Below are 72089 nucleotides of genomic sequence, written 5' to 3'. Positions count from 1 at the left end.
TTACATTACCATATTTACTGTTTATAGTTTTTATTTGTAAATATATTAGTACTTATGGTTCATAACTGAATTTTAAGATTAAACATCTTTTGAACATAATCACACATTGCGCAATCCGATTTCAGCAAATAGTTATCTTGGATATAGTGTTATGCTATATGAACATGTGGTATCGTTCAGAGCAGGCTTTGGTAAAATTCATGGTTTTATCAAATCTTGAAAATGATGAAATGTTCCTAATATTAAGTTTTTGAAATCCATCGCAAAATATGCAACTAATGTCTGTACTAAGACTGCCACTTGTTGTTTTCAACATATTTGTTTTATTTATTCAAAGGGATAATAAACAGAATTTTACAAGATACCTTTGAAACAGTCCCTTACTGGCCTGGTAATATCCTTTACTCAAAATGAAAGATCAAAACGTCCGATAAATCCTTGGGTTTAAAATACCCGGCTTTGAGCGTTCCGGATGAATATAAATTCAACAAAGCGCTTCGGACGCATTTAATTTACAATATGTTATTTTAATGCATGTATTTGCACTTTTTTTTGTAATTTATTTTTATTTCATCTGAAAATACACCAAGTATATATTGTGATACATAATTATATAATTAATTCATAATACATATAATGATATTAAATTTTTCAATAACAGTCTAAAATTAAAAAGTTAGTTATGCTAATTGTTCTAAATTTTCTACTGGATCATACACATCCTTTATCACTCTGGATTAGAATACCTGAATATGCTGATAAGGTTAATGATTGCATCAGCCCTCTCCTATAGCCACATGCATCACTGCCTATACAGTGATGTAAAACATGAGAGGTACCAGGAGAGGCCACCAGAGATCATTAACAGATAACATATTGGACAACATGTTGGACAGAGTCACATAATAAATGTCAACCTAAGTCAAGGGGAGATAATTCAGATACAATCAAACAAATACTAGTATATCAATATATATATATAACAATAGCAATAAACATAGATAGTACTTTTAAGATGCACACAAATCACTGTCCAGTTGTGATGTGCATCAACATATTATTAATTCTACATGAACTATTATAAAGCCTTAAGTAAGTACATACATAGAAAGATCTCTCCTCACATGTGAACTAAGTTTTTAATTAATTCCCATTTACTATCAAATTTCTCTCTTGCTCTAGGGGATCTGTAAAATGAGGTAGATATTTTTTCTATTTGGTAGGAATTTTTAATCATAGCTATGACACCTTTAAGAGTCGGTAATGAAGTATTAAAGCGACATGTATAAATATAATATTTAACCAGAATAGTGAATAAGTTTAGGGAAATATCCCAAGACTCTGACCCAAGAACAATATTTTCCACATTAAGAATTAAAGTTAAATTATTTTCAACTAGAAAAAGTGCTGCAATTTCTAACCACAAATTTCTAACTAGCATACATTCCCAGAAAAGGTGACTTATAGTTTCTTTAGTTTCATTACAGAAACTACATAAGTTAGTTTCTTTTAACCCGTATTTCTGCAATAATGCATTTGTAGCGAGAGTTCTATGTAAAATCTTAAACTGGAACATACTAAATTTGTTGTTTTTAGTGCAACAAAAAGGTAAACTATAAAAGAAATCCCAATTTTCTATATGAGTGCCTAGTTCCTTACACATTTTGTCTTCTTGTTTTGTAGGACGTTCTGTATACATTGACAAGAATTTTTTATAAAAGAACTGACATGACTTTTTATTGTTTTTTATAAATTCAAATTTATCGTTAGATATGTGAGTAATTTTCTCTGAAGTAGTGATTAAATTTTTCCAGTCTTTTGGTATCATATGCAGCAAAGAATGGTATTCCAAGAAATTAATATTAAGATTATATTTTTCGCAGAATTCTTTTAAAGTAAAAAAATTACTGTTTTCATCAAGTAAATCACCTATAAAGAAAACTCCTGATTCAACCCACCTCTGGTAAAAGACAGTTTTATTATTAATTTTCAAACTCTTGTTTAGCCATATGGATTGTTTCATGATCCCTTCAGCAGTGCCATTAGTCACAGTGTTTAGGATATTCCAGTTTAGTAAAATATCTTTCCAGAAATTATTAAAATTTGAAGAAATCTTTTGGATACCATCAGGGGTCATCAACCATATTTTGTCTGCTCCTAATCTGTTGTATTGATCTATTAACAATGTTTTCCATGGGGATATATTCAAGGGGTCTAAAAGTTTATTTATCCATGTCATCTTTAATGAATAACAAAAGGATCTTATATCTGGGATTTTCAACCCCCCATTTTCAAATAACCCTATCATAACTTTTCTTTTAATCTTGTCTGGTTTTCCTGACCACAAGAAACTAAAAAAAATATTTTGAATTTCTTTTATTTTATCATCCGGAGGATTTGGCAAAACTGTCAATGATTGAATAAGAATAGGAAGAGCTAGTGATTTAATGACAGTGATCTTTCCCATATATGTTAAATCTCTATAAACCCAGGAATTTAGCAGGCTCTGTATTTTTTTTATTTTTTCTTCACAATTTACAAGCGTTTTATTTTCACTGAACAGATCAAATTTTATTCCTAAAAGTTTAAATTTTCCTGAATGATTCCAGTCAGTTCAAATTTCTTGTAGTTGTTAGTTTATCCCTTGAGTGAATCTTTGACCCAATCCATATGGCTTCTGTTTTATCAAAATTAGCCCTAAGTCCCGCACACTCAGAAAATTTTTCTAAAGTATATAAACATTTATCTAAAGATTTCTCATCCTCGTCTAATAATAGACATGAGTCATCTGCATACTTGCTTAGTAGATACTCAGAATCATTTATTTTCATACCATTTATATCTGGGTTATTTTTAAGTGCAGCACTCATAAGCTCTAAAGATAATATGAAGAGATATGGAGATAGAGGATCACCTTGTCTAACACCCCGACCAATATTAAAAAATTGAGAGCAATGTCCATTATTTATAATACAGCTCTGAGATTCTGAATATAAGGTCTTGACCCATCTACAGAAAATAGGACCGAATCCTAGAAAAGACAAAGCCAAGTCTATAAAAGACCACTCAGGAGTATCAAAAGCTTTCTCAAAGTCTAATAAAAGTAAAAGACCTGGTAGATTATCATCTTCTGCCTTTTCCATAATGTCAAAAATAAGCCTGGTACATTCTCCAATATACCTCCCCTTTATGAAACCTTGCTGTGTTTCACTAATTATATCCCCAAGAAAAGGTTTTATTCTATTTGCTAATGCAGCTGATGCAATTTTTGTATCAACATTTAATAAAGTGATAGGTCTCCAGTTTTTTAATTGAAATTTTGATTTACCCTCGCACTTGATAATGTGCTATATTACACAATTGGAAACCTCTTAGACTCTTTAATAAATTCAAATACATTCTTTTCTATTTTTTTCATTTTCAACATTAGTGAAAGACATATCGCCGGAGGTTAAGATGTTTAGTATAGAGTTATCTGGTTACCAATGTAGATTACTTAATAATTTGGTTTTTTATATTCGCATATTTAGGACAATAAAAAAAGAAGTGACGTGAATCTTCGCACTTAGCACCACAACTACAAGACGGATCTGAAATAATGTTGACACTGTTAAGATCATAATTCAAAAATGAAGCTGAGCACCTAAGTTGTGTCAAAATAATGTTGAGTGTACGATTGCTAAAGTCATAATGTTTTGGTACTTGGGCTTTTGAATTCAATTTAAGATTTCATAGTTCGGTTTTAAATTTACCTAAAGAGTCAATGTTGCGTGCCACTTCATTGAGCTGGTTCAGGATTACAGTTGACTTGGATAAGTGAGTGTGGTTTCGATGAGTTAACATATCTACACTCGGAAACGTGTTGCAATCTGTTATTATGTATGATGAGGTTTTGTCTTATATTATAGTACTGTTGCCATTACTAGCGTCTTAAAGAGGTTTTTATTAGGGGGAATAAAAAATACGTTTTATGATTCTTTGGCAATTTTTGCCGATATAGGCAAACAGTTTTGTGTCAAAAGATGAAATAACAAAAACTGCAAGGGAAATTCGAAACGGAAATTGTTTTTTGTAAAATGGAAAAATCAAAAGCTCAAGCACAAAGGTAAGATATCAGAACTTTAATTCTTTTTATTCATACGAGCGACATGTGATACACATATCGGTTAATAAAAAGGAAATATTTCACTTTCAACTTCTTTTAGTCAGGAATATGACAGTTCTTGTCCATTCGTTTTTTATGTGTTTTGTCATTTGATTTTGCCATGTGGTTATGGACTTTTCGATTGGATTTTCCTCTGAGTTCAGTATTTTTGTGATTTTACTTTTTTGTTCATTTAGTTGCTGGGTCACACTGTATAGTTCATTTTGTTATGTACATGGAATAACCGTTAACCTTGGATTTACCGACTGGGGGAAATTCAAGATTAATTTCATATTGCGAAATTTATATATTTGAAACCGTATGCCTATTTTTTCAAAAAAAGATTAACTAATTATAAGTACAGGTATAGCATTCATACTACACCTCTTCTTTATATAGGAAACAACGCATGAACAATGTGAACTAGCAGTTTCATTTCACGTTTGTTTTTTCTTCATTTTTTTCTTCATTTTATTTTCTAGCAGTTGTTTCTTCTATTGCTATTAATCACTCGTTCTATTTTAATTTTATTATTCCCTTTTTTTTATAATTTCACAACTATGTCTATTTTTTTAGCATTTATCTGTATCTCAACATTCCAACCATATTTCTAGCAGGAAGTGTATATGATACAATGGATGTCATTTTTAAATACTGTTATTGATATGGATTACTAGTACTCGGGAAATATATATCGCATTTAATGATCCTATAAGTCAATGCAAGTACTAATAGTTCAAATGACGTGTCCGAAAACAATTATAGTATGTTTCCTTTTTTTGTTATAAGGTTGACGCCATCAAATTAGGAAATTATTTACCATTAAATGAAAGAAATTGTAAATATCTATCTGTAGTTAAGAATCATATGATTTAGTCCATTTATACATTTCTGCTGGATGACGAAAAGGTCAAATTCATCACGCATGACTAAGATTGAATAGTGTATTTTAAACTGTCACTTCTTTCCAATACACATTTTTTAACAGTTTGCTCATTATATTCTGACATAAGACAAAACATGATAATAGCCTTTGGAATCCTAGAATTAACGATACCAAGAGACCCCGAATAACTACTGCATGGCTCAAATATGTTTTCAAATGAACTCATGGTACAAAGGTTCATTATTAAATCTAAAGGTTTATAAACTTATTATTCACACAATAAACCTGTAAGCATTTCTTCATATAAGTTGCATTGTTTCCAGTTTATTACGCAACTCCACTGCCATTATCAATATTTGCAGAATGTAAAATGTAAAATCACAAAAATATTGAACTACGGAAAATCCCTAATCAAATGGCAAAATCAAAAGCTCAAACACACCAAACAAATGGATAACAACTGTCATATTCCTGACTTGGTACTGGCTTTTTCTGGTGTACACAATACAACAGATGGAAGGTATTAACGACATTGCCTGGCTATACAACCCTTGTACCGTCGGTAAAAGTGTAAAAAATGTTGAATTGAGCATTGTTTTATAGCTAGCTTAACCTCTCAATTGTATGACAGTCGCATCAAATTCCATTATATTGTAACAAACCGCCGCCACAGGCCGAGTAATTGTGGAAGGGTCTGTTGACAAGTTTTGGGGCTCTCGTCAGGAATATTCTGCATCTTGGGGTTTTTCCTTCTTCTACCTCTAAAGACGAATGGATGCCAGGCAATGCACTCATATTTCTCAGTCCATAAACTATAGGTTCGAACGTATATTATATTTATTTTTACATGTTCATGGTATATAGTACACAGACAAATGCAGACATGCAGACGCTTAATCAGTAATCAGTTTTCGGGTCATTTAGGTCACTCAGTGTGGTGGGGGATAACTGCCTTTATATTTACATTTCCTTAAAAATACTTCATCTTATATTATTAAAGCATATTAACCTGCTTGGCTTTTCTGTTGGGCTAGGTCTGGTAAAGATAAACTTTCAGGTTGTTAAGGCTTAGCTACTAGTTAGGCTTGAGCTAACAAGTTATCCGCCATTTCACTGAGTGGAACCTTATTTATATACTTTTGAGATCCCTGAAAGCCAATAGAAAATAAGGGATCTAGCCAGGGATCCCTGAGGGCCAATGAGAACTCTGTCTGGGCTGACAGGAAAATATCCGATAAAATAAGGGCTTGACAGGAAAACCTGCACATTTAAAAATCACATGTAAAATTGACAGTAAAATGCCTGTTCTTTAATTATTATACAAATGGGCCAAAGTCCTAACTTTTCCTTTATTTAAATTTAGCAAAAGAAGCTTAAAACTTCGTTACTACTTGTTTCCAATTTCTAGCCGTGCGTAGGACTAGAGCAGACGCCGGGAGTACTGATACTAAATTCCAGCAGTAAACTGGTTACAATATAATCCCTAAGAAACTAATCTTTAACAGATATAAATAATGGAGCCTTAATAAAACTATTAATGTAATGACTTATTTCTTACTCTTATAGAATCCTTAAGAGATTTAAGATATATAATGACAACGACAAAAATATTTCCTACTGCGGTCACATGACCTGTAAAATGACTCTTCACGGAGAAAAAACCAAAAATGCTTTGGACCGATAGTAAAACTTAAATATTTCCTTACTTAGACACTTTCAGGACTTATAATGGGTTGAAATATAATCTCAGGTATATGCATATTTGTGCCAGACACCTTACAATCTATGAAAAATATGTTATACAGTAAAACGAGTTTGGTAACCAAGTGGAAGGGGCACTTGCTAAACAAAATGCATAAAGTTAAAAAGTTGCAAATAAAACAGTATGTCCAATTCAAATAAATGTTCATAAAGTCAATAATATTTCTGTTGCAGGCCATCATCCAATAAAGTTTTCATCCATCTGTAGTTGACTTATTTCTTCTGTTAGCATAGTAAATTCCAGGTTGTAAAAATTATTAAATGTTATAATTGTCCAGTTGTTACACTATCCCCTCCTTAGAAACGGAAATTCTCCTGAATTTTAGATATAATATAGTTAATGTATGAAACATTATTTAGAACGCAAAAAGACATATTACTTCCACTGTGATTAAAATTATATCTGCTATATATGGTAAAGTTAGTACATGGTATGTTAATTCACAATAAACGCAAAGGTATTTTGCTATGGTTGCACAGATCAATTATTTTGTCGGTTGAAGTGTCCCTCAAATCCCTTGTTATATACAACTGGTTAACTATTATTTTGAAGTCCGGGTTGTCATTGTTGATGGTGGTCCTAAGGATTTCGTAGTTGTAATACCTACATTTCCTAACTAGGTTTTCCTTGCCTTTGATCTTCTGTTCTTTTGTGCCAGGAAGGGCCAGGAAATTGTACTTGTCCAACAAATCAACTCTATCCAGTTTGGGAAATTTCCCAGTGGAGTGATACTCCAACTGGGAAGCGGCGAATTCCCAGGCCAACAACTTGCTGTCTGGTGTTAGGGTTTCCCACTCCCTAGGTGGCCACTGCAAGAATGTGGATCCAGTTGGGATCTTAATAGATTTGGTTTTCCAGTCCCTTCTGGCAGGTGGTATTGCTGGCATGGAACCCAGGGTTAAGATCTCCCTGGCTTTTTTCTGGATGGGGGTTTCCTCTGCGAGGGTCAAATCTGTTGAACTTGAAGGGGGTTGGACCACTGGACGGCTGGCTATCAAAGAAGATGGAGATTTGGATGCAGATGTTGGAGGCTTGGATGCAGGTGATGGAGACTTGGGTACAGATGATGGAGGCTTTGGTACAGATGATGGAGACTTGGGTACAGATGATGGAGGCTTGGGTACAGATGATGGAGGCTTGGATGCTGATGATGGAGGCTTGGGTATAGATGGTGAAGACTTGGGTGCAGATGATGTTGCAGATGGAGACTGGTTGGTTGGAGCAAGTGGAGATTTGGTTGGAGCCACGATGGGTTTGGTCTTGGAGACTGAGGAGAAGATGTCTGGTCGTCTTTCTATCCTGGTTATTAAGGCAGGAGAGATGTTAAGGGTGTCAGCACACATCTGATGTTTGTGATAAAATTCCTCCCCGTAAACTGGTGATCCGTTATGGGACATTGTGGAAATGTCAGTTGGCCTGATGATATTGGCTTTCCTCTCTAATGCTGCCTTAAACTTCTCCACCATTCTTATCACTTGGTCAATCTCGGTCAATCTCGACCCTGTACCAGATCATCTCCTTAACTGTTAGGGTGAAGAGGGCAATCAGAGGTCCATCTGTGGTCATCTGAATGCTGTGGAGTGTGAGCACTGATGGCAACAGGGGGTCATACTCCTCCATTGGTGCGTCCTCTTCCAAGGTGATAGTGGGCACGTCTTGCTCCCACTCACTCACTGCCGACTCCACAGATGGTTCCCTGATCCCCTGTCTAGGTGTTCCAACCACATCTGTATCTCTGGGATGGTTTGCCCAATCATTCACCCAGCTCTGTCTTAATCTTCGACATCTTCGTATGGACTTGCACTTCCCCAACCAACTGGTGACATGGCTCCTTGCCTGGACGGCAGAAGGACTTCCCTTTGGAGTGACTTTGGTGACAATTTTCCTATAGTCCTCAGGAAAAACGCTAAACCAGTATCCATTGGCCTCAGACATGAAGGTTTTTTCTAATTTTGGTGCTATATCTGGGTGTTTCTCGTCCAGGTGGCACTTCAGGTCACTGATCCTGGAGAACCTCTTCTCATTGGAGAAACACCACAGACAAACAACAGATAGTCGGCCTCAATGCGTTCCCTTACTGGCTAGATGTCTCTTTAATGTCTTCTGGTCAGGGAATTGCTGTTGACAAATCCAGCACTCATCTAAGTTCAGTGGTCTCATTCTGAAAGATATCAATTTGAACCGGATGGTAAGTTAGGGTGTTAACAGTGACATGGTATTTTATTTAAGCATTGAACAGTGTGATATCTATTTCTTGGTTATCGGTATACATAAATATCTTCCTATTCTGTCTCTCTTATGGCTACATGTAGTTCTGGGTATTTTTCTTTAGGTAAGCAATCGTGGTTTGTTATTTTGGAACTAGTCTCCCTTAGTTATTTCTGTGGCTGGTTTGAAAGCGGTTAAGTAATATTTTCTTTTCAATTATCTTCCCTTAACTGTATACTTTTTTTCTGGAATATTCATTATAACATAACTCATGGAAATTAAATAGCTGGAACAACTGGAATCCTGGTAATATGATGGCTTAGCATCTGGTTTTGGTTTTGTTTAATACAATATAGCCCATCAGCTACTTCTCATTGGGAACTGGCTGTATGGTAAATGATACAGGTGTATATTATACATCTAAATATTCCTACACTAAGGTATTACTATAGTAAAGGATACTGGCAATATATCCACACTGAGTACCTGGCTACAAGGGAGGCTTGGACAGGACAGGTCTTTTATACACACAAAACTAATTCAATTACAAGGGAAATAACTTTATTTCTTTTGTCACATTTCAACACTGGTACAAGGATTACAATATGGCTATCTTTACATATATGCACGGTAAACTGATTATATACATCATCAGCAGTCTCTTCGCTGACTGTACAGGACTTCTCTTCTTCATCTATCTCCTACCTTCAGGAGTACAAAAATTTAACATAAAATATTTAGCGGAATTCCTAGGATGGCCAATCCCATAATTCCACTCTAAAAATAAAGGATTATCTTCAAGTATCCAATGAGTCTAGACGTCACAGGATCTATAACAAAAACATTTACTGGAAAGTGCGCATCGTCACCAGTATAACTCCTCCTGTCTCTCTTCACAATACAAAATTAACAATAAACAGTATATACATATGTGTCAAATCTTCTGCCAATCACTACAACTTTTATTTCTCATTGTTTTTTTCTACTTTATCCTTGTACCAGGTTGGTGGGTTTCTGCCCTTGTATGGTATTAGCCGGTCTATGTGGTAATTTTTGCTGGCTGCCGTGGTGACTTTTTCACCATATATGTAAGATCATCAATTTTCTTCAAAACTATGAAGGTTCCTTTCCATTTAGGCAACAATTTTGAACAAACGCCTGGTTTCCTGGTTGGGTCATGTAGCCATACTGGTTGTCCTGCAATTAATTATCTCTTCTTGGCACTTTGGTCATAATATTTTTTCTGATATTCTTGACTTCCTTTAAGGTGTTTTCTTGCATGGGCATGGGCTTTGATAAGGGAACTTTGGAGTAATTCTACATATTCATGGGGTTTAACCTTGTTTTCATATTCTATTTCTGGTTCTGGGATAAAGTCTTGGATTGGAAGAGTTATCTCCCTTCCTAACATCATTTTATTTGGTGTTACACCGGTGCTCGCATGTTTTGATGACCGGTATGCCATCAGTAACTGGGGTATAAACTCATCCCAACAGTCTTGATTGTCTTGGCAATACATTTTAACCATGGATACTAATGTGCGATTAAATCTTTCAACAGAGCCATTTGCTTGTGGCCTCATACTGGTCGCTCTCGTTTTTTCTATTTGTAACAGGTGGCATACTTCTTTTAAAAGTGTTGACTCGAAATTCCGACCTTGGTTTGAGTATAGTTGGAGAGGTGTTCCAAATCTGCTTATAAATTCATTGGTTAGGGCCTGGGCCACTGTTTTTGCTTCTTGGTCTGGTAGAGGATATGCTTCTGTCCACTTAGTGAACAGATCTGATAGAACTAGTACAAATCTATTGTTGTTTTTAGACATTGGGAAAGGACCAAGTATATCCATGTCGACTCGCTCCATAGGTTCACCAGTGAGGAATTTTCCCATAGGGGCCTTTCTTGCCTGTAGTTGCTTTTGGGCTGCACAACTGTCACATCGTTTTATGTATTCGACAATGGTGTTTTTCATTGAGGGCCAATAAAAGGTTTTCTTCATTCTATCTAAGGTTTTATCTATGCCTAAATGACCTCCTGTTGGGATATCATGAAAATATCTGATAGCTTCCTGTCTTTTTGATGTTGGTACGATTAGTTGCAGAAATTCTTCTGTCTCATTTTCGATCCATTTCCTGTAAAGAAGACCTTGGTGTATTTCCAGTCGGTCCCATTGTCTCCATAAGGTTTTTATAACTGCAGATTGATTGGAGATTTCGTTCCACTCTGGGCGCTTTTTGTCTTCTATTCTCATTAGAATTTCAGATATCTCATGTTCATCCAATTGTGATTTTCTTAGTGAGATTTGGCCCCAACCATCTATCACTAGGTCTTTAATTTTCGTTAATCCTGCACTTGGAATAACCTGTCTGGATCTGGTTACAGCTCTGATTTGATTAAGTGGGGTGCATTGGGGAATTGCTGTCTCTTTGCTGTCTTCTTCAATATTTTGCACATCATTCTGTGTCTGCTGGTTTAGACAGGACGTACAGGGCACTCTGGATAGGGCATCTGCATTGGTATGTTTCAGGCCAGGGCGGTGAATGACGTTCAGATCATAGGTACCTAGCTCCTGGAGCCATCTTGCAGTCTGACCTGTAGGTTTCTTTAAATTTTTCATCCAACTGACTGCAGCATTGTCTGTTCTTAAAAGTACATTTTGACCGTATAGATATGAATGAAAATGTTTTAAAGCTGCTACAACTGCTAGGAGTTCTTTTCTTGTTACACAGTAAGATTGTTCAGGCCTTGATAAAGCTTTACTCATGTAAGCTATCACATGCTCCTTTCCTTCCTGTTCTTGTGAAAGTACAGCACCAACAGCTTGTTGACTGGCATCCGTATCCAAAATAAAAGTTTGGCCCGGTACAGGATAAGCAAGAATGGGTGACGTTGTAAGTGCCACTTTCGGGGTCTTAAATGAGTCATTACACTCGTCAGTCCAGGTCAATTTTACCCCTTTTTCACATAATTTGTTTCATGGGCGGGCTATTTTGGCAAATCCTCCGAAAATCGTCTGTAATACGAGGCTAGGCCTAGGAAACTGCGAACTTGCTTGATAGTTTTGGGAACTGGCCAGTTTTTAACAGATTCTACTTTTCCTGGATCAGTGCTTATACCTTCTTCTGAAACAATGTGACCTAGGAATTTTGCTTTCTTTTGGAAAAAACTACATTTTGAGGCCTGAGTTTTAGATTAGCTTCTAAAAGGCGTTCAAAAATATGTTCCAGTCGCTTGGCACATTCTTCAAATGTTGATCCAGGTACTATGATGTCATCCATATAAACTAAACATTCCCTCCATTGTAGATCCCTGAGGACATCTTCCATTAAACGCTGAAAGGTACTTGGGCTGTTACACAATCCAAATGGCATTACAGTGAATTGGTACAGGCCCTGACTGGTGGAAAAAGCTGTTTTCTCTCTGTCAGATTCCAAAAGCTCCACTTGCCAAAACCCTGAATTTAAGTCCATTAAATTATACAATTTAGAGTTAGATAAAGCCTCTAAACAGTCATCTACTCGCCCAACGGGGTACGAATCGACTCTGGACAGCTGGTTTAACGATCTGAAGTCCACACATACTCTGGTAGTTAGATCTGGTTTGGTTATTAAGACTAAAGGTGCACTCCAGGGGCTGTTTGAAGGCTCAATAATGCCACGTTCTAACATTTTTGAAACTTCTGTCCTTTCTATTTCTCTCTTACCAATTGGTAGTCTCCTGGGTGGTACTCTAACTGGACGAGCATCTCCAGTATCAATGCTGTGTTTGATTTTATTAGTTCTTCCGATGTCTTCTGGGGACCTTGAGAATACATCTTGGAATTTATTCAGGAGTTCTGCAAGGGTCATCTTTTCTTTGGGCGTCAAATGTGTGCAACTTCTTGCCAAAAGGTCTTGGAGGTGCTCTGGTACTCCGTTTTCATCAGGTTCTACTTGCCTGCTTTGAATAATGTTGACGCCTGCACATCTGTCTTGTCTTAACTCCGGGAAGGCTGCTACAGATTCACAAGTACCAAGCATGGTGTTAGGATAAAGCTTAACATCTGAGTCACTGTAATTAACCACTTGGACGAACGGGTATTCGTCATCAGAATTTATTATACCACTAACTACAGAGATATTTTTTTCTTCGTATAAAAGATTGCAGGGTTCTATTATAGCTATGCTAGTAACATGCTCCTTGTTTGGTACATTAACAGGTAAGGTCATACTAGAGTTTGATGGTACAACAACAGTATCTTTGGCTAACACACGACAGGTCATTCTAAATTCTCCCCCCACCCAACATTTAATATCTAAATTTTATGTTTGGAGTATATGAGATCTGTAGTCAATCTTTTTCACATGCTTAAGTAGGAAATCTTGTCCTAAAATGGCATCAGGTGTGATATCACATACAATAAATTGGTGACAAAAGATGGCGCTTCTTAAGGAAAACTCAAGAGTTACCATTCCATATGTAGTTAAATTGGTCCCATTTACGTTCTGAAGACTGTATTCATCCTGTGGACTTTCAATATTGGGGTAATTAAAACTATTGGTTTGGATACCATTTGATAGGTATTCCTGATTTACATCTGGACTGGACCGGAAAATATCTTTATGAACTTGGTTTGATATAAGAGATACTGTAGAACCAGTATCTATCAGAAAATCTAGCTTGTATCCAGAAATTGTACCATTGGTATACAATCCATTGTCCCATTGGTCTAAATGTTTTCCTACTTGTATTATTCTGTCATTAAATTCAGCATTACTCTCTATATCCATGTCAGACCCTTTTAACTCCGTCTGGCTCCGGTCTGGTGAGCTGACGGGTAACCGTTTCCCTGGTTCTGTTGGTTATTTCCACTTTGTCCTTGGTAATTAGGACTGTTTTTCGACCAATTTGAGTTTGGTGGGGAAGCTTGATTTGGTCCTGCTGGTCTCTTGTACAAAGGGCAATTCCTGTAAAAGTGGTCAGGAGAGTTACAGGTAAAACAAGTTCTTGGGCCTCTTTGAGTGGTCTGGCTACTATTTGAACCATGTTCTAGTCGATCTATTCTGTTAATAAGTTGCTGTAGGATTGATTCATTTTCTTTGGTTTGGACTGGTATGTCAGTATCTTGGGTGTTTCGGTAGGTCTTAGTATCTGAAACTTGTCTTATATTCCCCCTTTTTCTATCATTAGGATCCCCCAAGAGAGCCTCATATCTCTCTATTAGGTCTACTGCTTCAGTAACTGAACGACAATCTTTATCTATGCAACGACACTTCATTTCAAGGGAAATATTTTTATACAATTGGTTAAGGGCAAGGACTTCTTGGGCTCTTGTGTCTATGTTACTGTATGCTTTTTGGGCCATTTGGCGTAAGTCATCTCCAAAATTTGCAATGGGCTCTTGAGGTTGTCTGGTTCTTGTTTCAAATCTTGAAAGCCATCTATTCTGATGTCTGGCATTTCCAAATCTCTGCTCAAGGGTTCTGACTAATAAACAGTAGGATTTTTTCTCAGTACTGGTAAGGCTTATATAGAACGTCCTAGCTGGTCCCCATAGGCTAGCAGCAAGCAAAAGAACTTTTTCAGATTCTTTCCATCTTCCAAGGTCTGCACAGTTTTCAAAGTGAGAAATATATTCTTCCCAACTGTCCTTTCCATTGTAGGGCTCTGGTTTAATGGTAGTTCCACTTGTATTTCCTCTTGGAAATCCTGTCGGTATCTGGTTGTCAAAATCTGGATTGTTGCCACGGATATTTTGGTTTCTGTCTGGTAAATCTCTCTGGTTTGGTCCAAGTTGGTATTCTTTACGGTAAAAATTCTCGCCTACGCCTCGGTATTCGTCTCTGATCGGTACGTCACCTAAACTGGTCCGCCGTTCTATCTATAGTTTTGCACCGAAGGAACGGGTTGGTGCTATTGTCACATTGGCATTAATTGGACGAGTCTTACAAACTCAACGATTCGCTAATAAAATTGGCCAATTAAAGTGATAGGAAATTGACCTCAAATGTTAATACTGCGATGCCGCAAAATAAACAAGTATCTGTTAATTAACCCCATGGCAGTAGCACAGATAAATGACCAACGAGCGTGTTAACATGTTCTTGACAAACTGAGCCGGTATCTTTTGTTCCCTTAAGAACTCAGTAGGGTAATAAATGTGCTAATTTTTCTTTGATTTGCTATCAGTATAATAAATAATTAAACATAGCCCTGATTATTAAATCCCGTGGTCAGAATTCTGACCACGGGATTTAGGCCATACCTGTTGTCAGTGTAGCGATAAGTGAACACAACAGGGGTCCAGTTTATACGTCACCTTGACCCGCTTCGTCGTCGTCCCCGGCGGTACCGCTGCCACTCGGCCCTATGTTCCGTCTGAACATGATTTCTCGGTCGGGAGATTCATCTCGAGGTTTTAATAATTGGGGCGTCTCATTATCATCACATTCAAAGTCTGACATTTCTGCTGCTGCTTTATTAAAAAGATAACAAACATTATTTTGTGTTTGTTTTATAAAACTGATTACATACAGGGTTAAAATACTGTCGTTTAAACGTTCATCTAAATTTTAATTCATAAATACAACGGTAACGGAACAACGCAAAATACGATAAAAACAGTAACTGGAAACGTTATTTACAATTTATTATTTGCATATTCCACCACTCGTCGAAGCTAAAATAATCCCGAATTGGCTATGGGTACGATCACGGGATGTCTGGAAGAGTTGACATCCCACTTCTGACACCAGTGTAACAAACCGCCGCCACAGGCCGATTAATTGTGGAAGGGTCTGTTGACAAGTTTTGGGGCTCTCGTCAGGAATATTCTGCATCTTGGGGTTTTTCCTTCTTCTACCTCTAAAGACGAATGGATGTCAGGCAATGCACTCATATTTCTCAGTCCATAAACTATAGGTTCGAACGTATATTATATTTATTTTTACATGTTCATGGTATATAGTACACAGACAAATGCAGACATGCAGACGCTTAATCAGTAATCAGTTTTCGGGTCATTTAGGTCACTCAGTGTGGTGGGGGATAACTGCCTTTATATTTACATTTCCTTAAAAATACTTCATCTTATATTATTAAAGCATATTAACCTGCTTGGCTTTTCTGTTGGGCTAGGTCTGGTAAAGATAAACTTTCAGGTTGTTAAGGCTTAGCTACTAGTTAGGCTTGAGCTAACAAGTTATCCGCCATTTCACTGAGTTGAACCTTATTTATATACTTTTGAGATCCCTGAAAGCCAATAGAAAATAAGGGATCTAGCCAGGGATCCCTGAGGGCCAATGAGAACTCTGTCTGGGCTGACAGGAAAATGTCCGATAAAATAAGGGCTTGACAGGAAAACCTGCACATTTAAAAATCACATGTAAAATTGACAGTAAAATGCCTGTTCTTTAATTATTATACAAATGGGCCAAAGTCCTAACTTTTCCTTTATTTAAATTTAGCAAAAGAAGCTTAAAACTTCGTTACTACTTGTTTCCAATTTCTAGCCGTGCGTAGGACTAGAGCAGACGCCGGGAGTACTGATTCTAAATTCCAGCAGTAAACTGGTTACAATATAATCCCTAAGAAACTAATCTTTAACAGATATAAATAATGGAGCCTTAATAAAACTATTAATGTAATGACTTTTTTCTTACTCTTATAGAATCCTTAAGAGATTTAAGATATATAATGACAACGACAAAAATATTTCCTACTGCGGTCACATGACCTGTAAAATGGCTCTTCGCGGAGAAACAACAAAAATGCTTTGGACCGATAGTAAAACTTAAATATTTCCTTACTGAGACACTTTCAGGACTTATAATGGGTTGAAATATAATCTCAGGTATATGCATATTTGTGCCAGACACCTTACAATCTATGAAAAATATGTTATACAGTAAAACGAGTTTGGTAAACAAGTGGAAGGGGCACTTGCCAAACAAAATGCATAAAGTTAAAAAGTTGCAAATATAACAGTATGTCCAATTCAAATAAATGTTCATAAGTCAATAATATTTCTGTTGCAGGCCATCATCCAATAAAGTTTTCATCCATCTGTAGTTGACTTATTTCTTCTGTTAGCATAGTAAATTCCAGTTTGTAAAAATTATTAAATGTTATAATTGTCCAGTTGTTACAATATTGACAACAATGCGTGAACAAAACAAACAGACATTATAGATAAAAAAAAAAGTTTAAAAAATACAGCAGTCAACATTGTGAAAAAATCTTACTCACTAAAACACAAACAAATATGTAAATTAACTCATCATAGATACCAGGATTAAGTTTTGTATTTACGCTAGACGCGCGTTTCGTCTACAAAAGACCCATTAGGGACGCTCGAATCCCAAAAATATACAAAGCCCAAATAAAGTACGAAGTTGAAGAGCATTAAAGGACCAAAAGTCATAATAGTTTTGTCAAATATAGCTAAGGTATTATATTCCTGAGGTAGAAAAGCCATAGTAGCAAATAGGAACAAAATGGCAAATAGACCAATCATACATTGTATTAGCACACATTAAAGACAAGAATACACACATTTACCATAGTACAATAACAAAATAACGGGATATATAAATACAGGGCCACGTCATATATGTTACAAAGCATCATAAACAATAATGACAGGATTTACAAGTACATGTACCACAAGTATCTAAATCACAATAAAAACATACAAATATTTAACAAGAAGCACGGGCACAAAAAGTCATATATCAAATTCAACAACCTCATTCATTGCTTTCTTATTTTTGAATTTGTATTTATGCATGCCAATTTCACTCATAAATGACCGAAAGACCTTTAGCACTGGGATCGAATGGCCAGACTAATATTGATTCTAATGTAGAACCGCGCGCTAATAAAACAGAGCATGCTTTTTTTATTTCTTTAATGTATTTAATTTAACACGGAAACAGATTAATATAAACACTTGTTGCTTGTTTCTGAATCCATTTTGTGAATGTGAATATAAAATGTACTTTTATAATGCATAATAAAATACTGTTTACACCAACGACACGTGTCATACAGACAAAACGAACATATTATGTTTTCATTGAAGTTGCAAACTATTGAATAGTTGCCTTTCGTATGTGAAAGAAAATAATCAAATGGTACAACTGTTATCATTGATATCCTATCTAAGATAATCCGAAAATAGCTTAGATTTGCATGCTGAGACATGTCGTAAGTCGGTCCTAACTTTATGATAATGACTGTCCTAAGAATACCTTATAGGACCAATTTTAGGACCGTTTCGATAAACAGGCCCTAGTTTTCATAAGGTTGTTATGTAACAATGTTTTAAATAAAAATGAATAAATGTCGCATTTATATTTTAGGCATTAAGCTTATTGCCTGCACACATTTTTCAGGAATTAAGCTTAAATCCTAGGATTTAAGACTAATGCCTAACATCATATAGGCAATAGACTTACTGCCTAGGCATTTGCTTATTGCCTAGGATTTAAGCTTAATGCCTAATTTCACTTATTGCCACTAACATATACACTACATATAAAACAATATTTGACTTAAAACCACCGACTGAAGTCTGAGACTGCAACATAAATGTGTACCTATTCTACAAATAGACAATTCAGTCAATCCAAAATCTATTTAACATACAGAAGAATTGATGCATTGTTATACCTTAATGATGTGGCTGTGTGTTGCAACTCCGGATCACGACTGTTTTATTTTTGTCATCTGTTTATATTGAAAGAGGGACGAAAGATACCAAAGGGACAGTCAAACTCATAAATCTAAAACAAACCGACAACGCCATGGCTAAAAATGAAAAGGACAAACAGAAAAACAATAGTACACATGACACAACATAGAAAACTAAAGAATAAACAACACGAACCCCACCAAAAACTAGGGGTGATCTCAGGTGCTCCGGAAGGGTAAGCAGATCCTGCTCCACATGCGGCACCCGTCGTGTTGCTTATGTGATAACAAATCCGGTAAATAGTCTAATTCGGTAAGTCACATTCAGGAAAGGGAAGGGGATTGTAGTTACGATGTAAGGAACATATCCGATATCATTTGTGATACGGTTATTCCATAACGGTCAACCAACTCGTGATGGCGTCCGTAAAATTTACGAAGGGATGATTTCAACTTCACCATTTGGAACTCTTGGTTTAATAGCTTCCTTGTGAGCAGCAACCCTCTATCAAGAAAATCATGATAGGAAATGCAAGCACGGGAATATCGTATCAATTGGGAGATATATACCCCGTATGCAGGTGCTCCTGGAATGTTGCTACTTAGAAATGGAAAGTTCACAATTGGAAAGCTGAAATCATCTCTTTTGTCGTAAAGTTTTGTTTTCAACCGACCCTCATTGTCAATTTCTAGATGTAAGTCAAGATATGAGGCCGACTTAACTGTATCTGTAGTATCCTTTATCTCTAGCTCGATTGGATAGATGCGTTCCACATAGTCACCAAATTTTGAATTATTTAGTGAAAGAACATCATCTATATAGCGAAACGTAGAGTTAAAGGATAGTGCTAACTTCTTATCTTTCTTCCTAAGAAGTTCCTGCATGAAGTCAGCCTCATAATAATAAAGAAACAAGTCGGCAAGTAGAGGGGCACAGTTTGTTCCCATTGGAATGCCGACAGTCTGTTGAAAAACACGTCCTCCGAACGTAACAAATATGTTGTCAATCAAGAAATCAAGCATCTTGATAATATCAGTTTCAGAGAATTTTTTGTTCGAATCAGAGTGATCCTTTACAAAGTAGGATCTATCTGTCCCTAAGACAACATACTTGTATCTACGTTGGCCATTCTTTTTTACGAAGCAAAGCAATGCCAACTCTTTCAATTTGTCTTTTAGTTTGGAATGTGGAATACTAGTGTACAGAGTAGAAAAGTCAAATGTTTTAATACTGTTACAAGATGAAAGAGAGTTAGATTATATGTACTCGTAAAGATCTTTGGAATTTTTAAGTATCCACATCTGATTCACGCCCCCTCTAGAATAGGCAGTTTCATAATAACTTTGAAGCCCGTCTTTGATTGCTGATAAAATAGATGTTAATAATTTAGAAAGAGGTTTCGTGGAGCACTTGGAAGACCCAGCAATATACCGTTGTTTGTAAGGACACTTATGTAGTTTAGACCCATTGGTTGCCTTCGGCTGTTGTTTGCTCTATGGTCGGGTGGTTGTCGCTTTGACATATTCACCATTTCCTTTCTCAATTTTAGGTATCCAAAACAGTGATGGCAGATCCAGTTCTTCATCTTTGGTTGAAATTCCAAAGGAACACAGAACAGACCTATGATTATCCAGGATTTCCTCTTTGGTAAGCGTCGTGAGTGTATATGTTGAGTTTCCAAGTGAATTGTCAATACCTAATTCGTTTATCAAGCAGTTAATGTAATGAGTTTTACATACAAAAACGATGTTGTTTGGGGCTTTATCTGCGGGGACAACAACATATTTGTCATGGAGGTAGGATAGGTGTTTTGCAACATTTGGGTCTTTAAAGATTGACGTAGCATGGGCATTGATAGACCCATTCAGTTTCATAATTCTGATTTGTATCAACGACCTCACTGCCTTAATCCATTCGGAAAGAGTGTCTACGTCTTCCTTCTCGCGCTTAGCCCATTGCCTGGCATAATCCTCAACTGAATCCATCAAAATTTTAAAGTTGAATTTCCAATTGATGGATTTAGGCTCACGATATTTCGGACCTTTCGATAACACATTTCGTAGAGAAGTGTTATTAACAATGTTGAGGTCACCGGTAATAACGTGGCCAGCGGGATTATATGTGAATTGGGAACTAGCACAAGTGCAATCGGGAGGTTTAGACTTGAAGTCGTCAATATCGAGATCCTGCAAAACGTGTTTGTTATTGAAAATTTTAGTTGCAATAGGTTTAGTATAGGTATAAGAAATGATTGGTACAGACTGGTCTTTGAAATAAGGAGGTATTTTCGATTGAACTAATTTATGATGAAGGATATTGCCTAAGTTGACGCCATCGATACCTTTGTTGGCAAAGGAAAGATTAAGGAAAGATCTTTTCTCTTTTTCATCTTTGCCAATGCGGACTGGCTTGAAAAGTCTGTGACTTGCAATATCCGAAATTATAGCTGTAATTTTGTATAGGTTTGAATGAGGGTTTGTAACAGTGGATTCCAAACATAAATTGAACAGAGAATGAAGTTTTGAAAGGGGTAATGAATAAAGTTTCGTGCGAATGTGATGAATACCTAACGGCTTTTGTATAAATGGCAACAAGTCATTAATAGAGACATCATGCAGAGAAGGTGATGTATAATGACGATGACCATGACTGCGTCTACGTCGAGGAGTCGAGTTGAAAATATTCATCACATTCACCGAGTTACACGAAGGACTAGATTATACCATCAATTTTGTCATTGCAGCCATACGGTGTTGCAGTTACCAATAGTCTAATCCAGTAGTCTTCTTTTTGTCTACGGAGAGTCGTTGAAAGATTAGGATTGTTAGAGCTATGGTATATCTTTTCGAAAATGCGAACTGTCATAGAAACGATGGAATGATGGTATAGAATGTCGTTAGCATTGAGGTTAATGTCTGATCTATGACCGCACATACGTTTGTTTAGCCTTCCTTTCGTTTCACCGACGTATACCAATCCGCAAAGGTTGCACTCTAATCCGTAGACGACATTTATCGATTTACAATTCAGATCATCGTAACTTCTGACTGAATATTTCTTTTTAGGGCAAATTTGTATTACTGTCAAATTCAATTCCATTACATTGACAACGATGAGTGAACAAAAAAATAGACGTAATAGGTACAAATGTCAAAAAAGAGGTATAGCAGTCAACATTGTGTGATTATCTTATTCATCTTAATAATAAACAAATATGTAACAAAGAAACACAAAAAGGCAAAGAAAAGAATTTACAAAGTAGATAATGTGTCTTATTGATGCGTGCAAAAGTACTGTCATTACATGACTGTGTTTAAATGTGTTACTTAAAACATATCTGTGTATGATAGAATACGATGTAAACTACGGAGAATTACTTAACATCTAATTCTTTAAGAAGTGTATTTCAGATATTCAGGTCACAATATGGAGGGGATTACTTAACATCTAGTACTTCACGAAGTGTATTTCAGATATTCAGGTCTCAATATGGAGGGGATTATACTGTATTCAGTATTATCTATTATCATCATCTGTAATGAATTCGTACATGCATCAGTCTGCGATATCAAATATGAATTGAAGGAAAATGAGGAAGTAAAAATAGCAGATTGTAAAAACAAAGGACTGACTTTTATACCTCAGAATTTACCGGGAGATATCAAAGTTTTAGATATGAGTTTTAATCTGCTACGAATGATTGGGAACAATTCTTTTGTTAATTATAAATACTTGCAAAAAATTTTCTTGAGACAAAATCAACTTGATTATTTATCTAACAACTCATTTCAAGGACTACACAAACTTACAATACTGGACATGTCTGAAAATATACTTAATCTATCTAACGTTTATTCCGCAGAACTATTTCATCCAATTAAAAACTTAACGAAATTGGATATCAGGAGAAATATGCCTCAACCGATAGACTTTGTTGCTGATTATAATTATCCCGATCATGCATTCGGTATTCTCACGGAGTTGTCGTTCTTAGGAATCGATATGATGCCTTTGCCACACTTTGGAAGTGGATTCGGTCACATGACCACTCTTAAAGAATTACACTTCGAATCATGTTATTTGGTTCGCTTGTCGAATGAAATCTTTCAGAGGTTTTCATCCTCTGTAGAACAGCTGACTATCAGAAATTGTCGGTTGCACTTTGTTGTCACAGACGATAACGCATTGCTGCAGTTTCAAAATCTTCATGTTATAGATTTTTCTGGAACATTCATGCATTTGAAGCATGCATTGCAGCTGTTACAACCATACCGTAATAAAAGTATTACGACAATAAACTTCGGTCATGTGAGTGACGTTAGTATTGACAGGGTTGATATCCCGTATGTTCTGACAATTACAGTGGACATAATGAAGAACCTGAAAACAATTTGTGTAGAAAATCTAGATTTATCAGAAAATGGAATAGTTGATTATGAGCCTGGATCTTTGTTTTCCCTTGATCACCCGAACTGTTTACGACATATTTCCTTTAAAGGGAACAGGTTTTTGCTTTTTAGCGAGAAGAATCTAAATGAGATACAATATTTTTTCCGTAAAACTGTTAGATTAAAATCGTTCGACTATTCATATAATGCTGTCAACTATGGTATAAAATATTCAGATACTTCAAATTCAGATTTTAATTGTTCATTTCACAGTTGTGTGATAGTACCAAGGTCACTTGAAAAATTAGATGTCAGTTACACAATAGCAAATACTTTCCCTGTAATTTATTTATTAGTTCCTAAAAATAACAGCCTTACATATCTGGATGTATCTTATTCAAACATAATTGCTCCTATGATTGATTTTCAAATTCGACTGGAAACATTTATTTCTAATGGTGGAGATTATATATTTGCATGGAATCAAGCAAAACGTTCTCCCTATCACACTCTGAAAACGATTGTATGGAAAAACGCCGACCTAGATACTGCAATTAGACTATACGGAAATCAATTCTTTAACAGTATAAGATCTATCGAGTCAATGGATATATCTGAAAATGATATTTGGTTTTTTCCAGACGACTTATTAAATCCAATGCCAAACTTGACATATCTTTATTTAAGTAAAAATTCATTTCAGTCTATTCCGATACAACTGAGTGATCATACTAAAGTACAAATGCTGGACGTAAGGAAGAATCGATTAACAAGTGTAAGTTCAGCTATCAGAGACTGGGCAGATAAGATGCAAGAACTCCATGGAATGACTTTACATCTCACTGATAATGCATTTGAGTGCAATTGTGACAATATAGACTTTATAAGGTGGATACAGACTACAAAGGTTTATCTAGACAGCCGATCGTATAGATGTAAATTGTCCAACGGCACAGTAATTGATACATTTATTGCGTACAACTCTTTATATGAGTTGTTTGCTGACTGTAAGAATACTATGTGGTTAACTTTTGCATCAACATTATTATCGACATTCATAACGATCTCACTGTTACTTTTTGCCTATAACAGGAGATGGAAAATCATCTTCTCTATCTATGGAGTTATTCGCCGTGTTGTTGAGCGCAAAGTCTGGAGGATTTACCAATATGACGTGTATATATCATATGAAGGGGATATTGTCATTTGGATTAAAAATGTATTAATACCTAAACTTGAGATCGAGTGGGGACTGACGATGTGTATTAAAGATCGAGATTTTTTAGTTGGACCGAGTCAAGCGGACAACGAGGCAGAGAGCATTCAAAACAGCAGGTCCATTATATTTCTGATCACGCCCGAATTCCTATCGTCACATGATTGCATGTTCGAACTTGACAGGGCAAAATATGAAAGAATTACAAAGAATCTGGAGCGTATTATTATCATTACAAAAGATATAACAATTACTGATATTCCTGTAGAGTTTTCGTACATTTGGAATTATGCATTTATTGTACAATGGCCGAAAAATCTAGAGGATTTGGATGATACTTGGAGGAAACTGAGGATGCTGCTCACTGATGGGTTGATTACAAACACATAATATCGTTATAAAAATTATTAAGACAATGCATATACCATAAAAGTTCATTGAAACACATAATGATGCTGAAATTATGCACTTCAAAAAAAAAGTACACAGAACGTTTTTTGTTTTGTTTTTCTTTTTCACAAAAGTAATTAATTTTAACAATAATTTTGTTAGTTGATAAACTCGTGCAAATTACCATTGTATTTTATACATTCATGTATTTTCAAAGTAAAGGGATGCATACAACAATAGCACAGGTATAAATAAAAATCACTGGTACTGCATGTCCATACTGCAATGATAATACATGGTGATGACAAAACAATGTAATATATCACTGGTACTGCATGTCCACACTGCAATGATAATACATGCAAAGCAATGTTATAAATATCAGGAAGTAGAAAGGCAACACATTGTCACTGCTAACATATAAATTATTGAGTATATGATATTTGTCTTGCAGATCTGCTTTAAAGCTTGCAGTTCGGTGTCAGCCAAGGCTCCGTATTGACGACCGTACTTAGGCCTACAGTGGTTTAATTTTATAAATTGTGCCTTGGGTCGAGATTTGTTTCATTGACACTCATACTACATCTTCCTATATCTATATAGAAAAGTAGCAATACTTGTCAATACAACTTAAACAGAACTTTAAAATAGTCTAATGTATCTGAGGCAAACTCAGCCTTACCAAGTTAGAACGTAATTTTCTACATAATGATTCTCAAATGCAAACCGACTGTACAGATCAAATGTTTAAATTAGAAATTTCAGTATGCATTCAACTTCATAATAGGTAAGATTTTTTAATCTTTATTTATTACCAATGCTCATGCATTCGTCGAGCTATCAGTATGTCAAAATGAGGAGCATGCATTCTGTTTAAGAATCGGAAATATGATTCATATGTCTCAAATGTGTTAAATGTTTTTGAATTAAAGGATGAAGTTTGGCATAAATTAATTGTCCAGATTTGGCTCTATTCATCATCTCATTTGATTGAACCAGCTCTTTTTACCTTTGTATTTAGATTTTGTTTTTTAAATATTTCAGCCCCAATCATCATTGGACAGTAGTTTATTGTCAAAACTCGTACCGAATGCATTTCATTTGATAAATAAATGTGATGTTTATAACTGCATGGTGGTGTTTTATATATATTACAAATAGATGCGTTCTAACATTAGAAAAATTCATCTCCGGCCAATAACGCTTATCCATATTCAAACAACGAAATTAATAGAATTGAATGAGCTAATTATCTTATTGATTTATTGCATCAAAAATACATTTATTTGTTTAGTGTGTCTAAAATGTTCTTCAGTTCATTATTTACGGTTCGTTAATTAAAAGATGGGCAAAAGATACCATAGGGACAGTCACACTCATTGATCGAAAATAAACTGACAACGCCATAGCTAAAAAATTAAAAGACAAACAGACGAAAAAAAGTACACAAGACACAACATAGAAAACAAAAAACAAAGCAACCCTTACCCCATTAAAAATTGGGAGTGATCTCAGGTGCTCCGTCGGGGTTGGTAGATCCAGCTCCACGTATGGTAACCGTCGTAATGCTCATGTTAATACAAACCCGATAAATATTCTAATTCGGTAAGTCACATTCGTGGTGAAAAGGGAGGTGGATTGTAGTTACGACATAAGGAACATATCCAATATCATCTGTGAAACGGTAATTCCATAACGGTCCCCCAATTCATGGTGGCGTCTGTAAAATTTACACAGGGATGATGTCTACTTCACAATTTGGAACTCTTTAATAGTTTCCTTGTGAGCAGCAACCATCTATCAAGGATATCATGATATGAATTAAAAGCCCTGGAATACCGTATCAATTGGGATATATATACTCTGTATGCAGGCGCAGCTGAATGTTGCTACATAGAAATGGAAAGTTCACAATTAGGAAACTGAAATGATCTCTTTTGTCGTAAATGTTTTCAACCGACCATCATTGCTAATTTCTAGAAGTAAGTCAAGATATGAAGCATCCGTATGATTGCGATTGGTGCGACTGTCATACAAGTGGGATATTTAGCGCTATAAAACCAGGTTCAATCCCCCATTTTCTACATTTGAAAGTGCCTGTACCAAGTCAGAAATATGACAGATGTTGTCCATTCGTTTGATGTGTTTTTTCATTAGATTTTGCCTTTTTGATTAGTGACTTTTCCGTTTTGTATTTTCCTCGGAGTACAGTATTTTCGCGATTTTACTTTTTACATGTAACTGTATCTGTTGTGTCCCTTATCTCTAGTTCGATGGGATAGATGCGTTCATCATGGTCAACGAAGTTTTAACTATTTAGTGAGAGAACATCATCTATATATCCATGCAACTATATACCAGTATTCCAACATACGAAATAATATGCTTTGATCCGCCTCGTAGACTTTGGTCATATTTAAACACGTGTTCCCGTTCAATATTTATTCCATGGTTATTTTTCAACAAGATTGCACAACCCATCCTTCTTCCCTTTAACATACACAATTGCTGCTGTTTTTAGTTTATTTTACAGATTACATGGTGAATTGTTTCATATGTATTGAATGTTACAATTATATTGTTATGTATCATCAAATATGTCAGATGCTTTAACAAAAAAATGTCTATCGTCATGACGTTCCGTTCTATATAGAAAGTGTGTTGGATGTCATCATCAGCATGATTCAACTTGCAGTGATTTATTCAAATTTCGTTCATTAAACTGTTATGGATTTGTCTAGCAGCTAGACATTGTTTTGCATTCACAGTTGTTTCCCTTCAGTGACCAATTGTCATTAAGCTTTAACTTGTTAGGAAGTTTGTTGACGTCAGTTGTTTGTTGGTTTATATTGCTGAATGGTGTTGAATAAATGCCTTGACAAATAATCAGCCAAATTTCAAATTTACTTGTTGTTTGTTGTTTACATAATTCCTACTTGAAATCAAACAAAACAAATATGTAGATGTATATTCATTGCGCACATTGAACATACAATAAATCAAATGAGTGTATCAATGATTTTATTTACTTATGGCCAAATAAAATAAAAATATGTATGATAAATAAAGGTTATGATATATGAATAACGTTTGGACAGCTCAATATCTGTATCTTATTCTAGAATTATTTCTTTTATAAATCTGTTTTACTAGTAATTATTCACTAAAAGTTATTTAAATCAACACAACTGACCTATTTGTTTTGGGTTTTTCCTCTACAGTTAAAAGTGACCGTTGAAGCTACTTCATGTGCATAATAGATTGATAATTTGCGGTGATGACACAGTAATGGATTTTGATATGATAGGGAGTAAAATTCAAATCCTGAGATTGATTTGAATAGACATTGTTTTTGTAATGTCTCACTCTTTCTCAATAATAAATGTTGATGTATGTTATGTGTTTAAAATAGCACATATATTCTGTTCCAACAATACCACATATATGGGTACCACCTAATATGTGTAAAGGTAGTTATTTGTACAGAACAGAGATATTTACTTTATTACATAATTGTGTTATCAGTTATTCAGCTATTTTTTCTTTACATTCTTACGATTATCAAGTGTAACAAAATCTTACCATTATCAGACTGTGATATCAAATATGTTACTTAAAAAATCCAGGAAGTGACATCAACAGATTGTAAAAAACAAAGGACTGAATTTTATACCTCATAAGATATATCAATGAGAGATATCAATGATTTAGATCTTAGTTCGAACCAATTATCTGCTACTGAAAATGATTCTGTCGGTAATTATAAGTACTTACAGGAACTGAATTTTGGAGAAAAAATTGAATATTTATCTAGTGAGTCATTTACGTGGTAATATAATATTGCTTCTCTTGACATGTATATATTATAATGTTTATCCCGCAGAAATATTTCTTACAGTAAAAAACTTAACAAAATTGGATATCAGAAGTAATATGCTCCATCCAATAGACTTTGATAAGGATTTTATTTATCCCGACCATGTATTTATTGTTCTGAGAGAGTTGTCATTCTTAGAAATTGATATGATACCTGTGCCACAATTTGTTAGGATTGGCAACCAATTGACAATTTGCTGATAGTGAACTCATACAACGTATATACAAATAAATGTGAATCTTGTTGTTAAGTTTAGATTAACGTACTTCAAAATTGCCATTAAAATATTAAGCGTGAAACTCGTGCTTGCACAATTCCCTCGGAAATGTGAGTTATCTTGGTTTACGTAAGTAACGTATCGGACGTACGTGTATTTAGTTAGTTATCAAAGGTACCAGGATTATAATTTAGTACGCCAGACGCGCGTTTCGTCTTCATAAGACTCATCAGTGACGCTCATATCAAAATATTTATAAATCCAAACTAGTACAAAGTTAGGATCCAAAATTCCAAAAAGTTGTGCCAAATACGGCTAAGGTAATCTATGCCTGGGATAAGACACTATTTTTCTTGATTTTCTGATATAAAAAGCGTGTATTGTTTGCAATACGTTTATTTTAAAAAAGAATGCTGTTTTACAAGATAAAACAAATGCTCGTAATATTGTGGAAATGTAATACGTGCTCCCTTTGCGTTCGTTCGTTCGTTTCGTCAAAATGTAAGAAAGTTCTATCAACATGGTAAGATGTAAGAAAGCTCTATCAACACGGTTAGATGTAAGAAAGTTCTATCAACACGGTAAGATGTAAGAAAGCTCTATCAACACGGTAAGATGTAAGAAAGTTCTATCAACACGGTAAGATGTAAAAAAAAGCTCTATCAACACGGTAAGATGTAAGAAAGCTCTATCAAAATTGTAAGATGTAAGAAAGTTCTATCAACATGGTAAGATGTGAGAAAGTTCTATCGACACGGTAAGATTTAAGAAAGATCTATCAACACGGTAAGACGTAAGAAAGTTCTATCAACATGGTAAGATGTACGAAAGCTCTATCAACATGGTAAGATGTACCTTAGTAATTGACTATATATTAAACTTTAAATAACTGTCCAAAATAACAAAATACAATTGAAATTGAGTATGAAGAAAGAAATAATGAATAGGTACGATATAGAGATTATAAAAGTCACGTGTAAGTTATTCATTACATCAATTTCATCAAAAGAGATACTATATATATTTTGCTTTGTTTAAGGACCATTAAAAGGTTGATAATTTATTTAACTATTTTGAATACTTGCTTTGTCTCTTGTGTATGAAATTTCATAGTTTTTCTGCAAAATTAAGAATCAGAATACTATATTAGCATGCATGTCCCCATTAAAAATTACACGGCTATTTCCCCATAGAAATTTCAAATATTTTGTCATTTGATAGAGTAAACGGTTAATAAATTTGTTACCAAGAACATACAGGAAGTCTCTTCATGTTTAGAATCAATATACTATCTTACATAAAGTAAAAAAAATAAATACAGTTGTCCTTTAAATTGATAACAATTTGAGATGATTAAATTCCATTTTTTTACCTTTGTGTCCTACATAAAGTGGTGTTGACTTGCAAAGCAATTGTTAGAAACCATGTGAAAGTTTTTGATATCCATGTCACAAAATGGTGAGGATTATTATTTATGCAGTACTTTGTACTGTAGTTCAGTGTGATGTAATCTCTCGATCATCAGACTGTGATATCAAATATGTATTTAACGGAAAACTTGGAGGTAAAATAGCTGATTGTAAAAACAGAGGACTACAGTCTGTTCCTCAAGATTTACCCCCGGGATATAAGTTAACCATTCGGATGTATCTTCAAATTATTTAAGGAGTATTGAAAACAGTTCGCTGATTACTTATATACATTTACACGAACTTAATGTGAGAAAAAATAAGCTGAAACATTTATATAAGGAGTCATTGCAGGGATTACACAATCTTGTCGTGCTTGATATGTCTCATAATCTGCTTGATCTATCTTATACATATACAACACTTAACGAAATTGGATATCAGAAGTAATATGCCTCAACCTCAGAATTATGATAAGGAATTCGACTATCCCGATTATGCGTTCCATGTTTTGAGATAATTAACTTTCTTAGGGATTAATATGATGCCTGTGCCAATCTTCGGAAGCGGATTCAGTCAAATGAAGAAACTTCGAAAGTTATACTTTCAAACTATTTATTTAGTGCGTCTATCAAATGAAACATTCCTGAAGTTTTCATCGTCTGTAGAAGAGCTTTATCTCAGAAATTGTCGATTAAACTTTGTTAAAACAGAATATGACGCTTTGGGTCCGTTTCCACATCTATGTGTACTAGATTTGTTTGGAACATTTATGCACCTATCGCGTGCCTTACTTCTTTTGCATCCATACCGTTATAGAAATATGACCACGATCAACTTAGGCCATGTCAGCGACCTAATCATTGATAGTGACGACCTTCCGTTTGCTCTGACAATAACATCCGATATAATGAAAAACCTGAAAACAATTTGCATAGAAAATCTAGATTTATCCCAGAATAGAATAGTTGATTACACACATGGCTCTTTATTTTCCTTTGATTACCCAGAGTGCCTAAAACATCTTTCATTGAAAGAAAACAGGCTTTTACTAGCTCATATAAAAAATCACGGAGAAATTGACTCTTTTTTTAGAAAAGCTTTGCGATTACAATCTTTAGATTATTCATATAATTTTGTCAACTTCTTCATAGAAAATTCAATGACCTCAGACTCTAATTTTAAAAGTTCTGGTGGCAGTTACGTTATGTTACCAGCTTCATTAACAAAATTTGATATCAGTTTCACAATAGTTAATACTTTACGCTTTCTATTTATAGTTCCGAAAAAATAATAAGCTTACTTATTTAGATATATCTTATGCAAATACAACTGTTACCGTGCTTTTTGTTGAACTACGGTTAGAGACATTCATTTCTGCTGGAACAAGATACAGTTTTGGTTGGATGGAAATGGACCGTTTTCAAGAGACCAAGAAAGAAGATTTAATTGATACATGGAGACGATTGAAGATGTTGATAACAGATTGTCAAGTTCAAAACAATCAAGTAGCTCAATAGACATTTCATCATTAGGTGACAACATTATAAGACGGATGGCCAAGTTCAAAACAAACAAGTAGCTCAATAGAGATTTCATCATTAGGTGTCAGCATTATAAGACGGATGGCCAAGTTCAAAACAAACAAGTACCTCAATAGAGATTTCATCATTAGGTGTCAGCATTATAAGACGGATGGCCAAGTTCAAAACAAACAAGTAGCTCAATAGAGATTTCATCATTAGGTGACAACATTATAAGACGGATGGCCAAGTTCAAAACAAACAAGTAGCTCAATAGACATTTCATCATTAGGTGACAACATTATAAGACGGATTGCCATGTTCAAAATAAACAAGTAGCTCAATAGACATTTCATCATTAGGTGACAACATTATAAGACGAATTGACAAGTTCAAAACAAACAAGTAGCTCAATAGAGATTTCATCATTAGGTGACAACATTATAAGACGGATTGCCAAGTTCAAAACAAACAAGTAGCCCAAAAGAGATTTCATCATTAGGTGACAACATTATAAGACGGATTGCCAAGTTCAAAACAAACAAGTAGCTCAATAGACATATCATCATTAGGTGACAACATTTTAAGACGGATTGCCAAGTTCAAAATAAACAAGTAGCTCAATAGACATTTCATCATTAGGTGACAACATTTTAAGACGGATTGCCAAGTTCCAAACAAACAAGTAGCTCAATAGAGATTTCATCATTAGGTGACAACATTATAAGAGGGATTGCCAAGTTCAAAACAGACAAGTAGCTCAATAGAGATTTAGTCATTAGGTGATAATATTATAAGACGGATTGCCAAGTTCCAAACAAACAAGTAGCTCAATAGAGATTTCATCATTAGGTGACAACATTTTAAGACGGATTGCCAAGTTCCAAACAAACAAGTAGCTCAATAGAGATTTCATCATTAGGTGACAATATTATAAGACGGATTGCCAAGTTCCAAACAAACAAGTAGCTCAATAGAGAATTCATCATTAGGTGACAATATTATAAGAGGGATTGCCAAGTTCCAAACAAACAAGTAGCTCAATGGACATTTCAACATTAGGTGACAACATTATAAGACGGATTGCCAAGTTCCAAAGAAACACGTAGCTCAATAGACATTTCAGGACAGGTGCCAACATTATGATTTATTATCATTCAAACGGAAATGTTTGTATAAACGTCAGGGAATTATAATTAGTCAATGAATCTGAAATTGAATATTTGAAGATTTTATGACGTCAGGAATATTTTTGTCGAGTTTATATGCTTTCTCAACAAATGTTCACTTTTTTTTAAATCAATCATTCATATTCATATCAAACTGTTCGATTTTTAGTGATAGATCAACCAGTCAATGTTGTATGCAACATTTTACCAAATTCTGTAGAACATGTAGAATAGCTAAATATACTACATGTAATCTGACTTTAATTTTTCTGTGTCGAAACTATTATTATTTCCATAAATACTGTGTTATTGAAACACAATGATTCCATTAGATATTGCACACAACACAGGTAAATTGACATACATATTATCATACCGAATAACACGTCGCTCAGGATACAAAGCTGTCAATTTGATGTTGTCAAGGACACAAAACAACCTTTTTATCAGGTCTCCCTACGATTATCTTAAAGGATGTAATGAAAATGACACATGATGTACAGTCTTCTGATTCCTCATTATACTATACAAATTCAGAGAAGTTTTTTTATACTTGGTACAGTATTCTGTAACTTTCAGATATCTAAGATTACAATAATAGCTTACACTGTTGCTCTTTTTCTTAATGTAACCATAAATGTTTTAGACCATGTGATGTACTTATATGTAATACCCACTTTCAAAGAAAGTTGACCATTGCAAGGTAAAATTCACATAGTTATGAGGATTTAAATTGTTCTGCTTCAAATAGTGTGTATGATTTTGTATGAGCTATATACATCGAGGAAACTCTACAAAGACTCATTTTTTGAATTAATAACCATCGATCTAATGGTAATGATCCCAATAACAGTCAATTAATCTATAATAAAATTGAGAATGAAATGGGGAATGTGTCAAAGAGACAACAACCCGACCATAGAAAAAAACAACAGCAGAAGGTCACCAACAGGTAAGCATTTTAATCAGCCTGGTCATTCATTTGTTTCAATGAACGTGCGGATCATAGAGAAAACAAATGACCTTATATTGAATTCATCATATCGTCTACATAGAGAAGACTTTTGAATAAGAGAGTTGGGAACAGCCATTCACTATGGATGCAATGACAAAATTGATGATGTAGTTAATTTTTCTAGTCCAAGATGTGGTACAGTCAATAAATTACAGTTCTTTCAACACTTTTACTCGATGAAATATGTGACCCGCCATGACATTTGCAGGCTTATGGAGGTAGAATGTCATTGTTAGAAAAATTATAAACATGATAAATATCGAGATTCAATGAAATACGTATTTGTGAAGAAGAGATAAACACTTTCCCTTGCTTCTCTTTTGCGGACGCCGAAATATACATCATACATAAGTTTTTAAGAAGTTTTACTTTAACGTTTGAAGTGAAAAATATTTGAATCTACATTTTAAACTGATACAAAAAAAAATCAAATTTCTGCTCTATAGATTTCCTTTCATAAATGAAGTCTGAAATATATCCATAATAAATGTACCGTATCAAATGCATATAAGAGAACACCTACTTATAAACTGTTACGCGTCGCATACTATGTATAAAGACATCTTTTGCATAATAAATTTAAATTAAAAAAAAAGAATTCTTAAAGCTTACTTTGACAAATTTTAAACTAATTTTATTTCAACAAGTTTAAATTACATGTTCTAAAATAGAGCTACAAACAAACAAATAATGCTCTGCTGTATATATTTTCTTTCATAAATGAAGTCTGAAATATATTTATAATAAATGCACCGTATCAAATTAATATATGAGAACACTTACTTATAAACTGTTACGCGTCGCATACTATGTTTAGAGACATGCATAATAAATCTAAATTAAAAAAAGGAATTCTTAAAGCTTACTTTGACAAATTTTAAACTAATTTTATTTCAACAAGTTTAAATTACATGTTCTAAAATAGAGATAAGAATTGTTTGCATTGCAGTAAATTTAAGTCTTTGAAATTTTATTCAAAAACGCTATTAAACATCACTAAGAGCCAATAAATACAATAATTTTGTGTTTTATAAATTAGTGCCTTCGATAAGTAAAAGTCGTCATAGAACAGTCTCATTTTCATACCGGTATTCGAAATGTCTCGTTTCGTTGCTATTACAACAAATATGTCATAATAACATGACAGAGAGTTTTGTTTCGGAATATTCTAGATAAATATACAAAAATCAAATTTTAGACAATGTACCCTCCTAAGACTGGAAATGGCTATTCACATATAGTTAACGGCGTTTTTCTCACAATGACGTTCTACCTCCATAAGCCTGGATATGTCGTGGCTGGTCACATATATGTCAGTGTCACAGATGTTATTCACCACCTGCCTTTTAACCGTGACAATTGATAGTTTGTTATCGTCTGTTTAAAATTAAACTCATTAATTCACCAAATCAGTCCTAAATTATACTTCAGTCAATTATCTTAACTTTATTTACTGTTCTAAGTGGCCCAAAATACTTCCGTTGTTGATTCTAATTCTGTTTTGTATAGGTTCATTGTAATAGTCAATGGAAATTGCTAACAATAGACTATTACAATTCATTACAATTACTAATAGACATTTCATCATTAGGTGAAAACATTTTAAGACAGATGGCCAAGTTCAAAACAAACAAGTAGCTAGATCGAGATTTCATCATTAGGTGATAACATTATAATGGATGCAATGACAAAATTTATGATGTAGTTAATTTTGCTAGTCCAAGATGTAGTACAGTCAATAAATTCAGTTATTTTTACACTTTTACTCGATGAAATATAAGTCAGTGTCACAGATGTAATCCACCACCTGCTTTTTAACCGTGATCATTGATAGTTTGTTATCGTCTGGTTAAAATTAAACTCATTAATTCACCAAATCAGTCCTAAATTATACTTCAGTCAATTATCTTAACTTTATTTACTGTTATAAGTGGCCAAAAATACTTCTGTTGTTGATTCTTATTCTGTTTTGTGTAGGTTAATTGTAATAGTCAATGGACATTGCTAACAATAGACTATTACAATCCATTACAATTACTTCCTTAAATGAGGATAAACGTATTTTTTTCTAAAGTAGAATCCGCCACTTAAGGTTAAGCTGCTTTCAATATTACCAACAACCAGAAATCTGCTCACAAAACTTTACATGATTACATCAAAAATTCAAGCTATACCTGTAGTTTCATATACTTACACAAAGTATCATGCATCCAAAATGTTCAGCCATAAAAAGGTTTTAGAGGCCTTTAACCTTAGAGATGTGCAATCCTATCCTCCGAATGGTTAATATGCATCGTTAAAATACTATAGTCAGGCTAGTCATCATTATTACTGACAACAATTTCATAGTTACCGATGACATAACAAGAAAATTGATAGCAAAATCAACAACATATAGAATTTCCCAGCCCATCAACTGGAAGAAGAACTTCAAGTAACTGAAAGAAGAAGTTGACGACTATGGTAGAAAATTAGTGAAGCACGAACCAGACGAACCAGAACTGGAAACTTTGTCTGAAAGGATCAACTGTAGTCCGAACCAAACTTTAGAGTCTGAACTTGTTATCAATCTCTTATCAACCATTTTATACGAGTCTGATTTATGCACAATGAGTACCAATGAGACAACTCTTCGTCCAAATCACAATTATAAAAGTAAACCACTATAGGTCAAGGTACGGTCTTCAACACGGAGCCTTGGCTCACACCGAACAGTAAGCTACAAAGGGCCCCAGAAACAATTACAAGTGTAAAACCATTCAAACGGGAAAACCAACGGTCTAATTTATATAAAGACTATGAATGTGTCAATGATTTACGTTAGTAATGCCGATTAAAATTGAAAATCTGATAGAAAGCAGTTGTAATATGAATAACGAAATAGTTAGCAGGAATCCATCTAGACACTAGTAGGAATGAAGTAGGAATCTACCTAGAATCAAAGATTCCATATAGAAAGTAGGCGGACATGGAAAATGAACAAAATTCTGACTGGAAATTTTTATTTTCCTACTACTAAAATCCTACTACCTAGGTGGGATTTTAAAAGTCTGTATGGGTTTATTTCTTATTTCAAAATCTGATTTGATTATACATTTTTCTACTACATGTACAAGATTCCTACCATAAAATCTTTCTATCTGGAATCTTTTAGTTATCTTGAACTGGATTCTTGTTTGCTAATGACACACATTTTGCAGTGTTTAATGCAAGCAAGTTCCAGTTCACAAATTCAAAAGTTGGAGGTGAAAAGAATGAAAAGTTATGTTGGAACACAATGCTGCAAGCTAGGGTCACACAGCTACATTATAGAAATGTAAGAACATATGACTTATGAAGACTGAAAGTAATTCTTATTCATTTAAAATGATTTTTGTATATGCCTGCTAAAAATATTTAGTAATCAATTAATTCAACAATAGTGTATAATTTCACTTATTTATTCACTCTTAATTTCATTTAGGCATATTTTTGGATAATCTTCATGTTTATATATAACACAATGTCTTGCTTACATATATTGCAGTTTCCTTATACATTTCAAAAATCCATTTTCTTAAAAATGAATGTATTCTATGAATTTCCTTTGTTCTTTGCTGTTGAGATTCATTAAATATTAAATCATTGACTCATGGCTAGTTGTGTATTTGTGAATATACACTTACATTTTGTATATTTTAATTTTTTTTCTGGGTTGAATTTTGAAAAATTCCCACCAGGTTTTCAAGTAGAATTTCATTTTCCTACCAAATTATTCCTGCTAATTTGCATAATTCCTGCTAATTTAAATTTTTCGGCTAATTTCCGTGTGGATTCCTACTACTGTCTGACTAGAATATCGCTCTTTTCTGGTAGGAATTCACAGCAATATTCCTACTATATTCCGTGTACATTGCATATGGAACATTTCGTACAGGAATTCTACTATAATCATTTATTTAACGTCAAATTCAACCAACTTTACAATTAATTTTGGAGTTTCCCCATATTTGAAAGTGACGGTTACGGTTACTTCATCTGCAGAATAAATTGACAATAAACGGTGATGACATAGCAATATATTTATACACCAGGAGGTGAAAGTCAAATATTTCCTCGTATTACTCTAAATTGTTTGTGTGATTTCTTTCCCTCTCCTGAATAAATTGGGAATACCCGTATGTGTCAATGAGACAGCAAATTATAATAAACATATACACAAGACAATAATCAAATAATTCAGTCGTTTAGTATGCAAAGGTATAAAAATATATATTAAGTATAGAGACAGTGCTAGAAATTGACAATCATGGACTATTTTAAATGTATTATGGCGTTATCCCCATTTTTTCATTAGAAAGAAAAAAATCTAACAAAGAATATGAACAATGTCAATTCAAAGTAATCTGAGGAAATAGTTCTCTTTCACGTCCTAATATCAAAATTCATTGCTGTGTCATCACCGTATATTGTCATTGCATCTCTTATTATACTAAACCCCTAACGGGAGAGATTGTGCTTGATTTTGCAGATGATTAAGACACAATATTTCAATCAGTTTAATTGAGGTCTGGAGCTGGCATGTCAGTTACTGCTAGTTTGGTAATTTATGTTTCATTGTCAATCTGCTTAATTTCTTCTGTTACCTTTTTTGACATCGGAGTCGGATTTCTTTAAAGCTGGGTTAACCTTGTGTATTGCCGTGTGTTTGTTTAATCTGCTTTAGTTAGATGAATAGATGAGTTGAGATCTCACAAACAAGGTTTATCCACGCCATAGTTTTTGTACCTGTTCAAGGTCAAAGGCTTATGGATTTTGTTAGACTTGTGTGGTTTCTTTTTTAAATTTCAGACGTTTATATGTTTCGGAGTTTATTGTGACGTCCATTTCTCAGAAATTCTGTTTCCCTTTTTGTCGGCTAAATTCCGTCTACTGGTGCAGGATTTCTCGCCCTTTTGAAGACCATTAGTGGCCTTGGTCTGTGTTCTGCTCAATTGGAGGGTTGGTGTGCTTTTGACACATTCCCCAATTCCATTCTCAGTTTAATGAAGAATAAACATCATGTTTATAGTTTGTTCTAATGTTGTATTGTTATACCACTGTCCCCGGTTAGGAGGAGGGTTGGGATCCCACTAACTTGTTTAACCCCGCCACATTATGTATGTATGTACCTATCCCAAGTAAGGAGTCTGAAATTCAGTGGTTGTCGTTTGTTTATGTGTTATATATGTTTTTTATGTAAATGAGGCCGTTAGTTTTCTTGTTTGAATTGTTTTACATTGTAATTGCAGGGCCTTTTATAGCTGACTACGCAGTTTGGGCTTTGTTCATTGTTGAAGCTGGTACGGTGACCTATAGTTGTTTATTTCTGTGTCATTTTTGTCTCTTGTGGACAGATGTCTAATTGGCAATCATACCACATCTTCTTTTTTATATTCACCACAAAGTTGATTTTAGCTTTGCAATGTAATTTGTCACATTTCTTTAGCAGCCTGTACCAAGTCAGGAATATGACAGTTCTTGTCCATTCGTTTTTGATGCGTTCTGTTATTTGATTTTGCCATGTGATTATGGACTTTCCGAATTGATTTTCCTCTGAGTTCAGTATTTTTGTGATTTTACTTTTCCATCAAGACCTGCTTACACTTTTATGTTGATACGATACCACATATCTTGCGTATACGTATGTAAATAAAATAACCTGTAAATTACTGTTATTTAACTATACACTCCTAACTATCGTATATGTATGTAAATTTCGCTCAAACATATAACTACTGGTACCAGTGAAACATACAATCAACTTCACCAAAACATACGAAAAATACGCTGTATTTTTATTGATAAATTGTTAATCTAAAATAAACTCATGAAACAATCAAATATATAAATGTATATATAACTCCCACATGACAGTACCAAACATCTAGGTACCGGACACTGCTCTTATCATACCATCGTAGTTATTTCTTGAAAGATTACGCCAGACTCAATTGTATACAGATAGCTTCTCTAACATTTTGTTGGAAATTATTTACTTGTTTTCGAAGGTATATTTAATAAATGTAAAAATTGCATACGTAAATTGCATTAAAAGTTATAAATGGCACACATGGTCAAATCATTGTTTGGTTGTTTATAATTTTCCTGTATTTTAAAGATCAATGTCAGACAGTGATCTTGTGTTATTTTTTAGCTCTTGTAAATTTAGGAGAACACACAATTCAGGTATGTCGTATGTAAAGAAAAAAACTATTCCTTATGTAAACTTAATAAGTTAAAAAAAAACTTTTGTATTTCATCCATCCATGCAACATTAATGAAGCATGGAGACTTATATATATTTCAATGTGTTTATTCGTTCGAAATAAAGTGTTGTTCGCGTTTGAAGCTGTTTGTTTTCAAGGCACTATTTGAAATTCTTTCGAGAATATACAGTTCACAAAATGACGAGGATTTCGATTTATTTAGCTATTGTATACATTCTTAAGATACATGAGTGTAAAAAAATCTTACATTTATCGGACTGTGATATTAAATACGTTATCAAAAAAACACAGGAAGTTAAACTAGCAGATTGTAAAAACAGGGGATTGAATTTTATACCTCAGAATTTACCAGGAGATATCAATGTTCTAGATCTTAGTTCGAACCAATTAACAGCTATTGACAACGACTCTTTCGTTAATTATAAGTACTTACAGGAACTGATTTTGGGAAACAACCAAGTTGAATATTTATCTAGTGGGGCATTTAAAGGATTATATATTCTTGATACGCTTGACATGTCTCATAACATGCTTGATTTATCAAAAGCATATTCAGCGGAAATATTTGTTCCAATTAAAAACTTAACAAAATTGGATATCAGAAGTAATATGCGCCAACCAATAGATTTTGATAAGGATTTTATTTATCCCGACCATGTATTTGGTGTTTTAAGTGAGTTGTCGTTTTTAGGTATTGATATGATGCCTGTGCCACAATTTGGAAGGGGATTCAGTCATATTACCAACCTTCGAGAATTACACTTCCAATCATGCTATCTAGTAAGCCTGTCTAATACAACATTCCAAGCGTTTTCATATTTCGTACAGGAGCTTAGTCTTACGAACTGCCGAATAAAAGCCGTAAGGACGGATGCTGATGTTTTGCTTCCGTTTCCAAATCTCCGTGTAATAGACTTTCATGGGACATTTATACATCTAAGACGAGCATTGTATTTATTACACCCATTCATGTATTCAAATCTCAGTACAATTAACTTTGGTCATGTAAGTGACGCTAGTATTGATAGCAGTGAACTACCTTTTGTTACGACAATTACACCCGACATGATGAAATATCTGAAAACAATCTGCGTAGAGAATTTAGATTTATCAAATAATGGTATAGTTGATTATGAACCTGGGTCTTTATTCACCTTTGATCGCCCTGAATGTTAACGTCATCTTTCTTTAAACAGAAACAGGTTTGTTATTGTTACTACGAAAACGATCAGCGATTTTAATTCTTTTTGTGGAAAATCTGTTCAACTAAAATCGATAGATTATTCATATAATGCTGTCAACTATTTCATGGACAATTCTGTGAATTCTATTTTAGAGAAAGGGAGTTTTCATGGCAGTTATGTGACATTACCAAAATCACTAGAAATACTAAATATGAGTAACACTATACTCACAACATACCCTGCAATATTGATTATAATTCCTCTAAACAACAACCTCAAATATTTAGATATATCTTATTCAAGTACAAATATGCCATTAGTATTTCGGGAAATTCGAGTTGAAACATTTATATCTACTGGTTCCTACGAAACTCCTTGGAGTGAAATAATGCGTTTTCCTGACCACAACTTGAAAACAGTTGTATGGAATGAGGCTTATCTTAATGAAGGGATAGAAGAAAAGGGAAACCAGTTGTTCGGGGTATTAGCATCTGTAGAGTCGTTGGATATATCTCGAAATAATATTTGGTATTTTCCAAACGAACTTTTAAAACCAATGCCTAATTTATCCAATTTAAATTTAGGTAAAAATTTACTTCCGTCAATTCCGGAACAACTGACTGATCATACTAAAATAAAGGTGCTTGATATGAGAAACAATCTCTTAACAACTGTGAGTTCTGTCATAAGAAATTGGGCAGACAAGATGCAAGCACGGCATGGAATGTCTTTGTTTCTCGATGGCAATGCATTTATGTGCAACTGTGATAATTTAGACTTAATACGATGGATTAACACTACTAAAGTTAATCTTGACAGTCGGTCTTATAAATGTCAATTATCGAATGGAACCATTACTGACTCACTTACTGTCTACAACTCCTTCTCGCACTTGTTTGCGGACTGTAAGAGTGCTATGTGGTTAACCTTTGCTTCAACATTTTTATCTACATGTGCTACAGTATTATTACTACTAGTTTTATATAGTAAGAGATGGAAGATTGCCTTCTCCATTTATGGAGTATTTCAGCGTTTTATTGAGAAAAAAGTTCGGAAAAGATACACGTACGACGTTTATTTGTCTTATGCAGGAGACATTATAATATGGATAAAGGATGTATTAATACCAAGAGTTGAGGCCGAATGGGGACTGACTATGTGTATAAGAGATCGCGATTTTTTAGCTGGTAAGAGTCTTCTTGACACTGAGGCGGAAAGTATTGAAAATAGTAGGTACATCATTTTTCTCATCACACCCGAGTTCAAATCGTCAAACGATTGCTTGTTTGAACTCGACAGAGCAAAATACGAAAAAGTAACGAGAAATCTGGACAAAATAATTGTAATTACAAAAGATATTAGAATTACCGACATTCCCCTTGAGTTTTCGTTTATTTGCAATTATGCATACTTTGTGCAATGGCCGAGTGATCAAAAAGATTTAGATGATACCTGGAGACGACTGAGAATGTTAGTCACAGATTGGTCAGCATCTAACAGACAAGTTACTCTTTAGAAACTTTAACTGTCACGTTAACCATATCATGTTTGTGTATCATTTATACGATAATGTTGTTTCAATTACATATAACTTCAATGAGATTGAAATAGGAGATGTAATGGTTTTATAAGAAACGTTTGAACTTTGTTCCCTCTATGTGCTTTCTGTAACTTATTTGGAAAGATTTCACTTCGTATCAATTCCTCTGGTAAAAGAAATTGTTTTCGGATCAGCTTTTTAATTCCTCTTGAAAAGTTAAAAGATTATTTGTTTAAGTGAATAAATTATCCCTGCCCATTAACAATGATCAATTAAAAAAAGAGACTATTATAATTTAGTCGATAGGAAAGGAAATTAGAGCGCGGATAAACCGTATCGTGTAGCATTTAAAATTTATTGGGCCTTTTTAGCTCGTATTTAGTGGTTGGAAGTCTGTCCGTCCGTTCGTCCATATAAACGTTTTATGAAATCTTTTTCACTCAACTAAGAGTCTTATTGTTGAAATCCTTACAAAGTGGTACTTGTCCAATAAAGTTCCAAACCCCTAGATAATCAGTCTGTGATAATTCTGAAAAGAGTACTCTACCTCTTAAATAAGTAACTGCCTATACATGCTTATAACAACTGTAAGAATTCTCCAAGATATACTATTTATATTAATCAGTAATTATATAATCAGATAAAATGTCACTCAATCCAGTAGGCGGTACTATGAATAGATGCACGTGTTAAGATAATTGGATTAAAATGTTTGATATCAGTAAATAAAATATTTATCTTTTCATTTTTATTTTTTGGATTTCTTATTAACATGACAATTGTGAAACATTCAGTAGTATTGCTTTTCGACTTACTGAGCCACTTTATTAATATCATATAGTCCTGATTAAAATAACACCTCTAATAATTAGATTAAGAGATAAAGCATATCTGGTGATTAAAAATTAGTATCTTTATACGCTTTCTTTCAAATGATATTTTAATAGTCACAAGAGATTAATACTTGACCCAAACGCGTCGATGTGAAAGAAAAATGCGTTAGAAAGGCACTAAAGAGAATTAGTTTCTATATATTTCATGGGAAGGGGGTAGGGGAAACAAATGACTGAAAATTTGTTAAACATGTTAAAGGTAACAAACTTTGTATGAAAGGATAAAAAAGATACATAATAGTAATATGAATAAAAAAAGGATGTGTGTATCCCCACCTGGCGCTATCAATATTGTTCTCCGGCATTACATACTTTGTATCAATTATATGTTCGGGTTTATCTTTACATTTATGTACTTATCAGTGAAATACGACGTGTATCTTATTTATCATATATGTATATATATATATATAATAATATTTTTAAATTTGCAAACTACATTTCACATCAAATAATAACAGTTCGTTAAAATATTGTCACTAGCGCTTTCATGCCTTCTGGCAATCTTCAGGCGACGTTTTAACAATGTCCTTGACGACACTGCCGTTGGTAACGTTTATTACGTTACAATAACGATAATCAGTCTGTGATAAATCAAAGAATTTTGCCGAAAATTAAGACTAAAAAATCATTTTGGGGATAAAGAATCAAAGACAGCTGACGAATCAATTGTAAGAAATAAATCTACATTTACACCGGAAAAAGGAAAAAATAAAGATTTAGACTTATACATTAATCATCTGTCAAACTTTCCATTAATACCGAAGCCACAGGACAAAGTAAAAAATAATTTACCATTTAAACAACCGCAAGCTTTATACAGATTACAAAAAGATGAATCGATAATTATAAAAGAAGCTGACAAGGGTGGTGCATTAGTAATAATGGACAGAATATATTACCGAGACAAAATTCAGGAACAGCTCAATGATAAACAATATTATCGGGAACTCAACGACAATATGGAAAAGAAAACTAAGAGAAATATAAACAAACTTATTTCAAAATTTCCTCATTGTACTACTGAAAAGGAAGTTGACTATCTTACAAAATTTGAGGTAAAGACAAGCAACTTTTATGGACTACCTAAAATCCACAAAAGTAAGGAAGTAGAAACAGCAGTTCAACAACAAAATTGCGCATATATCGAAATAAATTCACCAAAAGATTTAAAATTTCGGCCTATTGTTGCTGGACCGCAGTGTCCAACTCATAGATTGAGCCATTTCATTGACCTAATTTTGAAACCTTTATGCCAATATGTACCTAGTTTTATCCGTGATAATTTTGATTTTTTAAATCATTTACCAGCCGAAGTCAAAGAAGATGCAATATTGGTAAGCTTCGACGTAACAAGTCTTTACACCAATATACCACACAAACTAGGATTAGATGCTGTAAAATTTTGGCTAGAGTCATATAGGCACATTATCGACCAAAGATTTTCGAATAATTTTTTGTTGGAGGGATTGAAAATCATACTAGATAATAACACCTTTTTCTTTGATGGAAAATATTATCTACAGATCTCTGGTACAGCTATGGGAACAAAAGTTGCTCCCACATACGCAACTCTCGTGATGGGATTTCTGGAGGATAAAATGTATCAACAAGTTGAAAGTGAATTTGATACAGCTTTTAAAGTGTACGTAAAATCGGAATGGAAGCGATTCTTAGACGACTGTTTTATCATTTTAAACAAAAGTCACAATTTAGAGAAGTTTCATAGTCTGATAAACACATTACATCCTTCGATTAAATTTACCATCGAATCTAGCGAACAAAGACTGCCATTTCTAGATATTTTAATATTAAAGAATGGAACAACCTTAACCACAGATATATATTATAAGAAGACGGACACCCACCAATACCTGAATTTTCATTCATGCCATCCTTCACATACGAAAAGAAACATCCCGTTTTGTCTAGCACGACGTGTATGTACAATTGTGAGTGATGATTTTACGAAGGAATTACGTTTGAATGAACTGAAGGTGTTTTTGAAAGAACAAAACTATCCAAACCCACTAATAGAAAAGGGAATAGAAAAGGCAAAAGCTATACCAATGACGGAACTCAGGTCCACAGCACGCAAAGAGAGTAATACAGAACTTATCCCGTTTGTTAGCACTCATAACCCGTACAATCCTGACATATTCAACGTCATAAAAGCAAATTTGCCAGTTTTACAAAAAACGAAAAAATTAAAAAAGCTTTTCCCTACAGAAAAATTCCTGAAAAGTAAAAGACAGCCTTTAAATCTTAAAAAGATTTTAACAAGGGCTAAGTTTTATGACCCAAATGGAATACAATACAACGTTTCAAAATGTAATGACCCTAGATGTGGTCTTTGTGAATACATGGCAACCGGCCCGCAAATAACATTGAAAAACGGCCAAACCATTATTCCAAATGCAGACATGAATTGCAAAACGGTAAACCTTATTTACTGTATTGTATGCAGCACTTGCAAGGAATGGTACATCGGACAGACTGGTAACTCAATTTGTCAAAGAGTTCGTGTTCACAGACAACAGATACGAGATCCATCCACTCGAATGCAAGATGTGAGCGAACATTTCGAAACGTGCAGTAGTGGAAAATTTACCGTATATCCGTTCTATAAAATGAACGAATCGAACAAATATAAAAGACTGGCAAAGGAAGCACACTTTATAAAGGACTTTCAGCCAAAATTAAACGGATCTACTTAAACACGTTTGATTTATCTCCCCTTATCGTTATTGAACGTAATAAACGTTACCAACGGCAGTGTCGTCAAGGACATTGTTAAAACGTCGCCTGAAGATTGCCAGAAGGCATGAAAGCGCTAGTGACAATATTTTAACGAACTGTTATTATTTGATGTGAAATGTAGTTTGCAAATTTAAAAATATTATTATATACATTCTGTACACCGTGTTTATTTACTTTTGCTATATATATATATATATATATATATATACAACTCGTCTAAACATCAACCCAACAATGTTAGATCTGTAAATTTGCTTTCGCAAATTTTTGGTTCTTCCCTCGCCGGGATTCGAACCCATGCTACTGTGATATCGTGACACCAAATCGCCTGCACTGCAGCCGTCCCGCTAGACCACACGACCACCTGGGCTCTCAAAAAAAGAGCTTTCGCTGGCCGTGTGTTACCTTTCCTCGTCAGTTTTAATCTAGCGGCGTACTACAGTACATGATATATAAGGCATGAAGATGTTACAGATCAGCTAAATTATCTATAGTAAAGGATCCTACAAATTAATGTAATATACAGTCACAGAAAATAATTATATTTATAAGTACGTCTGAGTCAGTGACAACTCTACAACAGATGTATCCATCGGATCGCCATCAATGATGGTGATACATGGCTGTGTACATAATGTATATACAACTCGTCTAAACATCAACCCAACAATGTTAGATCTGTAAATTTGCTTTCGCAAATTTTTGGTTCTTCCCTCGCCGGGATTCGAACCCATGCTACTGTGATATCGTGACACCAAATCGCCTGCACTGCAGCCGTCCCGCTAGACCAAACGACCACCACACGACCACACAGTTGTCACTGACTCAGACGTACTTATAAATATAATTATTTTCTGTGACTGAAAGATTGTGTAACAATACCGATAAATAGATGGAAAACAAAACACAAAAAAGTGTTGAATATCATTGCACAAAGATAAAAAAAACACTGAACAGCTGCAGATGATATAAATTATACAATAATTGCAAATATTTCGGGCTAGATGTATAATTCTTATTCCACCATAAACTTCCTGGATACATCTAGCACCCTCTCTGTAGGTATAATAAACACAGATATATACTCTAAACCTACAGATATTCATCAATACTTGTCGCCTGAAAGTTGCCATCCTCCACACTGCACGAAGAGTATTCCATACAGCCAAGCTCTCAGAATAAGGCGAATCTGCTCCTCTGAAGACACTGCAAAACAACGTCTGGGGCAGCTCAAAGGACATTTGAAAAGAAGGGTATATAAACACAAAAACATCAAAATTAGTTTTCGAAAAGCGGAATCCATCCCGTGAAGCAGTCTGCTAACTTACAAAGATAAACAGAAAAGTAAAAGAATCCCATGTGTGCTCACCTACCATCCATGCCTGAGAAATAGTTTCAAGACCATTCGTAATCATTGGACAGCAATCGAGAAACATTCGAAGTTATCCAAAATCTTTCCTGAGCCTCCCATGATTGCCTTCAAACAACCCAACAGCCTGAGAAATATACTTGTCCGTGCTGACCTTTCCAAACCTAACCATACTGTAGGTAATTGTCAGCATTGTGGGGATAAGCGCTGCAAATGTTGCAACCAAATGCAGCATTCATCAACATTTCACAGTAAGACCACAGAAAAGACATACAAGATCTTCTGCAATGTCAACTGCAAAAGCTCAAACGTGATTTACGTTCTTGAGTGTCCTAGATGTGGTCTCCAATATGTTGGTGAATCTATGCAGCCATTTCACAAACGCCTCAATGGCCACAGGAGTGACCTCACAAAAAAACCGTATATTCCTGTCAGCCAACATTTCAGGTTACCAGATCACAATCTGAAAGATTTTGATCACATGAAGATCCTTGTGAACGAACAGGATTGTACATGGCAAAATAGGCAAAGAGAAAATCGGGAGAAGTTTTGGATAAAAACACTGGGTGTCCTCCATCCAGATGGAATCAATAGAAAGAAATAATTAAATTTACAGTCTATTGTTTATATTATTATATTCAGGATTTTGGGTTAAAATCAATCGACCAAAACTTACCTGTATTATTAGTGATCTATGTTTACACCTTATACATTATATATCATTATTGTTAAAACGTTTGGCACCGAAGAAGGCCATTTGTTGAGCCGAAATATTTGCAATTATTGTATAATTTATATCATCTGTTCAGTTTTTTTTATCTTTGTGCAATGATATTCAACACTTTTTAGTGTTTTGTTTTCCATCTATTTATCGGTATTGTTACACAATCTTTCAGACTCATATAATTTTTTCCTGTTTGTGTAGTATTGTCAATTTTGATGATCCAATACCTATTAAGTTTACTGGTTGGTAGATTCTTATAGACTCTATATATATATGAGTATTGTTAAAACTTGTGACACTTGAAGAAGGCCATTTGTTGAGCCGAAATATTTGTCAGCACGATTTAATAACAACATTTTCGTATTATAACATCTTATATCAGTACCGTTGTGCAAATCTTTAGACTGATATAATTTTTTCCTTATCTGCATAGTATCGCCTATTCTAGACGATCCGGTTCATAGTAAATTTGCTGGTTGGTCGTTTTTTATAGACTTTTATATATATATATTTGACAAGCCCGATGTCGTTCATTTTAATTGATTTATATCTTCAAAAATGCACGGGGAAGGTGTTTGATGAATCTAAATTGATATAGAGTGTGTTGAATTATAGCTTATCTTTCATTCAATCCATAAAAGAGCCAATCAGAAAGCTTTAAATTAATACTTGACTATAGAAAATCTAAAACAATTACCAGTCACGCAGGATGTTTTTCGATAGAATTAACGTTTGCGGGATTAATTATGTTCTGCATTTAATTCAGCATGAAACAATTGTGGAACATGGAAACAGATATATACTATGCTGAAGACGATTTTATCAGAAGAGAATTGGAGACGTTACATTTGCCATCGCAAATACGTGTATGGGCCAAACAACACCATCTGTCGTCCCATCCCTTAATATCTGAACGACTTCGTTTAACATGCGGTCTATGCGACAAAAACTACAACCGACCAGCAAAACTTTTAGCTCTTAAACAAACCAAACATCAAGGTATACGGTATCCATATACAAATTGTCATAAAATGTTACTTCAGAGCTATGAAAAACGCAAACACGAAAATCAGTGCTCAGGTAGCCCCACTGTGTTGCCGAAATACGAATGTATGATTAGTGCCAAGCGTTGTGTGACGGCTAACGGATTACGAAAACATCAACAATACAGTCACAGTCCTAACAGACAATCACTAAAAAGACCGGCACAAGTATCTATAGAGGTACCAGCCATCAAGAAACCACGCACCAATCCCTCGAAGACAGTCGTTCAGCGTGTTTATTGTCAACTATGTAATGAGTCTTTCACCAACAAACTGGACTTATACCTTCGCGATATGCAACGACACTATCAGGTCGGCCAGTGACACAATTGCAAGTGTCCCCTTATGGACAGGGTCCATATCCTTGGGAGATAGAAGGAGGCTAAAACGACCTGGCTTTAAAAGAAATGTACGAGGCCAACGCTCCTTTTATCTTGAAAATCATCGAGAAGGTCCCATTCATTCCGTATGTAACATACCACTAAAATATGACGTCGACATGCACCAACTCATGCTAGCTGCCGAGAATATATACAAGCGTCAACAACACGCCTTCAAGCTTACCATGACTTTTGGCGTCATTCTAATTCACATAGAAGAAAAACGATACAGGTTTTTCAAACTTTACGCAAACGATTCCGTTTTTTCATGAACCCCTGTTTATTTCAAAGAGAAGTGATCTCTAGAAACTACGGTGGAAACTCACGGACTTAAATCTGCGGGAATACCTGATGAAACAAAGACCGACACCAAATGGAAACTTTTCCTAGTGACCAATGAGCTATTTGTAATCGACACTACACAGTATACGCTAGGAAAAGGAGAAACGGCTCTGCGAGACTACATTAAAGATAAGACAAGCATACACGCTCTCGTAAAAGACAATAAAAATGCTAAGCCATTTATGGATAAACTCTATGATTTCCTGTGCTTGGCGTTACACAGAGGACCACCCATCACTAACTTAGAACGTAGTCTGCAGCATTTTTTTCAACAATGGAATGGCTATCAGAAACGACGAAATGAAAGTACATACGAAGCAAAGCTGTTTCCCGGATTACAGTTAAAAGAAATTCCAGAATTTTAATCCTGTTTTCAATTGAATATAAACGTCTATGAATTGAAGGAAGACGATACGGCTTTTTGTGTGTACAAGTCTCTCTGTCGTTTTAAAGAGACAATGTATTTATTATGTACGAACATCGCCTCTCGTACATTAAAGAGTTTAAGAATTACGCTAAAAAATATCAATGCCAAACATGTGAACGTCACTTTAATCATCACGGTCATCTTCAATGACATCAGCACATGTATACCAGCCAAAGGAAGTATATTTACCCTGGTGAATTTTGTAAAGCCCAACAAACCATTTTCGACAAATTGGAAGAATGTGACATTCAGGTTCCCGCGAAAGATCAAATATTTCCGTGGTTCATTGTCTTTGATTTCGAGGATATACTACAAAAACTACACGATACGACTTCCGGCAAACTACAGTATACGACTAAACAAGTACCAATAACCGTCTCTCTCTGCAGCAACGTACCAGTTCATACCGATCCGATGTGTTTCGTTGACTCAAACCTCGTTACGTTAAAACTCCATGTTTAATGCCATGTTTGAAATGTATGAAAATGTTATTGAACTGTCTCAAATCAAATGGGGTTGGGTCAAACAGGAACTGAATAAAACCATACAGCGCTGGAGTGAAGAAGGGGATTTTAACCAGGACGAAGATGCATGCATTGATAAAGACGATGAAGACAATCAACCACCAGAGGGCGATCAAAGCATTCTCAATGGAGAAAAAATCATGGAAAATTAATTGAAATCCCTATATGGACAGTTAGAGGAATATATGACGCAGATTCCAGTATTTGGATTTAATTCGGGTAAATACGACATAAATCTCATCAAACAAAAACTCGCTATGTTTCTAGATACGCACGTGGAAGAAGATCGTCCGTTTGTCGGTAAAAAACAACAGCACGTATGCCTGTTATCCTTCAAATATTACAAATTTCTGGACGTGGTGCAATTTTTAGCACCAGGAACATCATACGCTGAATTCTTAAAAGCATACCAGGTGGAGGAGCAAAAAGGATTTTTCCAATATGAATGGTTTGATGACCCCGAAAAATTATATCATCTCGAATTACCACCGCATGAAACTTTTTACAGTTCCCTGAAACAATCTAACATTTCACCTGAAGATTACCAATTGTGTGTCAACGTTTGGCGAAAGAATAATATGTCAACATTCGAAGATTTTTTTAGTATGGTACAACAATCGTGACGTCGGATCCTTCGTAACGGCAGTAGAACGTCTTCAAACATTCTATTTCAAGAAAAACATAGACATTTTCAGATTGTTATATGCGTCCCTGGAATCGCCAGACGCATGCTCTTTCAAGCTAAGAAAGTGGGAGCCAATTTTGCCTTATTTGATAGGCAAAACAAAGATCTTAAAGTTTTTAAAGACAATATCATTGGCGGGTCGAGCATCATTTTTACTCAATATCACAAGGCCGGTGAAACACGTATTCGTTGGGGAGACCAGATCTGTCAAAAAGTGATTGGATTGGATGCAAATGTCTAGTATTTAGAAGCCATTGGAAAACCAATGCCTGTTGGTCCTTTTAGTAGACGGAGGAGGGAGAAAAACTTTAGTCCTGAATGTACATGTAGAGATCACTATATGATGGCTTATCACTGGATTAATTATCTGATTACCTCTGGTCAAGCAAGCATACACTACAAATTGAGAAAAAAAAACAAAAGAAAAAGAATCATAAAAGAAGAGAAAAAAGGAAAAAACAGGCTTATAAAAGAAGAAAAAAGAAGGGAAAAAAAAGAAGAAATAAAAAGAAATAAAAAAAGAAATTAAAAACCAATTGTTCAGAGAACAATTGAAGGTCTTACCACCAGTTAATATCTATTTTGATATTAAGATATTAAAAATCCGTATAAAATGTCAGTTCATATGGCTTTATGGTGTAAAGATATAAATTTAAAGCAACGGTCAAAATATAGAACGTCAAATTAACCTATGACCTTGACCTCAATTTCAAGCTCTAACTCCACCTAATATCTTTATGTTAGACAGTCTCAAGCCTGCGAAGGAGGAGAGGAGCTTAGTAAAGAATAAGTAGACCATCATCACAGACATGTATATTTAGTCATGTGAATCATAAATTAGATAAATCCAAATGTGTAGCACACTGGAAAATGATTCCAAATTGGTGAATTTGAAGGGTGTTTAATTTTCAATGAGAAATACCCTGTACGAGAAAGAAAAATGAATCCCGTGCATTTTCCTTGAGCTGTAGTTTTATACATTTGTTTTTTAGGGCTACATAATTTATATTCATTACAGTTTTAAATGACGTAAAATTCAATACATCAGAGAAAAACGTCTTGGTCTCTATTATTGATATTACTTTTTCTAGCCATTCAAATGTTTCTAGTGCATACCTTTTCGAATCATTGTTTTTAGGGTGTTGAAAGTCAATGTCATTAGTTTATAGTGACTCTTTCCCAGAAACTATCCAATGATACCCTTGACCTTTTCTATATAAAGATACGAAACGGGTTGGTTCATTCATTCTTGTTTAGAGTTTCTTCACGAACACATCGAATAAGTAAACAAGAGACCATTTAAGATGCAACTAACTAACGTGGTGGTACAAGGCGAGTTGAATTGTTCTATCAAACTGTAATGGGAAAAGTTCTTCTTTATGATAAGGACGCCGTAGACTCCGGCAATATGTGCGAGTGTTACAGAAATTAGGTAACGAGAAAAAAATTGAAGAACGTTCACTGCATCGGCTTTTCATAAAATAGACGGACCCATTAATCCACTTCATTTACCTCGAGAATTTAGCTATGAACACGAACTTTTCCTGCAATCATGCTTCATCGACAAGGTATTCATTATCTATGTCGTTTATCAGGGATATTGATGATATAATTTACAATGAACAGGACTTTGAAACAGTATATTCAGTGATTAGGGAAATTGAACGTTTAAGAGAGGCTAATTCATGTTAAGCGATGGATATAGATAGAACATTTTGACGTTTGTTGTTGGCAATAAACGTTGCGAGTTTTTTGTCTATTCTGTTGTGCATTCGAAATGATAACACCCGATTGTGATGTTATATGGATAATAAAGAGCTTGATACATGGAAACACGAGATGATTTCATGGTTTTGTGAAAAAGATTATTAAGAGGGAGTTTCAAGCAAGAACATAATAACGATGAAATATAAAGATTATTCGGAGAAGATATATTACAACCCACAACACCCCGGATCTTTGTCAGGTGTGAATGAACTATATAAAGCAGTGCGGAAAGAATGAAAGTATGTACTAGGAAAAACGAAAATTAGAAAATGGTTGGTAACTCAATAGACGTTTGGCCTTCATCGCCAAGTGAATAGAACATTTCCTCGTGCTCAAGTAATCTCACCATATATCGACTACCGATGGGATGTTGACACTGCTGTGTTAACAACGTACACTAAAGACAATGATGGATATGCCTACTTCGTACTAGCGATTGATATCTTCTCTCGATTCATATGGACAAAGGTTCTCAGATCCGCCAAAGGAGTGGAGATGTGAGATACATGAGAATCAATTTTTAGAGAGGGTAGAAAGCCAACTAAATTTCGCTCTGACAAAGGAGTTAAATATAAAAACCGGGAGGTGGCAAAACTACTCCAGGAAAGAATTATAGACCAGTTTTTCACTGACAATGAATTAAAAGCATCCTACGCTGAACGAGGGATTAAAAAGATAAAGTTTAGACTCAGTCGATATATGACTAGACATCAGTTGCATCGATGAATTGATGTTTTGGCATCAGTGACACAAAGTTATAATGCTACGGTTCATCGATCAATAAAGATAGCTCCAAAAAATGTGAATCAAAAGGATGAAATTAGGTTATGGAAAATGCAATCTAAAAACTCAAAGAAAGAAAAAGAAAACAACACCTCGGTATGCCTTTCGTCTGGGTGAAACAGTCAGAATTTCAAAATTACGTTACGTGTTTGACCGTGAGTATGACGAGCGTTTGACGATGGAGTATTTTATAGTTGCTGACAGAGGAAAAAGACAAGGACTCCCCTATTTCGTTCTGAAAGATACGAAAGGTTTTGTTATTCAGGGGACATTTCAAAGTGGAGAACTCAGCAAAGTGACCATAACTGATGATACCGTTTATCGTATAGAAAAAGTATTACGTAAGAGAAGAGGAAAGGTGTATGTGAAATGGATGGGCTGGCCAAGCAAGTTTAATTAATGGATACCTCAAACTATGCTGAAAAACTATAAGAGCCCTTGAAAACAAACAAAAAAGAGTGTAAGACGACTACTATGGATAATTTCTACATTCATCTATACTGCTGGGATTCGATAACAACGCATTTGGATAATCATGCAGGACAGTTTGTGATTGATTTACTAAAATCCTTTTTGTTTGATGGTCATTGGGAATGTGCTATAACGGAAATCAGGTCACATTTTTTCAACCTAAAGATGATTTTAGATAAGTTTGGTCAAATTTGTCATACTGTATTGTATGGCGCAGAATCAAGGTGAAATTAATTGAATTTAAGCATATGCTTAATGCGTTCAAAATCTGACTTGAAGTTGATAAATGATGAAATACCTATATGGTAAAGGTATTCATATGGTCAAGCCATTTTTGAAATTGTGCCTGATCCTAGTAGATATTTGTCAAGTAAGGCATTTTGGTATAATAAATCTCTGAAATTAAGATCCATTAGTTCTCGATCCAATGGTATAAAATGTATTATCTTATATGTTGTGTCATGTGTACTATTGTTTGTCTGTTTGTCTTTTTCATTTTTAGCCATGGCGTTGTCAGTTTATTTTCGATTTATGAGTTTGACTGTCCCTTTGGTATCTTTCGTCCCTCTTTTATACCTAATTTATAAAATATACATTTTTAAAACAACGTTTGAATTCCATGCATTATTTAGCATGCTTAGTTTTTAAATTGAAGAAAATTATGTTCGTTTAACTCATTCATTACAATAATGTCACGTAAGATGTGTTAATGTTGAATGCGCTACTGTAACCGCCGTTACAAATGACAAGTTAGCTGTGTAAGTGTTGAATGCGATACTGTTACGCCGTTACAAGTGTCATGTAAGATGTGTCAGTGTTATATGCGTTACAGCAATCGCTGTTTCAAATGTCAAGTTAGATGTCAGTGTTGCATTCGTTACTGCAACCGATCTTACAGATGTCAAGTAAGATGTGTCAATGATGTATGCATAACTATTTAATGTCAAGTAAGACAGTGTAAGTGTTGTATGTGCTACAACAATCGCTATTTCAAATGTCAAATAAAACATTGCCAGTGTTGTATGTGCTACAACAATCGCAATCAAATGTCAAATAAAACATTGTCAGTGTTGTATGTGCTACAACAATCGCAATCAAATGTCAAATAAAACATTGCCAGTGTTGTATGTGCTACAACAATCGCAATCAAATGTCAAATAAAACATTGTCAGTGTTGTATGTGCTACAACAATCGCAATCAAATGTCAAATAAAACATTGTTAGTGTTGTATGTGCTACAACAATCGCAATCAAATGTCAAATAAAACATTGTCAGTGTTGTATGCGTTATTGTAATCGCTGTTTCAAATGACAAGTTAGCTTTGAAAGTGTTGTATGCGATACTGTTACCGCCGTTACAACTGTCATGTAAGATGTGTCATTTCATCTGTCAAGTTAACAGTGAAAGTGTTATATGCGTTACCAGAACCGTCGTAACAAATGGCTCAATATCTTTAATTGTTTTTACATAGGCGGTAATGGTAACGTTTTTTCCTGTAGCTCAGTCCATATCGTAAACTTGGATATGTATGATAGCTCGTTTCGAAGCTGTGACATTTTCACATATGTGGTTAAATTTTCGGGGTACAAAGTGAGATTACTTTTTCCGTAAATTAGCAAACCCCGAACATCCTTTTGTGATGCGGCTCCTTGTGGTAAAATATCCCCTTTTTAACACAATAAGTTCTTTGAAAATTTAATACTTTGAACACATTCAATAGCTCCATATTTTTACACATTTATTCTATGTTCCTCTACTTTCCTAATCACCACAAATGATTAAGTTTAGTCATTTGTTAAAAATAGAAACATGTCCAATATCACTACACAGAGATTTTTTCTTTACACGTGACTTTTGAGTTCCTCATTTCGAGGCGCATTAGGGATGTTGTCCCAACTGTCCAGTAAGATGTGTCAGTGTTGAATATGGTAACAAATGTCAAGTAAGATGTGTCAGTGTTGTATATGGTTACAAATGTCAAGTAAGATGTGTCAGTGTTGTATATGGTAACAAATGTCAAGATAGCTGTGTCAGTGTTGTTTACGTTACGAATTATCATTGATATGGTCATATTTATAAATTAACTGTTTACAAAACTTTTGAATTTTTGAAATACTAATACTACCTCAGGAATAGATTACCGTAGCTGTATTTTGTAAAACCTTTTAGGTCTTCAATGCTCATCAACCTTTTTTTTTAACTTTATTTGGCCTTTTTAACTTTTTCAGATTCGAGCGTCACTGATGAGTCTTTTGTAGACGAAACGCGCGTCTGGCGTAATAACAAATTTAATCCTAATATCTATGATGAGTTTATTTACAGTTACCGCTGTTAATTGAGGTCAAGTAAGATGTGTAAGTGTTGTATGCGTTACTGTGACTGTTGTTAGAAAACCTGAAATGTTAATACGGACGTAGAAGAGCTGAAAAAAAACCAAATAAGATCAAACAATCAAAGCCAAATCTGGACAATTAATATGTGAGGTAAATATTACCTTTTATTGATTAAAAAATAATTTTACAAAATTTTAAGACATACAGAATAATTGTCATGTTTCTTGATATTTCAACAGAGTTTACTGAACTTATTATACTGAGCAATGACTTTCAATGAAAATCTATGCAAACATATTTCTGATTTTTAAAACTTAAGGCATTTTACTCATTTTGATATATACTTTATTATGTCCATCTTAGTTTCTATGTATCTATACATCCTTTGCTTTCAAACGGTTGTTGCGTGATTTCCTGATGAAAGTAAATTTATAAAAGTGCATCGGACGTCAGAAATCTGCTTAATATTATTTTTATCATATTATGCATAATCAAAGTGATTGTAACAATTGTTGCCTAGATGTATTCCATGTTCTCGTTGAACTTTCAGAACTTTTTGTTATAAGTCTTAATTAATAAAGTTTGATTCACTGAAATTTAGATAAATCTCATTACAAAACAGGTTTTTAATGATTGTTCCGTTTGAACACCTAGGATAAACTGTCTGCAAGATAAACCCACATGTTCAATGATTTATACGTTCGCAGTGACACAATGATTTATACGTGCGGAGTGACAATATTTGTTTTTCTACTTCCTAATAGTTATTACACTGCTTAACCATCACCATATAATCTCAATATACAAAAAAGAAGATGTGGTATGACAGAATAAGGCAGTATCAGTAATCTTTATTACACTGCTTAACCATATGCATCGTTAACGTAAATAATTCAGCGCTCTCTGTCCACTACTTTTCTCGAGGAGCGATCGTAGTGATCGAAATATCACGACTGGATTATTTGGGTTAAACCATCATCATATAATCTCAATAAAGTATGGAAAGCAGTATCGGTGATCTTTATGTATACATGGATTATAACTTAATCATATTCTTTGAATTGGATGAGTTTCCCTGAACTTTAATAATATATGAATGCAAGACTACAATGTTATTTTGCATGGGTTATTCAAACAACAACAAAAATTGCTTGAAATGAATTATTTATATTCAAAAAAATGAAACTTTATCATGTTTATGTATACATATATGAAATATATTTAATATATATAAAGACAATAGTAGTATACCGCTGTTCCAAATTCATAAATCGATAGAGAAAACACAAATCCGGGTAACAAACTAAAACTGAGGGAAACGTATCAAATATGAGAGAACTACAACACAACAGAAACACAACTTTAAAATGTAACAAACACAGAAACGAAATATTATATAACAATGGCCATTTTCCTGACTTGGTACAGGGCATTTTAAGAAAATAAATGGTGGGTTGAACCTTGTTTTGTGGCATACCAAACCTCCCGCTTTACTTGCAATGTTAATCATAACATTACAATGACAACATTACATTATATAATTTAGGAAAGGATTTGGGCTGATACTAGAGTATTATTAAAACAAATGATACAGACCCAACTTTGATGATATATCACGCATTGTTGTCAATATAATGGAATTTGATGCGACTGTCAAAGAAGTAAAAGGCTTCGCTAGCTATAAAACCCGGTTCAATCTACCATTGAAAATGCCTGTACCATGTCAGGAATGTATAGTTGTTATCCATTCGTTTGATATGTTTGAGCTTTTAATTTTGCCATTTGATTGGGAACTTTCAGTTTTGAATTTTCCTCGGAGTTCAATATGTTAGTGGTATTACTTATAACTAAATTCCAAATAATGATAATACAATTCTGAAACAATATCAAAGTGAACTTTAATGGTATGTACGTAAACATTGTCTTATTAATTTCTATCAATTTGTTTACTTCTCAGTAATTAAGCCATCTGTAAGAAACATCCTCAGTTTCCTCCAAGTATCATTCAAGTCCTCTAGATTGTTCGGCCATTGTATAATAAATGCATAATTCCAAATGTACGAAAACTCTACAGGAATATCAGTAATTGCTACATCTTTTGTAATGATAATGATACGCTCCAGATTTTTTGTAATTCTCTCATATTTTGCCCGGTCAAGTTCAAACTTACAATCAGGTGACGATATGAATTCAGGCGTGATGAGAAATATAATAGACCTGCTGTTTTGGATGCTTTCTGCCTCATTGTCCGCTTGGCTCGGTCCACTTAAAAAATCTCGATCTTTTATACACATCGTCAGTCCCCACTCGGTCTCAAGTTTTGGTATTAATACATTTTTAATCCAAATGACAATATCTCCTTCATATGATATATACACGTCATATTGGAAGCACTTCCTGACTTTACGCTCAACAACACGGCGAATTACTCCATAGATAGAGAAGATGATTTTCCATCTCTTGCTATAGGCTATAAGTAGCATTGAGATCGTTATGAATGTCGATAATAATGTTGATGCAAACGTTAACCACATAGTATTCTTACAGTCTGCAAATAAGTCATATAAAGAGTTGTACGCAATAAGTGTATCGATAACTGTTCCGTTAGATAATTTACATTTATATGATCGGCTGTCCAGATTAACCTTTGTAGTCTGAATCCACCTTATAAAGTCTATATTGTCACAATTGCACTCAAATGCATTATCAGTGAGATGTAAAGTCATTCCATGCAGTTCTTGCATTTTATCTGCCCAGCCTCTGATAGCTGAGCTCACACTTGTTAATCTATTCTTCCTTACGTCCAGCGTTTGTACTTTAGCATGATCACTCAGTTGTACCGGAATAGCCTGAAGTGAATTTTTACTTAAAGACAGATTTGTCAAGTTTGGCATTGGCTTAAATAGGTCGTCCGGGATATACCAAATGCTATTTCCAGATATATCTATTGACTCGACAGATCTAGTACTTTTGAAAAACCGATTACCGAATAGTCTAAATGCATTATCCAGTTCGGCGTTTTTCCATATAATTGTTTTTACGGTGTTATAAGAAGAACGTTGTAATTGATTCCATGCAAATATATAGTCTACACCATCAGCAATAAATGTTTCCAATCGAATTTGAAGAATGATTATGGCAATATTTGATCTTGAATACGATACATCTAGATATGTAAGACTGTTATTTTTAGGTACTATAAGAATTATTTCAGGGAAAGTATTTGCTATGGTGTAACTGACATCTATTTTTTCAAGTGACTTTGGTAATATCACACAACTGTGAAATGAACAATTTAAATCTGAATTTGAAGAAACTGAATTATGTTTAAAATAGTTGACAGTATTATATGAATAGTCGAACGATTTTAATCTAACAGTTCTATAAAAGAAATGTTTTATCTCATTTAGATTTTTCTCGCTTGCAAGCAAAAACCTGTTTTCTTTAAAAGAAATATGTTGTAAACATTCAAGGTGATCAAATGAGAACAAAGATCCAGGCTCGTAATCTATTATACCATTCTGTGATAAATCTAAATTTTCTACACAAATAGTTTTCAGGTGCTTCATTATGTCAACTGTAATTGTCGTAACATACGGGATATCGGCACTGTCAATACTAATGTCACTCACATGACCGAAGTTTATTGTCGATATATTGGCATTACGATATGGGTGTAACAGCTGCAATGCGTGCTTCAAATGCATGAACGTTCCAGAAAAATCTATCACATGAAGATTTGGAAACGGTAACAATGCGTTATATTCTGTGACAACAAAGTGTAACCGACAATTTCTGATAGACAGCTGTTCTACAGAGGATGAAAATCTCTCAAAGGTTTTATTTGACAAGTGAACTAAATAACATGATTCAAAGTGTAATTCTTTAAGAGTGGTCATGTGACCGAATCCACTTCCAAAGTGTGGCAAAGGCTTCATATCGATTCCTAGGAACGACAACTCCGTCAGAATACCGAATGCATGATCGGGATAATTATAATCCGTAACAAATCCTATTGGTTGAGGCATATTTCTCCTGATATCCAATTTTGTTAAGTTTTTAATTTGATGAAATAGATCTGTTGAATACACTTTAGATAAATTAAGGATATTTCCAGACATGTCGAGTATTGTAAGTTTATGTAATCCTTGAAATGATTTGTTAGATAAATAACGTAGTTGGTTGCGACTCAGGTAAATTTCTTGCAGATCTCTATAATTAACGAAAGAATTGTTCCCAATAATTTGCAATCGATTAAAACTCATATCTAAAACTTCTATATCTCCCGGTAAATCCTGAGGTATAAAATTCAGTCCTTTGTTTTTACAATCTGCTATTTTTACTTCCTCCTTCTCCTTAAAATCATATTTGATATCACAGTCTGATGCCTGTACAAAATCATAACAGTAAATGATAATAGAAAATACTGAATAAATTATACTCCTCATTCTAATGTGATATGAATATATAAATACCGTTCTGAAAGTGCTATATGTCCATTAAGTTATTCGTACTGTGTATTGCACTTTATTAGACAAAGATAAGCTTCAAGTAGTTTCAATACTGTTTTCAAGTATCAATAAAAACACAAGTATCAATAAAAACACAATCAATCAAGGTTTGTTCAAACATTCATGATCACGATATATCATAAAGAGAAAACTAAAATCGGCAATACAGTACGATACTTAAATGGTAACTATAACACAATCAATCAAGGTTTGCTCAAACATTCATGATCACGATATATCATAAAGAGAAAACAAAACTCGGCAATACAGTACCATACTTTAATGGTCACTATAACACAATCAATCAAGGCTCAAACATTCATGATCATGATATATCATAAGGAGAAAACTAAAATCGGCAATACAGTACGATACTTTAATGTTCACTATAACACAATCAATCAAGGTTTGCTCAAACATTCATGATGACGATATTTAGAAAGAGAAAACTAAAATCGGCAATACAGTACGATACTTTAATGGTAACTATAACACAATCAATCAAGGCTCAAACATTCATAATCACGATATATAGAAAGAGAAAACAAAAATCGGCAATGCAGTACCATTCTTTAATGGTCATTATAACACAATCAATCAAGGCTCAAACATTCATGATCACGATATATAGAAAGAGAAAACAAAAATCGGCAATGCAGTACCATACTTTAATGGTCACTATAACACAATCAATCAAGGCTCAAACATTCATGATCACGATATATAGAAAGAGAAATCTAAAATCGGCAATACAGTACGATACTTTAATGGTCACTATAACACAATCAATCAAGGCTCAAACATTCATAATCACGATATATCATAAAGAGAAATCTAAAATCGGCAATACAGTACCATTCTTTAATGGTAACTATAACACAATTAATCAAGGCTCAAACATTCATAATCACGATATATCATAAAGAGAAATCTAAAATCGGCAATACAGTACGATACTTTAATGGTAACTATAACACAATCAATCAAGGCTCAAACATTCATGATCACGATATATAGAAAGAGAAAACTAAAATCGGCAATACAGTACCATTCTTTAATGGTAACTATAACACAATCAATCTAGGCTCGAACATTCATAATCACGATATATAGAAAGAGAAAACAAAAATCGGCAATGCAGTACCATACTTTAATGGTAACTATAACACAATCAATCAAGGCTCAAACATTCATGTTTACGATATTTAGAAAGAGAAAACAAAACTTGGCGATACAGTACGATACTTTAATGGTAACTATAACACAATTAATCAAGGCTCAAACATTCATAATCATGATATATAGAAAGAGAAAACTAAAATCGGCAATACAGTACCATACTTTAATGGTAACTATAACACAATCAATCAAGGCTCAAACATTCATGATCACGATATATAGAAAGAGAAATCTAAAATCGGCAATACAGTACCATACTTTAATGGTCACTATAACACAATTAATCAAGGCTCAAACATTCATAATCACGATATATCATAAAGAGAAATCTAAAATCGGCAATACAGTACGATACTTTAATGGTAACTATAACACAATCAATCAAGGCTCAAACATTCATGATCACGATATATAGAAAGAGAAAACTAAAATCGGCAATACAGTACCATACTTTAATGGTCACTGTAACACAATTAATCAAGGCTCAAACATTCATAATCACGATATATCATAAAGAGAAATCTAAAATCGGCAATACAGTACGATACTTTAATGGTAACTATAACACAATCAATCAAGGTTTGCTCAAACATTCATAATCACGATATATAGAAAGAGAAATCTAAAATCGGCAATACAGTACGATACTTTAATGGTCACTATAACACAATTAATCAAGGCTCAAACATTCATAATCACGATATATCATAAAGAGAAATCTAAAATCGGCAATACAGTACGATACTTTAATGGTAACTATAACACAATCAATCAAGGCTCAAACATTCATAATCACGATATATAGAAAGAGAAAACAAAACTTGGTGATACAGTACGATACTTTAATGGTAACTATAACACAATTAATCAAGGCTCAAACATTCATAATCACGATATATAGAAAAAGAAAACAAAAATCGGCAATACAGTACCATTCTTTAATGGTAACTATAACACAATTAATCAAGGCTCAAACATTTATAATCACGATATATAGAAAGAGAAAACTAAAATCGGCAATACAGTACGATACTTTAATGGTAACTATAACACAATTAATCAAGGCTCAAACATTCATAATCACGATATATAGAAAGAGAAAACAAAAATCGGCAATACAGTATCATTCTTTAATGGTCACTATAACACAATTAATCAAGGCTCAAACATTCATAATCACGATATATAGAAAGAGAAATCAAAAATCGGCAATACAGTACGATACTTTAATGGTAACTATAACACAATTAATCAAGGCTCAAACATTCATGATCACGATATATAGAAAGAGAAAACAAAACTTGGCGATACAGTACGATACTTTAATGGTAACTATAACACAATCAATCAAGGCTCAAACATTCATGATCACGATATATCATAAAGAGAAAACAAAAATCGGCAATACAGTACGATACTTTAATGGTCACTATAACACAATCAATCAAGGCTCAATCATTCATAATCACGATATATAGAAAGAAAAAACAAAAATCGGCAATGCAGTACCATTCTTTAATGGTCACTATTACACAATCAATCAAGGCTCAAACATTCATGATCACGATATATAGAAAGAGAAAACAAAAATCGGCAATACAGTACGATACTTTAATGGTCACTATAACACAATTAATCAAGGCTCAAACATTCATGATGACGATATATAGAAAAAAAAAACAAAACTTGGCGATACAGTACGATACTTTAATGGTAACTATAACACAATCAATCAAGGCTCAAACATTCATGATGACGATATATAGAAAGAGAAATCTAAAATCGGCAATACAGTACCATTCTTTAATGATCACTATAACACAATCAATCAAGGCTCAAACATTCATGATCACGATATATAGAAAGAGAAATCTAAAATCGGCAATACAGTACCATTCTTTAATGGTAACTATAACACAATCAATCAAGGCTCAAACATTCATGATCACGATATATAGAAAGAGAAATCTAAAATCGGCAATACAGTACCATACTTTAATGGTCACTGTAACACAATCAATCAAGGCTCAAACATTCATGATCACGATATATCATAAAGAGAAAACAAAAATCGGCAATACAGTACCATTCTTTAATGGTCACTATAACACAATTAATCAAGACTCAAACATTCATGATCACGATATATCATAAAGAGAAAACAAAACTTTGCGATACAGTACCATACTTTAATGGTCACTATAACACAATCAATCAAGACTCAAACATTCATGATCACGATATATCATAAGGAGAAAACTAAAATCGGCAATACAGTACGATACTTTAATGGTCACTATAACACAATCAATCAAGACTCAAACATTCATGATCACGATATATCATAAGCAGAAAACTAAAATCGGCAATACAGTACCATACTTTAATGGTCACTATAACACAATCAATCAAGACTCAAACATTCATGATCACGATATATCATAAGCAGAAAACTAAAATCGGCAATACAGTACGATACTTTAATGGTCACTATAACACAATCAATCAAGGTTTGCTCAAACATTCATGATCACGATATATAGAAAGAGAAATCTAAAATCGGCAATACAGTACCATACTTTAATGGTCACTATAACACAACTAATCAAGGCTCAAACATTCATGTTTACGATATTTAGAAAGAGAAAACAAAACTTGGCGATACAGTACGATACTTTAATGGTAACTATAACACAATCAATCAAGACTCAAACATTCATGATCACGATATATCATAAGGAGAAAACTAAAATCGGCAATACAGTACGATACTTTAATGGTCACTATAACACAATCAATCAAGACTCAAACATTCATGATCACGATATATCATAAGCAGAAAACTAAAATCGGCAATACAGTACCATACTTTAATGGTCACTATAACACAATCAATCAAGACTCAAACATTCATGATCACGATATATCATAAGCAGAAAACTAAAATCGGCAATGCAGTACCATACTTTAATGGTCACTATAACACAATTAATCAAGGCTCAAACATTCATGATCACGATATATAGAAAGAGAAAACTAAAATCGGCAATACAGTACCATACTTTAATGGTCACTATAACACAATTAATCAAGGCTCAAACATTCATGATCACGATATATCATAAAGAGAAATCTAAAATCGGCAATACAGTACGATACTTTAATGGTAACTATAACACAATCAATCAAGGCTCAAACATTCATGATCACGATATTTAGAAAGAGAAAACTAAAATCGGCAATACAGTACGATACTTTAATGGTAACTATAACACAATTAATCAAGGCTCAAACATTCATGTTTACGATATTTAGAAAGAGAAAACAAAACTTGGTGATACAGTACGATACTTTAATGGTAACTATAACACAATTAATCAAGGCTCAAACATTCATGATCACGATATATAGAAAGAGAAATCTAAAATCGGCAATACAGTACCATACTTTAATGGTCACTATAACACAACTAATCAAGGCTCAAACATTCATGTTTACGATATTTAGAAAGAGAAAACAAAACTTGGCGATACAGTACGATACTTTAATGGTAACTATAACACAATCAATCAAGGCTCAAACATTCATAATCACGATATATAGAAAGAGAAAACTAAAATCGGCAATACAGTACCATACTTTAATGGTCACTATAACACAATTAATCAAGGCTCAAACATTCATGATCACGATATATCATAAAGAGAAATCTAAAATCGGCAATACAGTACGATACTTTAATGGTAACTATAACACAATCAATCAAGGCTCAAACATTCATGATCACGATATATAGAAAAAAAAAACAAAACTTGGCGATACAGTACGATACTTTAATGGTAACTATAACACAATTAATCAAGGCTCAAACATTCATAATCACGATATATAGAAAGAGAAATCTAAAATCGGCAATACAGTACGATACTTTAATGGTAACTATAACACAATCAATCAAGGCTCAAACATTCATAATCACGATATATAGAAAGAGAAAACTAAAATCGGCAATACAGTACCATACTTTAATGGTAACTATAACACAATCAATCAAGGCTCAAACATTCATAATCATGATATATAGAAAGAGAAAACTAAAATCGGCAATACAGTACCATACTTTAATGGTAACTATAACACAATCAATCAAGGCTCAAACATTCATGATCACGATATATAGAAAGAGAAATCTAAAATCGGCAATACAGTACCATACTTTAATGGTCACTATAACACAATTAATCAAGGCTCAAACATTCATAATCACGATATATCATAAAGAGAAATCTAAAATCGGCAATACAGTACGATACTTTAATGGTAACTATAACACAATCAATCAAGGCTCAAACATTCATGATCACGATATATAGAAAGAGAAAACTAAAATCGGCAATACAGTACCATACTTTAATGGTCACTGTAACACAATTAATCAAGGCTCAAACATTCATAATCACGATATATCATAAAGAGAAATCTAAAATCGGCAATACAGTACGATACTTTAATGGTAACTATAACACAATCAATCAAGGTTTGCTCAAACATTCATAATCACGATATATAGAAAGAGAAATCTAAAATCGGCAATACAGTACGATACTTTAATGGTCACTATAACACAATTAATCAAGGCTCAAACATTCATGATGACGATATTTCATAAAGAGAAAACTAAAATCGGCAATACAGTACGATACTTTAATGGCAACTATAACACAATCAATCAAGGCTCAAACATTCATAATCACGATATATAGAAAGAGAAAACAAAACTTGGTGATACAGTACGATACTTTAATGGTAACTATAACACAATTAATCAAGGCTCAAACATTCATAATCACGATATATAGAAAAAGAAAACAAAAATCGGCAATACAGTACCATTCTTTAATGGTAACTATAACACAATTAATCAAGGCTCAAACATTTATAATCACGATATATAGAAAGAGAAAACTAAAATCGGCAATACAGTACGATACTTTAATGGTAACTATAACACAATTAATCAAGGCTCAAACATTCATAATCACGATATATAGAAAGAGAAAACAAAAATCGGCAATACAGTATCATTCTTTAATGGTCACTATAACACAATTAATCAAGGCTCAAACATTCATAATCACGATATATAGAAAGAGAAATCAAAAATCGGCAATACAGTACGATACTTTAATGGTAACTATAACACAATTAATCAAGGCTCAAACATTCATGATCACGATATATAGAAAGAGAAAACAAAACTTGGCGATACAGTACGATACTTTAATGGTAACTATAACACAATCAATCAAGGCTCAAACATTCATGATCACGATATATCATAAAGAGAAAACAAAAATCGGCAATGCAGTACCATTCTTTAATGGTCACTATAACACAATCAATCAAGGCTCAAACATTCATAATCACGATATATAGAAAGAAAAAACAAAAATCGGCAATGCAGTACCATTCTTTAATGGTCACTATTACACAATCAATCAAGGCTCAAACATTCATGATCACGATATATAGAAAGAGAAAACAAAAATCGGCAATACAGTACGATACTTTAATGGTCACTATAACACAATTAATCAAGGCTCAAACATTCATGATGACGATATATAGAAAAAAAAAAAAAAACTTGGCGATACAGTACGATACTTTAATGGTAACTATAACACAATCAATCAAGGCTCAAACATTCATGATGACGATATATAGAAAGAGAAATCTAAAATCGGCAATACAGTACCATTCTTTAATGATCACTATAACACAATCAATCAAGGCTCAAACATTCATGATGACGATATATAGAAAGAGAAATCTAAAATCGGCAATACAGTACCATTCTTTAATGGTAACTATAACACAATCAATCAAGGCTAAAACATTCATGATCACGATATATAGAAAGAGAAAACAAAAATCGGCAATGCAGTACCATACTTTAATGGTAACTATAACACAATCAATCAAGGCTCAAACATTCATGTTTACGATATTTAGAAAGAGAAAACAAAACTTGGCGATACAGTACGATACTTTAATGGTAACTATAACACAATCAATCAAGGCTCAAACATTCATAATCACGATATATAGAAAGAGAAAACTAAAATCGGCAATACAGTACCATACTTTAATGGTCACTATAACACAATTAATCAAGGCTCAAACATTCATGATCACGATATATCATAAAGAGAAATCTAAAATCGGCAATACAGTACGATACTTTAATGGTAACTATAACACAATCAATCAAGGCTCAAACATTCATGATCACGATATTTAGAAAGAGAAAACTAAAATCGGCAATACAGTACGATATTTTAATGGTCACTATAACACAATCAATCAAGGCTCAAACATTCATAATCACGATATATAGAAAGAGAAATCTAAAATCGGCAATACAGTACGATACTTTAATGGTAACTATAACACAATCAATCAAGGCTCAAACATTCATAATCACGATATATAGAAAGAGAAAACAAAAATCGGCAATACAGTACCATTCTTTAATGGTAACTATAACACAACTAATCAAGGCTCAAACATTCATAATCACGATATATAGAAAGAGAAAACTAAAATCGGCAATACAGTACGATACTTTAATGGTAACTATAACACAATTAATCAAGGCTCAAACATTCATAATCATGATATATAGAAAGAGAAAACTAAAATCGGCAATACAGTACCATACTTTAATGGTAACTATAACACAATCAATCAAGGCTCAAACATTCATGATCACGATATATAGAAAGAGAAATCTAAAATCGGCAATACAGTACCATACTTTAATGGTCACTATAACACAATTAATCAAGGCTCAAACATTCATAATCACGATATATCATAAAGAGAAATCTAAAATCGGCAATACAGTACGATACTTTAATGGTAACTATAACACAATCAATCAAGGCTCAAACATTCATGATCACGATATATAGAAAGAGAAAACTAAAATCGGCAATACAGTACCATACTTTAATGGTCACTGTAACACAATTAATCAAGGCTCAAACATTCATAATCACGATATATCATAAAGAGAAATCTAAAATCGGCAATACAGTACGATACTTTAATGGTAACTATAACACAATCAATCAAGGTTTGCTCAAACATTCATAATCACGATATATAGAAAGAGAAATCTAAAATCGGCAATACAGTACGATACTTTAATGGTCACTATAACACAATTAATCAAAGCTCAAACATTCATGATGACGATATTTCATAAAGAGAAAACTAAAATCGGCAATACAGTACGATACTTTAATGGTAACTATAACACAATCAATCAAGGCTCAAACATTCATAATCACGATATATAGAAAGAGAAAACAAAACTTGGTGATACAGTACGATACTTTAATGGTAACTATAACACAATTAATCAAGGCTCAAACATTCATAATCACGATATATAGAAAAAGAAAACAAAAATCGGCAATACAGTACCATTCTTTAATGGTAACTATAACACAATTAATCAAGGCTCAAACATTTATAATCACGATATATAGAAAGAGAAAACTAAAATCGGCAATACAGTACGATACTTTAATGGTAACTATAACACAATTAATCAAGGCTCAAACATTCATAATCACGATATATAGAAAGAGAAAACAAAAATCGGCAATACAGTATCATTCTTTAATGGTCACTATAACACAATTAATCAAGGCTCAAACATTCATAATCACGATATATAGAAAGAGAAATCAAAAATCGGCAATACAGTACGATACTTTAATGGTAACTATAACACAATTAATCAAGGCTCAAACATTCATGATCACGATATATAGAAAGAGAAAACAAAACTTGGCGATACAGTACGATACTTTAATGGTAACTATAACACAATCAATCAAGGCTCAAACATTCATGATCACGATATATCATAAAGAGAAAACAAAAATCGGCAATGCAGTACCATTCTTTAATGGTCACTATAACACAATCAATCAAGGCTCAAACATTCATAATCACGATATATAGAAAGAAAAAACAAAAATCGGCAATGCAGTACCATTCTTTAATGGTCACTATTACACAATCAATCAAGGCTCAAACATTCATGATCACGATATATAGAAAGAGAAAACAAAAATCGGCAATACAGTACGATACTTTAATGGTCACTATAACACAATTAATCAAGGCTCAAACATTCATGATGACGATATATAGAAAAAAAAACAAAACTTGGCGATACAGTACGATACTTTAATGGTAACTATAACACAATCAATCAAGGCTCAAACATTCATGATGACAATATATAGAAAGAGAAATCTAAAATCGGCAATACAGTACCATTCTTTAATGATCACTATAACACAATCAATCAAGGCTCAAACATTCATGATGACGATATATAGAAAGAGAAATCTAAAATCGGCAATACAGTACCATTCTTTAATGGTAACTATAACACAATCAATCAAGGCTAAAACATTCATGATCACGATATATAGAAAGAGAAATCTAAAATCGGCAATACAGTACCATACTTTAATGGTCACTGTAACACAATCAATCAAGGCTCAAACATTCATGATCACGATATATCATAAAGAGAAAACAAAAATCGGCAATACAGTACCATTCTTTAATGGTCACTATAACACAATTAATCAAGGCTCAAACATTCATGATCACGATATATCATAAAGAGAAAACAAAACTTTGCGATACAGTACCATACTTTAATGGTCACTATAACACAATCAATCAAGACTCAAACATTCATGATCACGATATATAGAAAGAGAAATCTAAAATTGGCAATACAGTACGATACTTTAATGGTCACTATAACACAATCAATCAAGGTTTGCTCAAACATTCATGATCACGATATATAGAAAGAGAAATCTAAAATCGGCAATACAGTACCATACTTTAATGGTCACTATAACACAATCAATCAAGGTTTGCTCAAACATTCATGATGACGATATTTAGAAAGAGAAAACTAAACTTGGCGATACAGTACGATACTTTAATGGT

At 33.9% G+C, this 72089-nt stretch overlaps 5 protein-coding genes across 5 annotated transcripts; 4 read left to right on the top strand and 1 right to left on the bottom strand.

Annotated features, from left to right (window-relative positions):
• Nucleotides 1-22159: 22159 nt before the first annotated feature.
• LOC139482582 (toll-like receptor 6) lies at nucleotides 22160-24664 on the top strand. Its single transcript, XM_071266496.1, has one exon. The coding sequence runs from the start codon at nucleotides 22160-22162 to the stop codon at nucleotides 24662-24664; it is 2505 nt and encodes an 834-aa protein (XP_071122597.1).
• Nucleotides 24665-40299: 15635 nt separating this feature from the next.
• LOC139482581 (leucine-rich repeat and immunoglobulin-like domain-containing nogo receptor-interacting protein 1) lies at nucleotides 40300-41298 on the top strand. The gene has a single exon (XM_071266494.1). The coding sequence runs from the start codon at nucleotides 40300-40302 to the stop codon at nucleotides 41296-41298; it is 999 nt and encodes a 332-aa protein (XP_071122595.1).
• A 132-nt stretch (nucleotides 41299-41430) lies between these two features.
• Nucleotides 41431-42822, top strand: LOC139482580 (toll-like receptor 4). The gene has a single exon (XM_071266493.1). It carries the CDS (start codon nucleotides 41431-41433, stop codon nucleotides 42820-42822), a length of 1392 nt encoding a protein of 463 aa, XP_071122594.1.
• Nucleotides 42823-44623: 1801 nt separating this feature from the next.
• LOC139482579 (uncharacterized) lies at nucleotides 44624-46456 on the top strand. Its single transcript, XM_071266492.1, has one exon. The coding sequence runs from the start codon at nucleotides 44624-44626 to the stop codon at nucleotides 46454-46456; it is 1833 nt and encodes a 610-aa protein (XP_071122593.1).
• Nucleotides 46457-59294: 12838 nt separating this feature from the next.
• On the bottom strand, nucleotides 59295-61796 carry LOC139482577 (toll-like receptor 3). Its single transcript, XM_071266491.1, has one exon. It carries the CDS (start codon nucleotides 61794-61796, stop codon nucleotides 59295-59297), a length of 2502 nt encoding a protein of 833 aa, XP_071122592.1.
• Between the last annotated feature and the right edge of the window lie 10293 nt (nucleotides 61797-72089).

Source organism: Mytilus edulis, chromosome 7 (assembly GCF_963676685.1).
Source record: "Mytilus edulis chromosome 7, xbMytEdul2.2, whole genome shotgun sequence".
Lineage (NCBI taxonomy): Eukaryota > Metazoa > Mollusca > Bivalvia > Mytilida > Mytilidae > Mytilus > Mytilus edulis.
Note: the sequence above shows the minus strand (reverse complement) of the source record. Positions and strands in the feature narration are given on the sequence as shown.

What these genes read in the sequence shown, in the direction of transcription:
- LOC139482581 (XM_071266494.1), top strand. Translation starts at nt 40,300, where the DNA reads ATGACGAGGATTTCGATTTATTTAGCTATTGTATACATTCTTAAGATA.
- LOC139482580 (XM_071266493.1), top strand. Translation starts at nt 41,431, where the DNA reads ATGGACAATTCTGTGAATTCTATTTTAGAGAAAGGGAGTTTTCATGGC.
- LOC139482582 (XM_071266496.1), top strand. Translation starts at nt 22,160, where the DNA reads ATGGAGGGGATTATACTGTATTCAGTATTATCTATTATCATCATCTGT.
- LOC139482577 (XM_071266491.1), bottom strand. Translation starts at nt 61,796, where the DNA reads ATGAGGAGTATAATTTATTCAGTATTTTCTATTATCATTTACTGTTAT.
- LOC139482579 (XM_071266492.1), top strand. Translation starts at nt 44,624, where the DNA reads ATGGACAGAATATATTACCGAGACAAAATTCAGGAACAGCTCAATGAT.